We start from the raw sequence: 72,089 nt of genomic DNA, 5'->3' as shown, positions 1-72,089 counted from the left end.
ATTAGAGGTGCAGTTCCTTTCCATCAGAGTGAGAAGAAGGTTGTAAGGTGAGACCCTTCTAGGCTCTGGCACTAGTTTGACACGTAGCCCTGGACAAATTTATTTACGGTATCTTTGCATCACATTGCTGGTTTGCAAACTGGAGCCCAAACTTCCTCATAGTTCCGTGGGGATATAATAAGCCACACTAAACAACTGTCACCTTTACTGAGTGCCTCTGTTTTCTTACTCATGTGAAATAAATTCCAGTCTCATTTGGAGAATTAAACTCCTCTTGCATGGTAAGAAGGGATTAACTTTGTACAACCAATGCAAACTAAAAGCTCCCACTGAATAACTGCTGGAAATGCTCCTCATTAGTGAATGCTCATCTCCTTGGGTGCATTCTTCCCCTTTCGTCTTCCCTTTTCTGCAGGAAGATATGACTCTTCCTATATTTCATATTCTCATGAGCCTGTTTGCCACAAAGTATTGTCTGAGGAGGTAAGAAAGTGAAGCAGAAGGCACTTTACAGCTCCTTGTATCAGTTGTGAAAAGCCTCCTGTGAATTACAGTTGAACAGACATATCCTCTCTTCCTTAAAAAAAAACAGCTTCAGACAAGACTGTGCTGTTAGGAAACAAACAATCTGTAGGGAGGTGGATTTTTTTTTTTTTTTAATAATAACTCTTAAGTGAGTTCTCTACTACTCTGAGGGCTTCTTAATTAATTGCCAGAACATGAATGATTGTCAGCATTCAACATCCTCAGCTGCATGCTCATTTTGTTTCTGAAGATATGAAATTGCAGTAGGTGGTACTGCCTTAGCCCTCGTTAAAGCTGAATTGCAATTGAAACTTGGGAACCTCATGTCAAGGTCACTTGTATGCTGTGATGCCAGCCCAAGAGCCAGAGTTTGCCACACGTGGCAGCGGTAGGAGCAGTAAGGCAAGAAACGAGAGAATCCTGATGAGAGAATCCCTCTGTGCCAGGCAAAAATGAGGCTGGAATAGGTTTTTCACAGTTTTTCAGAGGATGGAGTGGAGTTGATTTAGAATTTCAAAGAACACATTGCTTTGGTAATGGAACAAGACTTTTATGTTTTTTGTGATACTCCCCTTAGTTAAAGCTTAATAAGTAATTACCCCAAAATTCATTCTTTTCATCTTATTTTTCAGTGAATTTCCTGGTTATTAGAGAGACAGCACCTACCAGCTGCTGTTGAAGTCAGTAAAAGCAACTATAATGTTTGCCTTTTATTAACTGCTTCTGTGCAGGGGATTCTCCTGTATTAATCTGTTCTATTAGAAAAATGGATATTTAGAGTAGTGCTCTTTGCGCTTACTGTAAGAACCAATCAACCAAATTAAACTTATGTTTAAAACCTGATTTCCAACACTGACGAAACTATAGTGTAGAAAAAACATCAGGAAAAACCAGCTGGAAACTGAGGGTTTTCTCATGAAGAATTTAAATAATTTTTAATAATTTGTCAAATCATTCAGCAGAAGGTCTCAGGTTTTCATTGAAAATGAGAATAGTTATTTTTTTTCCATCAAGGTAGAGTAGTATTCAAGGAAAGAATACACTTTCTTTAATGATAACATTTTAACAATGACAATGAGAACAATAATAATAACAATGTGATTGAGTTGATGGAAAAGATGCTGGAACAGGATGAGTGGAATAGAAAGGAGACTGGAACAGGATTCAAAGCAAAACTGATGGACAACTCTGTGTGTTGAGTTTTCCAGGACCGGTGCCACCAAATATAAAAGCAAAGCCACAGCAATTAAAATTAAAAATAAATAAATAAATAAATAAATAAATGAATCACAGAACTCTTCTCACTATTTTTCATTTGCACATTTGCAGATGTTGCCCTTCTCACTGTGTACAACCAGGTGTCTTATGCTTTCTGATTAGTAAAGAAAATACTTTAGAGCAGAGGTATCAAACTAATTTTCACTGGAGGCTGCATCAGCCTCGCAGTTGCCTCCAAAGGGCCGAATGTGATTTAGGACTGTATAAATGTAACTGATGTGGCCCTCGGTAAAATGAGTTTGACGCCCCTGCTTTAGAGAGTTGATACCCTCTTTTTCTTTTGACTGCAGTCAGCTGAGCTGGTGGGACACAAACTGAGAGCATCAGTACATCCAGTAAGGTCACTTTAACTGATACTGAACATGAATTTTTCAGGTTACTGTACTATCCATGTTCCCTGCTGTTTAATATATTGTAGCCATTTCCATCGGAAATAAAACCAGAAATGATCATTCAAGTTTTGTTTAAAAAATGCTGATCTTGTGTTTGCAGCTTTGCTACTTCCCTTGAGTGCAGGCAGACCAGAGCTCTTAACCAGTGTGTGGTGGTACAGCCCGTAATGTGCAGCAGGAGCTGTGCCTTGCCCCATGGCAAAATCAGGACAATGAAACATGAGCGCTGCGTTTTCTTTTTCTAGATCTTTTTTTTACCTCCCTCCCTTTGTCCTCTTATTTCCTTTTATTTTTTTTTTCCCTTTTCCTTTTTCCCTCTCTTTTTTACTTCCCCCCTTTTTTCTTTCATTTTTTCCCCTCCTCTTTTTCCTCTTTTCCTTCTTTTCCTTCATTTCCTTCATTTCCTTCATTTTCCCTTTCCCTTTCTCTTTCCCTTTCCCTTTCCTATCCCTTTGCATGCCCTGTCTCTTTGGAACAAAACTATTTCTGGCATAATGATGACACTAAATGAAAGTAAACAGGGCTGATGGGCAACTTGAAAGAGTTTAGCTCAGCTAAGCATTCCAGTGTTATTTCTTATTAATTATTGAGAGCAGCACTGTGCTGGAAATGGTGGAATACATGGAGGATACTGTCAACTAGAGAACACACAGTGTGAGTGAGTCACTATATTGCTCTTCTATCAATTGCAGTTTACTGGGGAAGGGTGAAAAGGGGATTTATTTTGAGAGTTGTCATACCCATGGGTCAGGCACGTGTAGACATGGTGACTTTCCAGAGTGTCCAGAGCACATGCATAGGATGAATTCTTTCATCAGAAAGTCTGTTCTTTCTTGCCCTTGCTAATACCTGGCTGTCAAGTGGCATGGAGAAACACAGGCTCACTCTGGCCCCTTCTATGCCTGGTCCTCCTGGTGTTGGTAGTGATAGTAACAACTTGCTTAGGGAAAAACTTGTTCTGGATTATATTTTATCTCGTCTATTCCAGCACATATCCCTGATTGCGAGAAATTCATTCTGGACTGAACCAGGCAATCTGCTCAAGCTGAATGGGTTTCAAGCTGGTGACTTAAAAGGGAAAAAACATAGAGGTTATTGGCAGTGTCATGTGGCCTCAAGCTCTCTATGCACCTGTGAGGATGATTCTTCTAAATTTTCCTCCTTGGAAAAGCAGTAGATGAAGTTGTTAATTCTTTCATAATACAGTCAAAAGATCTTTTCACAGGACTATTTCATCTGGACTAGAAGATGTGGTAAGGATAAAATCAGGGCAGGTGGAACAGTTATAATTAAAGTGATGCAGTCAGAAAGTGCATGATGTGAATCCCACGTAGAAGCAGCAGGTGAATGTGCTCTGAATAAATTGCATTTGAAAGGGGGTTTAAAAGATGGGGAATGGGACCCAGCTTTCAAAACAGAGGTGTCATAGTGCCCTTTCAGATGCTCTGCATCTCCTACACTCCAGCTGGTTCTCCAGAAGGTTGTGCATTTGCAGTCTCATGTCACATGTGTCATCCCCATGTGGATGTCTCACATGCTTGAGGGCATCTAAAATGGCACTTCATGTCTATGTTCGGGCAGCTGAAACTTCTCTGAATGACTATTCCAGAAAGTGTTTGGGTGGAGCTGTGGGCCCTGATCCTGCTTTTGGCTGCTTTTTGTATTAATAATTCTTGTTAATGTTTCATTGTTCTGCATCGCTGTTGTGGCTGAAAATGAACTAAGAGCCATTTTTATCACAGGGTATTGTGCATTTATTTCTGCCCCACTGTGGGGCACAGGTAGAAGCGGTAACTTCTACCTGAAGTTTGAAAAGTGAATTGCTTACTGCCACATTAAGAGTGGGTGTTTTTAATCTCTGCTTGAACTATGCATTACAACTTTTGACAGAGTCGAAGGATAGCGTAATTTATTTTGCTAAATTAGGTTTAAAAAGATCCTAAAAGTGAATGTTCCAGACAATCTGAAACCGAATGTAACATTTTCAGTCATTAAATTTTTTTCTAGACAGTTAAAAGAAGACCTGAATTAACCAGCTGTGTGCTAATCATGGCTACTTAAGACAGTGTTAACATGGCCATAAACGCTTGACAGTTCTTGGACTTGAGTTTGAATAGTGAAATGTACATGTAGCCATATCTATATGGTCTTATCATCTCTTTTTCCTTTTCTCCCTTTTTCATTTCCTAACAAGATTATAAATTCAGTTCTTCAACAATTGTTTTGATTATTTTTTTTCCAAACTGTTTGGATTCCTGTCTGTGAATAATAATTGCTTTTTAAAGCAGTCTTGTGTGCAGTGGAGGGCAATGTATTTGTGTTTGGAGGATCCAAAGTTTTCAAATAATTAGATTGAGAGAGGGAACTTGTCTTATTTGCATGTCCATGAAGTGCTGTTATTCTATTCTGTACAGGGCCATATGTCATTCTAGCATCTGAGTTCCTTCTGGCACTGCAGTAAGTAGTGTGATTAGTGTTTTGCAGTCCCTGAATTCCTCTAGACCAAAAGCAGAGCCAGAGATAGCATTTCCTTTGTTTTTCAAGCTATGCTATGGAGCAGTGAGCACACTTTATGTTTGATGCTTCCACCTGACCTGGGAAACATCAGAGTTATAAAACCTTTTTTACATTGGCTTTACAGTACTTTGTGTTTCCTTGGAGCTCAGACAATCCCAGTTTTGCAAATGATTTGGACATCCTCTGAGATTTTAATGTAATTTAGCTTTCCCTGGAACAAAATAATGATATCTTTAGTGACTGCTAGTTCCAGCTAGATGAGTTAATCTGATAATAATGATGTGCCTAGAGTTTGCTGGTGACCCAAAATTTGCAGAACTATTTTTTGCTGAGGAAGCAATGTGTAATAAGCTCTGAGAGCTGCCAGCTAGTGTCTGCAGCTTTCACTTGTGCAGCTAAAACATGAATTCCTCCATGTAAATTGCAAGCAGCTCCCTGGGAATCTTTTTAATATGTGTAAAGTAGGGTGTGCACATGTATGGGAATATACCGGAAGATTTGGCGAGGAGGTTGGTTAAATGTAAATATGCTCACGTGACTTGCAGCTGTCTGTAGAAAAAGCACATACATCACATTAATTGTTTTACTGACCTTGTGTGCTTGATGAGTAGAACCTCTGTGTTAGATAACATAGGCATGTGAGAAACTCTAGGCACCGTATCACTATATCTGAGATTCCTGCTTTGTTGTGAGAAAGAGCAGGAGGCTGCGCCTGCCTGAAGCCTTGAAATACAGGTGAGCTCAGCAGGCCCAGTGATCTTCCAGCAGGGCTGAACTTACCAGTGCCTGTGTGTCCCCGCTGGTGTCATGTCTGCCTGGGAGCTCAGGTGTGGCTTCGGAGATCCCGCAGTAGAGAGGTAACTAAAATAAAACCTGCTCTTTGCAATGCATTTGTGGCCTCTGGCTCTTCTTGAGATGTGCCTGTGTATGCATTCACAGCACAGCAATGCCAAATGCACTGTTACCACAGTGCAAACACTTTGAAGCAGGAAAACAATGTTTTTCACACTGTTTTATTTGTTTCAACTAACTCATGTGCAGCATCAAAAATTACGTCCAAGTCTAACTTTGAATTCTGGAAAAGTCCCTGTACTGTGTTAAATTACAGCAATGGGATGATGAATTAGAGTGAGAGCGAAGGAAATATGGCCTTGTGCATTATGCTTTGCTGTGCTATGTGTAAGGTTGGCCTCTGAGATTTGTCATGGGCTGGTGACTATTTGGGGAGAACAAGGAGGTTCTGCAATGATTGCTTGTACCAGTAAGGTGTCATACTGATGTTCTTATCAGGATACACTGCCAGGGTGGGAAGGCACTTCAGAGACTGCTACCTAACAAGTTATCACGCTTGGGTAGTTAATTACCCAGTTTTACTGGGCGTCCTTGTGAAAAAGCTTAAATGAATCTCTTGCGTTTTGACTGCAGTTCCTCAGCCAGGCAGCTGCAGCAGGACATACCTGCTGTGGGGACACCAGCTGCCCCTCCTGTGGCAGTGCTGGCAGGACACTGTACATCCTGCTGATGGCTGAGGAGACCAGAAGACGACGCTTCCCAAAAATACTTCACTGCAAATGCATCTTTGATATCAAACACTGAGACACGTTTGCAATCTTTCTTTTCAAGATAAGCTTCGGGCAATGATGACTCTTTGAAGCTTTTAGCTGCTGAGGTTGTACAAAAGCCCAGCCTTTCAATGACTGCCATATATTGCCTCTTGGTGCTTGTGGAGTCTGTGCCTTCTTCACTTTGTTTACTTTATTGCTTCTGCTGTTTTCTCATAGAGTTCGGTAGGAATGCACTGTACTGGCTGAACAATTTTTATGTATGTGGTGTGTCTTCCTTGATATCTTAGTTCTTCAAAACCATCCTGGTAAACTTTCAGCAGTTTCACTTCAAGTACTCTTGCACTGTGAGCAGCCTTAGATAGATGCTTTTCAATATTCTTAGTTTCTTATTCCAGTTACCTGCAGGACATAATTGCCTTCTTGCATGCTAATCAGTCTTTGAGCAGAAAAAGAAGAGAAGACAGTGTAACATCCAGGCTTTTTACTCTTTCTGCCCATATATTATTCTCTGTTACTAAGCGAAGCAGAACTATCTCAGTTTGTAGGCATGGCATTCACTCTCTAGAAGAGCTCTTTTTGTCATCTGGGTCATCTTAATTTTTCACCATTCTCTGAACATAAACTGTGAAAATTGTCCCTTTTCTTCCTCCCTACCTTGTGAATCCCAGTTATAAATTGTGGGAGGGTCATGATCAAGATGTGCAGAATATAAGATGTTGCATTGTAAAGGTTTTACTGACACTCATTGGGGATGACCTACATAAGTCACTAGTCATGTTAATGCTTTAGAAAATTAGAAGGAATTAATTTATAAATGAAATTAATGAGAAAAATGACCATGAATTTTAATAGAAATGTAATATTAACAGGAATGGAACTCATTAAACTTTGAAATATGAGGCAGCCTCTTCATCCACTAGACTCCACAGCTGTGATTATAACTGATGAGGATTCAGAGGTATTAAATTGGCTGCGTGGAGGCTTTCTAACTGGGCCATGAATAGCGTAACAGTAAGGGAGAAGGAGGGAGATAGTTGCAGTGGAACAGTGAAGAAAATCAAGAATGAGGGCAAAAGATACTGAGCTTATACCACACCTGTACTCTACCCCATGGTGAGTTACAGTGTCCATCATCTGCACTACCCAGGGGGCTTTGGTTTCCCCGGTAAGAATAGTGGAAGAGTTTTCCCTCATGTCTTGTATCCTAGCTTGTTTATGCAGTATTTTTCCACTCTGAGCGCACACGCTTTTTCTCTCTCCTGCCCCATAAGGAGCAGCCTCTGGCTACAGAGGCTTCACAGCACTTAGAGCTGGATACAGAAGCAGCACCTCCTTCAGTTTGCTTGCTTCAGGCTAAACTGCAGCTCTGTACCTTGTATCTCTTAATTTCTCTTGCTTTATTCCCTGCCATGCAGTGGTAAGGTGTCCTATGAATAGACGATTATAAGTATTAAAAAAAGTTCTTCTAGGTAAAAAGCATTCCTCTGTAGGCTGATGCTACCTGACACCTACAACTGAAATGTGCATGTGTTGTCAGCTTGTCCATCTAGCTATTAATAATTATATAGATTAAAAAAAAAAAAAAGAAAGCAAAGCTCATCTAAGTTTCGCCAATTTCTTCAACTTGATATCTGAAGTTAATTTCTTTTCTGCTCATGCTTTTCTTGTATGTCTGATTGGTGCTTAGTTCTGCTTCACTTATCATGCATTTATACACCTTACTTTTCAATTGAACTTTTACCCGTCACGGGCTGAGAGGCAAGTTATATTGCCAGGCCTCAGTTAATTACCAGTGCCATTATTTTTTTATTTGCAGTGCCTGAGCAAGCAGGAGAACAGCAGGTTAATTCATATATGCAAGAGATCATGACTCAATTAGTGCTTATGAGTGAAAAAGGAAAAAAGGAATGATTAAGGGTATGGTAGTAGCAGCATTATATGCCTACCTAAGTGCTAAGGAACCTCAAAATAGAAGCCAAATAAAAGAATGAAGGATTAAAAAGGATGTACATAAAGCCTGAATGCAACAGGTGAGAAACATTTCACACAGAGGAATTAGAGGAGCTTGTTAGAGAAGGGCACAAAATGTTGGCTCTAGTTTTGCAAAAATCAATGAACCCAAATACCTTGCTTTTGGAGGGTTTGCTGTGTGGCTAGTTTAATTTGGGTTGTGAAAACAAAAATAAGAAGCACTAGACATTCAAGATCATCCCTATCCACTACAATCAGAAAGGTCCAAAATAGTTTAAGTTTTGCTCACAAGATCTGCTGTCTCTCTCTAGGAAAACTGGTTTTCCCTTTAGTTTCAGCTCTGCTTCTGCAGCCTCCAGCAATTTATAGTTATACTAGTTCACGTTACTGTTTACTACTTGCCTCAAAAAGTGCTGAACTGCAAGCTCAAGAACTGAATGGATCACTACACGGGATTGGAATAATTGGTAATTTTTTTCTTCACTGGGTGTTCTTATAACCTTGTGGTGCTGACAGCCTGGGCTCTGATGTAAAACTGGCTGCAGATGGGGAAGTGCAGCTTCCCTCGAAGTGGGAGAGCTACAGCAGTTGAAGCCAGGTGAAAATCTAGCTTTTTGGGTTACACATCCTTTCCTGAAAACTAACTTGAGGAACATCACATACATGCTATTTTTTAGCTTGTGAATTCTTTCTGAACGAAGTGGCAGTTAAAGGATTTTTAAAGGAATTCTAGGGAAGAAATTGTTGTACACAAGCAGGGATGTGCCATGAAATTTTCTCTGGCTTTCAAAATTTAAGGTCCAAGTGTGTGCCCTTGGTAGCAGGGTGCTGATTTAATTGAGAGCGGGAGTTCTCACCACCACTGGGTCACCAGGTCCAGCCAGTGCCTGGAGCTGCAGAGATGGAGCCACAGGCTCCATGCACTGAAAAATTCTCGAAGGATCACCCCAAACCACAAAACATGTAAAACCACAGTGTACAAAAAAAAAGAAATAACCCCCAAAACCCTGTAGACTTCCTTTTCCGCCAAAGAGGCTGCTCTGGCTTGTCCTCTGCTTCCAGGCTGAAAGAAAGCATCCCCTTGGCTGTGGTCTACTCCTCCTCACACTGCATATTTTTCTTCCAAGTTTGTCAGCTTGCTCACTCATTGGGGTAACCTGTCTCCTTGTGCAATGCGCAGCTGCTTGCCTTTCCTACAGGCTGCTGGCCTGGAAGATAAGACATCCTGCATGAAGAGGATGGAATCCAGACCCTCTTAAACCCGGGTGCTTTCGGTTCACTTCTTTGTGGCACGGTTTTACCCTTCCTACTTATTTCTTTAAAAACTTCTGTACAGCCCCTGTGATGGCAGGCTGAGTAATCAGACTGGCAGCAATACACAGTTGGATAGGGAAGCTGAGTTGCACATCTAGTGCAGGAAAACATAATACTGGCACCACCCCAGTCTGCGGCAGTGCCTAGATGGTGATTTCTTTTAAGCATGGACACATTACAGTGACAGAGGTTTGTGGAGTTTTTTTGGTGTTTGTTATTTTTTTCTTTTTTTTTTTCTCCCACTCTGTTTGTGTGTACAGGTCATCTCAAAATACAGATGATGGTGAATGTGATCCATCCCATGATAGGACCCTAGAGGAGGATGATTCTGCAGTGGACAACGGCCACTCTGCTGTTGTCATTTGAATGTACAACTGCCAAGTTGTTTATACCCCACAATGCTATGTAGCATATATAGGTAGTATGCTTCTCCTCCTGGGAGAAGTACAGTTTGGTTTTGTAGTGTTCTGCCCTAGCACTGAGCAAAATCATTTTTTGTGCTGCCAGGTTGCAGCTAATTAGCCTGTGAATTTTTTCTATGGGACAGGAGTATCCAGTAACCCATGGGGACTCTGAAAGCTCATGCAAGGGAAGGGTTGTCAATGTATTATTATTATTATTATTATTATTATTTAGGGGGGTGTGGGTGTGTTTAAAATTGCATATGTGTCTTTGCAAATGTTTGCAAACATTTTCTGAATCTATAAAAGTGATTAGGAGGCATGTTGCTCCATGAAACCTGCAACCCTTTGGCAGGTGAGCTCAGTGCAGCCTTAACCAGGCAAGGGCTGCAGTGGCCGTACTTAGTGCAGGCATTTCATGTGTATCTAAACAGGCCTGAGGGTTTGATTACATTTGCTTTTCTTATAGAAACATTGGCACCAGTCTCTTCCCTTGATGGGTAAAACAAAAGTGGACTAAGCATACACAGAATTAGCCACTGCTCAGTGTAGGACTTGGAGCAGAGGGGATATTATTTTCTAAAAAGACATGGTCCCAAGTCAGTGGGTGCTGAGTGTGATCTTTCCTCTGACACATATTTTAGTGGACGAGGATAAAAAGTTTTGCTTGTTGTGTGTGGTAAATTGAGAGTGGTCTAGCAAGGGTGCTTCATTGCTTTTCCCCGTTGTTTCTTTAAAAGAGCAGCAGGGCGCTCTAATGCCTCCTAGCTGGCCTTTGGTAGAGGCAAAGCATTAATACTGAAGAGCAAAGGAGGAATATCAGCGTCCCAGAGCCACAGTATGCATGATAGAGGGCCCTCTCAGAACCATTTGCTGGTGGAAATCCGGGTAATGGGATGGGAGATGCTGTGTTTCCCTCTGCTCCAGCCTGCTGACCTCCAGGGCCAGGCTGCCAGGTTCCTTGTGCTCCTTGACCCTGGAACTGCGCAGTCAGAGCTGGAGATTAACAGCTTTGAGGGACTGGGTAGGTCAGCTGGCTTTTGTTACTTGTATGAGGAGTTTTGCTAAGGGTATGTTCACTACCAGAGAATTAAGGGTTAATAGGGCACTCAGAGATGTTTTAATGTATGGTTAATTAGTTATCATGCAGGCTGACTGATTGCCTATCTATTAAATCTTCTGTTGATGGGCTTATAAAATGTATCACTCATCTGTAAAATGGTTATAAGAGCTATAAATCATTTGAGAAACCTTATAATTCATTTATGAACCTATTCTTTAGAGTAAAGTGGGAATGATCTCCATCTTCATGCCCTGTATTTTTAAATTACGCATATGATGACAGAACCTCATGAGAGCATGTCTGTCATATCGGGCAACTGAATAGAAATGATCCCATGTGTTTCACAGCAACTGCTTATTTTCCTCTCCAAGTTTTGGTCCTTGTCCTTGTGAGAGTTATCGCACTGCCTTTAAAGATGTGCTGCAGTGTCTCTTGCAAAACCCTGTACAGCTATGGGAGCTGACTGGGACACTGCCATTTGCTCAGCCTGTGGGATGTAATGCGTTTTGGGCCATTCCACCACCATGAGAGCCAAAGTCTGTCTGTCAAATGCCAGGTGTACTTTTCCGGTGCAAGCTGGTGGGGTCCTCAGTGGCTTACCAGGAATAATGTAAGCTCTTGGCCAACATTATTTTTGGTTTGGTCAAGTCATGGGTGGAATCTGAGGGCATTTCTGGGGTTGTGCTCCGTTACGCCTATTTGTGGCGCTGAGGAATGCCTCCGGGGACTGTGGAAATGTAGGAATGAAACTTGGTCCCAAACCCTCTTTTTTCACAGTAAAACCCTCTCTGAAAGACTGAGGGCTATGCCAGCTTTGGGCCATCCCTGTGTTTCCCTGCTTTTGGAGAGACCCTGCAGAGGACTTGCAGACCCTTTTGCCTGATTTGGAAAGTGTGTGGCTAGGCTGACAGTATAACTCTGGCTATTTTTATGGCCACGGCTTTTGGCAAAATTTAGTTCATGCACTAGGACTTGTAATCTCTAACAGAGATGTCACCTGCTGAATGCTGAGGTGTGGCTGCTTGGTCTTGACAGGATGTGCTGTGAAGCAGGAGCACCAGCAGGGGATGCAGAGGATTCTGCAGTGGGAGCAATGGGGAAAATCACCAAGGACTTTTTTTTTTTCTTTCTTATTATACCCTCCTGCTCCTTTACAATTTATTTACCAAGTGTCATCCAGTCCCACTGCTGCTGCTGCTGGGAAGAGACTGCCGGGGCATTTTTTTGAACTAAATTTTCAAACACTTCCCTCCTACTCCTTTACTTTTTATATTAGCTTATTGGAAATCGGAAATTTAAATCTGTTTTCCCCCTTGGGTTTTCTTTTTGTTTTGTTTTGTGGTTTTTTTTGTTTGTTTGTTTTTTTACATTTTCTTCCTTATATTGCTTGAGCATTTGATGCCGGTTTTTTACAGGCAGCATATAAGTCCATGGAAACAAACAAGCCAAGAAACAAACCATACTATATTGAGATGGGGAGGATGTTAATACATTTTACAGACTTCAGACACAGGCAGAAAAGCAAGGGCACTATAAGTAATACTAGCATGAACTGCATCCCATAAATAACTCTGTGCTACTCTAACACAGATGTGGGTTGCCAATAAGCAGCTGGTGCCAGACAATGAAGTCTGTAGGCCCTATGTAATTCCATGCAAATCCCTATGCTGTGTGACAACGGTGTTTAGAGCTGCTGGAGTGCCTCATGTCTGATACATATTTCAGAAGGTTATTCACACAGGTCTGCCCTATGTCTGGGAGATCACACTCAGTTGTGGAACAATTAGGAGTCCCGAAAGAAATGTCTCTCAATATGGCATATACTACATTACGCCTTGGGACAGGTTGTCATGAAGGCTGGATGCTAGAATGCTGGTCCAACAAATGGTGCCAATTTCTCTCTGTGTCCCATTAGTGCAGAGGGATGTGGTATCACGCAGTCTGGAGGTGACACTGACTCAGCCTGGGCTTCCTGGCACTGGGCTCCTGAAACCCATCAGCTCTCAGGAGGCATCAGCAACACAAACTGAGTGATGAACCTGTGCCTGTCTAATTTCTCTTTCTATGTGCCCTTCCCTCCTGTAAAGATATTCGCTTAAGGTATGAGATACTAAGAAAATCAGTCCCTTCTTTTATAATAAAAGCCTGACTCCAGGAGTCCTGGTCAGTGTTGCCAGCTTTGGCAATTTTGTCACAAAATTCAAGCAATTTTTGTGTTTTCATTAAAAAGGAGCCTCCTAAAAAAGCAGCCTCCTAAAAAAGCATCTCAGCTTTTCAATTATTTAGAGAGGCAAGGTTTTCACGACTGAGAGCTCTGGGACATGAGCTCCAAAGTGGCCAGTGTTAGTGGCAAATCGTTAAAAACAAAACACTTTTTTTTCTGAAAAAAAAAATATATTTCAATGAAGCAAAGGAAGTTTAATGATTTGAGGACAGCTGACTTGTGTTTTTTATAGTGTTTGTAACCGCTAGAGCTGTTCCTTCCTACAGAAGCAACCACGGGTACAGCAGCATTAACTGTCCTCCATGTCTCCTAATTCCAGCACAATTTTCCTTCCATCTGGACACTTGATATTAATGACACTAAAAATATAAATCAATGACTTGTTGTTGTGCAACTTTCAGCTTAATTATTGAACGCTTACAAGAGAAGGGGTTTTGGAAATGTTCAAATTAGCAAGCACAGTTAAAAGGGTAGGGGGCCCTTTTTATCTCAGCCCATGTCTTTGCATGGCTGTGTAACCTCCTTGCCAGCATCGGAAATTCCAGCATGAAGTAACTGCTGCAGCCATTGCTTTCTCTTCATCCTTGGATCTTTGTTTAGGCACGTCTAACATGGTCCTTGCTTCACTGTCTGCCCCTTTTCCTCTTCAGCTAAAAGGATGTGAAGTGGGGTCAATGCTTCCATATAGCTGTTGTCCTCTCCTCATGTTCTGAATGTGCTTTTTTCAGGGATAAACTGAACATCCTCACAGCCAAATACCTCCGAAGCTTTTCTCTTCTGCCTGATTCCCAGTCCTTTTAAATAGTGCTTTCTGTCCTGTGTGCTCCAGATCTCGTGATTGCAGAGCAGCTCTCCTGCTATTTCCTGCTGCTCTTGGATCTGCACACTCCCCAGCCCTGAAACACTATGTTCTCCATTCTCATGTGAGCTGGGCTGCCCTTGAATACAAGTCTGCCTGCACATCTCAGTTGTGAGCCCTTGTGCTTGGCCTGGCCTATTGCCTTGATCCCAGGGGTCTGCATGAAGTAACAGGGAGAGACCAGCTGCACCTGACAGCAGTTTGAGATTTGTGCAGTCTCTATGGGGTCTCAGCTTGTGATGAGATGCAATTTGAGCCCCTCTAATATAGGTGTTTCTAGACCAGGGGTGTCAAACTCATTTTCACCTGGGGCCATATCAACCTCATGGTTGACTTCAAAGGGCCGAATGCAATTCTAGGACTGTATAAATGTAACTACTCCTACATTTGTACTGTCCTAAAATTACATTTGGCCCTTTGAAGGCAACCGCGAGGCTGATGCGGCCCACAGTGAAAATGAGTTTGACACCCCTGGTCTAGATGGAGCCCACCTACTGCAGTGCAAGCCTCAGGAATGAATTACCCTTTGCCAGGGCTATCATGAATGCAAACTATTTATTATTCACCCATGAACTCTGTCTTGCCTGTGCCCTGCACGACATGACCCCCTTATCAGTCGTGCTCCAAGCAGCTCGGCACTGAGGGGAATCCTGAGCACAGTTAAAACAAACAAAAATGAACCCTGGAGGCAGGAGCTTCCATCCACTAAAGACTTCAGTTAAAAACTTAGCTTGCCCAAACCCCTTAAAAATGTCACCAGGCTCCACAAACACTGCTACACTATGTCAGCCCCAATTGCTTGTTGCAGAGAAAGCAAAGCTTTTCCCGTTTTCTGAGTGATGCTGTTGGAGCCACTGTAGGGTTGGAGTGGGTGTCATTAGCCACGTGGAGTATCAGGGAAGTCAAAAGAGGTGAGTGAAGGCAGGAGCCCGGCATATGCAATGGTGCAGTTGGCTTGAAAGAAGTTGCATTTGAGCCCGACCATACTGCAGCTCCTGATCCCTTGCCTCCTTTTCAGCAAAAGGAGACGCTCCAGCTTTTGGAATGTATTGATTAGCAGAGAAAATAATGTGTGCGGTGATGCTGTCTGTAGGCTCTCTCTGTGAAACTTTCCAGCCAAAACTAGGTCAGGTCTAAAAGCCTAATGTGTGCATTGAAGCAGAAAGGCAGTGAGAGAGATGGCTTGTTCCCAGTAATGATATTTTAAACAAAAGGAAAGAGCCGGCATTCTGTTTGTTTAATGGCTGTGAGCTGATCAGATATTTTGCTACAGCTGTGTTTTGCTTTTATATGTGATCACAGTATTTACTTGCAGAGGCAGGACAATGAGTTGCAGGCAGAGGCTGGCAGGGAGGATGCTACAGCAAAAGTAGCAAAATAGCTTAATTTTTCTTGTAATTCTGATACATTCCAGTAGCCATTATCCACACACAAAATGAGAGATGCTCTCCTGGCCTAAGGTGGAGGAGCCCATTATCTCTGTTTTGTGGTCAGGGATCTGTTACTAACAGAATAAATGACTTGCTACAGGTCTAAAGAAAGACTGTACCACAAAACCAATGCCATATTCTAGGCTCTTGTCTTCAGTACAAACGTGTTTTATTTAAAAGAGGGGTTGGGCAGCCTGTTTTTGCCACGCGTCAGTTTGAGCAGCAGAGGTGGTGGTAATTGCTGCTGACAGGGGGTATGTCCAGCAGCCGTGGCAGCTCTCACTCACCTCCTTTCTGGGCTGTACAGCCCTGTGAAGCAGCGTGTGCAGCACTACAGGTACTCAACCTGGCAATCTGGGTCCTCTGAGATTTTACTTTTCAGTAGCATCTTTTACACTGGTGTCTCAGTGAAAGCCCTTTTCAGCCCTGCTGGAGATGTGCAGTCAGAAGTCAAGATGCCCTCAGCAGTCTCCTGGGCACCTCTGGCCCATGCAGACACCTCCTGTGTGGCCAGCAGCCAATGGCCTGGGGAGAGAAAAACACTCCTCCAGGGGCCAACTCCTCCTCTCCTGAGAAGGGTGTCTGAGGGTATATGATTTTGTTGCTGGGGAATCCTTCTGTCTCTCTGTTGTCTACAGCAAGAGCTTAGACTTTTAATTTTAGATCCATTCTACATTTTTCTGGAAAAATGATGTCGACTGTGTTATTGGTCTCAAATTCTACTGGGCTGCACCAAGGCACTCAGATATTTTTCTTTAGCCATAGTATTAACATGTAATACTCTCCAAGGGCTACTGATAACAGAGCCACCATACACATCAAGGATGCTGTGCTGCTTCTGTAATTCATATTTACTGTGTGCTTTGATGTTTTTCGAGAGAAGGTCTGACAAAGAAGCAAAATATTAGGACTACAGCTGATAAAGGGAGACAAAGGGAATGGATTAGGATCCAGTTTGCTACAGCGTTTCGCTCAAGCTTATTTCAGGTAGGCTTTACGGGAGCCTACATCTCTATAATCTCTGAGTGCCTTCCAGTACTGCATTAAGAAATGCTACCAACATCTGCTACTTGTGAGTCATCCTTCTTTTCCCCTTTTCCCAGAGCCAGAAGGGTATGTGTTTTTTGAAAATAAATATGCAGTTTTGTATCCTATCTAGCATGTGCCTGAGGCCCCAAAACGCTCAGCAGTCTGCTTAAATAAGTACTAAAACTCTTCACACTGCTATGCTACTTTACACTGAGTAGCAAAGATGGTTATCCATTTGGTATGCCGGGTGGAAAGCCACAGCACAAAAAGACCATGAAGATTCATCATAATCATATGTAGCATCAACATCAGAGTCAAAAACAGACCCCAGGTCTCATAGCGCCTTGGCGTTGCTTGTTAGCGCTGAGCCAGGAAAGCACCTTTGGCAATATGTGGCTTATGAAGAGTTATGGCTGTTCACCTAAGTTTTGGTGGGAGAAGCCTCGCTTTCTGTGAGCCCAGATAAAAAAATGCGATACTGGGGTCAGAGGGTGAAGGTTTCCAGCCTTCCCTTCTCCATCATCAGACTTTTTTTTAGGGTGACTGCTGCACTGGTTTATACAATCTAACTCAATCTGTTGTATGGGGTCATTTTCCTTACTGACATCAGTTTCTCTTGTGCCAACCTGCAAATAAAGTCAAGGCTGGCAAGGCACTGAGCCTAGCCCCATCAGAAAGTGCAGATTTTATTTGTTCCTGTTCTAGGCAAAACCAACAGTTTACCACATCTTTGAATGTGCCGGTCATTTATCGAGCAGAACCATGAGATGGCTGAAATTTCCAGGGAAGATGAAGAAGGCTCGGTTTCTTGTAAATGGGTCAGTTTGAAGCTCTCACTGTGAGCAATGTTTCTAAAATGTTAACATCATGTCTATTTTCCCAAAATTACATGTAATTTATGTTGTGATTCTTCAGTACTCTAACAGTTTAGGAAAACACTTTACAATTAACTCTGGATGATAAGATTTAATAAGAGATTTCACATATTTTTATCCTACTCATCTGTTTTGAGTTATAAATGCAACATTGACTTCTGACTCCTTTAGTGGTTGGACAGCTGGCTGAATAGTAGTTGAGATTTTCACATACACAGGAATCATGAAATGAAGTTTCCTTGGATTAGTAGCAGAGGTAATTTTCTGTTATGGGACTATATTTTTCATTTAACCCACAGACATGTTTATATTATCAATAAAAAATAGTTATAGCTATTCCATTGCCCACCTGACGCCTATGCCATAGGCATAATTTATGAAGTCATAAGAGGAGGTCTGCTTAGATCAGCAAACTGTTGGGACAAGTTGTCATTTCTAAAATGATTTCCTATGAAATCTTTGTAATTTTTGAACTTCTCCGTGCTCCCATTTATTTGTCTGTTAAAAAAACCCAACCGTGACTACTCTGTATCAGATCTGAGGGCCCTACTTAACTGAGATTTGCAGAACACTTTGCAATCTCAGGACAAAAGCATACAGTCTAAAAGCAGAATAAGCTCATTTTTCCTCACTTCTAGTGGACATCTTAAATGTAAGACCGTGGCCACTAGTCACAAGATTGAGGCTATTGAATGTATGTACCTCAACTTCTTAGTTTTCTTTTCGAGAACCTGGCTCCAAGCTGAAAGTAAACAAGTTTTCTAAACCAAAAGGATGTCCCAAGGTTGGAAGAGTGGAAGAGGTATATGCAGCTGGGGCTCTTTTTCTCTTGCCATTAAAACACCACTTGATTGCTTTGTACCTCTTTCTGTCTTTCCCACCCATGATACTTATGACCTTACAGAATATTTGGTTGAGGTTCTTCCAAGAGAAGTGGTCATATTGGGTGGGTTGTCTCCCTTTGACTGCTCCAAAAAGAATCCACTCAAAAAGAAAAACACATTCTGTGTCAGCACCACTGTCTGGGAGAAGATCTGCTTTTCTCCTTGTAGCTCGGAAACATTTTTCCTGTAAGTTCATGGTAATACGTGTTATATCACAGGTAGGAAACATTAAGTTTATGAGGCTGTAAAAATTCTTCTGTTCTGAACTACATCCTGGCCTACACAGGGGAAAATAAGTCCATACCTGAAAGAAAAAGGTGATTCTTGTGTTTCTCCATCATAAGTGACCTGAATGGGGTCCAAGTTAAGACAATTTGGGACACTTGGAGACCCATCGGGGTCTGACTTATCCATGTTTGTTTGTCAGGATGAATGCCTGGAAATAATGAGCCTTTAACAATGGGTTCAGCTTCCTGAGTTGCATGATGAGACTGGGAACTTTCAGACTTCCCACAACAGAGGACTCCCCCTTTGTGATAGATGTTTTCATTATTATTATTTTTTGTTATATGGCATGGAAAGCACTTCTGTCTCTAGTATTAAATGTAGCTCATGCACCTTTCAGAAAAATTATAGGATCACTCATTATGGGACTGGCCTTATAGATATTAAGATGCTAGCTTGAAAATTCATATTCCCCACTCCTTAATAGTGGGCTTAATAAGAAATGAGGTCTGACAATGGTATTCAGACAGTGTACTATCTTCTACATCAGCTCTTAAAAAGAAATCACATGATTTTTAAAGTGGCTCTCTTCAACATCCTTCACCATATTACTCTAATATCTCTAGGGAAATACAGTATCAGCATGGCATTGCTGCTTCTCCTCAGACCCAGTGATGCAGACAGCCTGGTTTGCCACCTCTGAGGCCAACAGTAAAATATCTTGCATGTCTGTGGGAACAGGATCTCGAGAAGGCTGATATAGGTAAACAAAAATTTTTCCCTGAAGCTTTGGTTTTTCAGTGATACTCCTGAGTCCCTATTGTTTTCTGTGGGGTCATAGCTATGACTCCACCCCAGGTTCACTGCTGTCCCTGCTCATTTTCCTCTGTCTGTTTAAAGACGATGCACTGACACAGATTATTACTGCATCACAGTCCAAATGAGAGGCAAATCACTGACCTCTGTGCATGAGAATAAATCCCTTAGGTGATACAGCTGTTTTGTAGCAGTGGCTCTCTTGGAGCACTCCAGTGGCACATGCACTGCTTTGAGAGAGACAGGACACTGCTGAGTGACAGGCAGATATTCTGAGTGCTGGAACAAATTAGGATGTCTTGGACATCCTCACTCCCCGTTTCCACCAGCTGCATGTGAAGAGCTTACACTAAGGGCTGTTTCTAGAGCAGGATGCAATGGGCTGCCTCACACCCTGACAGGCAGCAGGAGGGAGAGCAGCGACATATATAGTTTAAAACTATGTATTTCCTCACATGCCATCCTTATTTGTTATTGAACCCACCTTCTCTCCTGGGGAGCAGCAGTCTCTCCTGGGTTTGGTCTGGCTGATAGCTAAGCTAGCACAAACCAAAGTGATCACATCTGACAGCAACTTAGTGATAAGAACCTGGCAATACAAAGTCAACCCCCTCTCTCCCACCCTGAATCTTCTGAACTTTGAACTTGTTCAGGTCAGAACTTATTTTGGAGTCTGTCAGGCATCATTTGAGCCTCTTTTATGTGTCTCATTTCTCTTACTTATGGCCAGGATACGTAAGATGTGTTGCATATGCAGGGCAGACCTCTGGGACCCATCTGTCCCTTTGGTTTGATGGTTCCTGGGAGCTGGGGTCAGGAAGCAGGCAATGAAGCAGGTTCTAGTCTGTGTTATATGATAGTTGCACCACGCAAAATCCAGGCATAAGCTAGTAAATCATATTTCAAGGTGACCAAAATATAAATTTTGGGTCCTCCAAGGATTTGTGTCACTATTGGTTTTAATGAACGGTCTAAAACGGGGCTGTAGGCAGCAAATGTGACAGTGGCATAAAATGACAAAATCAAGAGGGACCTAATAAAGCTGGATATATGGGCAGTGCAGCAGCAAATGAAATGCAGTGTTGCAAGAAAATTTACACCAGAAACAATGATGTTAACTCTTTTTATGCATTCTTGAGTTTTGCATTTTGCTCTGAAAAGATCCGTGTTCTTGACAGACAGCTTAACGAGAGCTGCTACTCCGAGCCCAGATGTGATGACCAATGCAGTATAAGAGATGGCAGGTCATGCAGTCTACCTAGATAAGAAAGATATGGGTGGCAGGAGGGGAAGAGGAAAGAATCAGAGACTGCAGTGTTTGCCTGTGGTCTGTCATAAAACTAAATGTAGAGCAGAGGGCTTGAGAAAGCCATGCCTAGGGCCAGACTCTGAACCACATGGATAAATCCCCAGAGACCAGGGCATTAATTGAGACAGAAACACCTCAAGAGGGCCATAGCATCATAGAGATGACCAAGACAGGGGGAATGAATCATTCTTTGTCTAGCTCTGTTGGTTAGAGATAGAGCTCAGATGAGTTTCTTAGACCATACTCTCAATTTTTAAGTGACTGGAGTTAGTAAAATAACTTACACACTCTGTTATTTTTTCCTCCGAACCACTTATTTTCAACCACAGCTGAGACTAGGGGTTTGTTCCTGTATGGCAAGTCCTTTTGTTTTTTCCTGAGAACTGGCAGCAGTGGAAATAAAATGTCATCAGAAGAACAAAATGAAATTAATAGTGCTAAAATCCCTATGGACTCATACCAGCATTGGAGTACAGAGAGATTGGATAGACTGGGAGATGCACAATCCAGGAGGTTCCTACAGATCATTGATGATAACTTCTTGACACAGATTGTGGAGGAGCCAACAAGGACAGATGTGCTGCTGGACCTTGTCCTAACAAACCAAGAAGAACTGGTTTGAGATGTGAGGGTTGGGGGCAGCCTTGGTTGCAGTGACCATGAGATGATGGAGTTCAGGATCCTGTGTGGAGGAAGCAGGACAATAAATAAGACTAAAATGATGGACTTCAGCAGGCCAAACTTCGGCCTCTTCAGGGTCCTGCTTGGAAGAATCTCATGGGCTAAGGCTCTAGAAGGTAGAGGGTCCGAGAGAGCTGGCTGATATTGAAACAGCACTTCCTTCAGGCTCAAGACCAATGCATCCCTATGAGCAAGAAATCAAGTAAAGGGAGTAAGAGGTAAGCATGGATGAGTAAGGAGGTCCAGTCAAAACTCAGGTGGAAACCGATGTTTATGTAATGTGGAAAAAGGGACAAATCGCCTGGGAGGAATATAAGGTGGCTGTTAGACTATGCAGGGATGGGGTGAGGAAGGCCAAGCTCCACTTGGAGTTAAATCTGGCCAGAGATGCCAAGAACAACAAAAAGAGCTTCTTGGAGTACATCAGCAGCAAAAGGAAGGTTAGGGAAAATGTAGGCCCACTGCTGAATGAGTAGGGTGCCCTGGTGACGGATGATACAGAGAAGGCAGAGTTACCGAATGCCTTCTTTGCTTCCATCTTTACTTCTAAGACCAGCCCTCAGGAATCCCAGAACCCCGAGGCAGGAAAGTCTGGCAACAGGAAGACTTTCCCTTGGTTGAGGAGGATCAGGATAAAGATCATTTAGACAAACTGGACATCCACAAATCCTTGGGCTTCAATGGGATGCATCCACGAGTGCTCGGGAAGTTGGCAGATGTAATAAGGCACTTTCCATCATTTTGAAAAGTCACGGAGAACAGGAGAGGTGCCTGAGGACTGGAGGAAAGCCAGTGTCACTCCAGTCTTCAAAAAGGGCAAGAAAGATGGCTAAGAAAACTACAGGCCAGTCAGCCTCACCTCCATCCCTGGAAAGGTTATGGAACAGCTCATTCTGGATGTCATCTACAAGCATGTAGAGGTAAAGAAGGTTATCAGGAGTAGTCAGCATGGGTTCACCAATGGGAAATCATGTTTGACCAACCTGATAGCCTTCTATGATGGTATGACTGGCTGAGTAGACAAGGGGAGAGCAGTGGATGTTGTCTACCTTGACTTCAGCAAGGCTTTTGGCACTGTCCCTCACAACCTTCTCATAGGAAAGCTTGGGAAGTGTGGCCTAGATGAATGCATGGTGAGATGGATTGAAAACTGGCTGGATGGCAGAGCTCAGAGGGTTGTGATCCATGTTGCAGAGTCTGGTTGGAGGCCTGTAGCTAACTACTACCCTGGTTCCCCAGGGGTCAGTATTAGGTCCAGTCCTGTTCAACCTGTTCATCCATGACCTGGAGGAAGAGACTGAGTGCACCCTCAGCAAGTTTGCTGATGATACCAAACTGGGAGGAAGAGCTGACACACCAGAAGGCTGTGCTGCCATTCAGTGAGCCCTGGACAAGCTGGAGACTTGAGCAGAGAAGAACCAGATTAAATTCAAAAAGGGCAAGTAGAGGGTCCTGCACCTGGGGAGAAATAACCCCAGGCATCAGTACAGATTAGGGGCGGACCTGCTAGAAAGCAGCACTGCAGAGAAGGACTTGGGAGTTCTGGTTGACAACAGATTGATCATGAGTCAACAATGTGCCCTTGTGGCCAAGAAGGCCTATGGTATCCTGGGTGCATTTAGAAGAGTGTGACCAGCAGGTCGAGGGAGGTTGTCCTGCCCCTCTACTCTGCCACATCTGAAGAACTGCATGCAGTTCTGGGCTCCCCAGTTTAAGAAGGACAATGAATTACTGGAAGGAGTCCAGCAGAGGGCACAAAGATGATTAGGGGCCTAGAGCACCTTTCTTATGAGGAGAGACTGAGAGAGCTGGGTCTGTTCAGCCTGGCTGAGAGGGGATCTCATCAATATTTATAAATATCTCAAGGGTGGGTGTTAAGAGGATGGGACCAGACTCTTTTCAGTGGTGCCCAACAATAGGATGAGGGGTAATGGGCACAGCCTGAAACATAGGGGGGTTCATCTGAATATGAGGGAAAAACTTCTTTACTTTGAGGGTGCCAGAGCACTGGAACAGGCTGCCCAGAGAGGCTGTGGAGTCTTCTTCTCTGGAGACATTCAAAACCCACCTGGACACATTCCTGTGTGATCTGCTCTGCGTGAACCTGCTTAAGCAGTTGGGTTGGACTAGAAGATCTCCAGAGGTCACTTCCAACCCCAACCATCCTGTAATTCTGTGATTCTGTGATGAGGGCATATGGGATCTTATCCTTACCTTCTGACATTACTGCCCTTACCTCAGGGCAGTGGGTAGAATGTGAGTCCCATGTAGGACTGGGGCTGCCACTCTGAGTTGTTTGCTTGTGTGACAAAGCCCAGTCCCTTCACCATGGCAGGCTGAGCTTCCTGGCTGTAAGCCACTGGCAGGTTTTATGTAGTGCTGCCATTGTCCATGCACACTGCCAGGCCTGGCCTTGAGGAGCCATGCATGTTTGTTTCACTGTCAGCCTGTGACACCATACGTTTCCTTTACGCTTAGGGGTCTTCATTGCTCTTCCACTTCAGGCCAGGCCTTCTGGGCCCTGATGTGTCCATAAATGGAACCCTTTTATTTCTCATCAGTAAAAAGAGAGCGTTCTTCAGTTTTACTTGTGGGAAGGTGATAGATGCAAGTGTTGCTTGTTTGCATAGAGATTTCACAGATTGCAAAAACACTGTCACCTGTTCTATAAAATGTAAAAAAAAAGTGCCAGGCTGCCAAGTGCCTACTAAACACCAGCTGTGTAAGTGTCACAGCATCAAGCTGTCCAACTATTGCTTGTGCTCGCAAGCTGGGGCAAACCCAAGGCAAATCAGACAGCCTAACAGTGACATGCAGCTTAGGAAGGCGGGTTCACAGCCCCATTCCCTGCAGGGGAGTGAGTGCAAGCACCTAACAAAAGTGCCTTGGTCCTTCCCCACAGGGTGGTTACACAACACAGCACACTGGTCTCAGCTGCTTCACAGGCTGTCTTGCAGATGCCACTGCTGGGGGCTTCTGTGGAGTAAAAGCAGGTCTTGGAGCAGGTTGTCCTGATAAAACCCTCAGTAAATACAGTTGGTATCTTCAAGCTGAAGGCACTATGGTGCTGGACTGCATTTCTACCCCCCCTTCCTCCCTCTCTGCCTACAATGGGAGAAGTAAACCTTTGCCTTATGAGGCCACAAAGAACTATCCAGAGTTACTGTAGACTGTGACTTAAGGGAGAGACAGTAACAGTCTGAAAATAACAAGCCATAGCTCTACAGAGGGATAAAGTCATCTACATGCATTGCAGGGTTGTATGGCAGCAAGGGATAGTTGCCTTATATTTGCCGGGGAAGGCTTTCAGCACTGCATATATTGACACAGTGGAAGATTGCCTAGAAAGGTTACAGCACCTTAACAGTTGGGGGTTTTAAGAATAAACAGACATCTGCTTAAAATATATAAAACTGATGGCTAATTCAGACAGGGAAGTGGTGGAATAGCTGTCTTCTCTGTCTTCCTTCCTGCCCTACGTTCTGTGATTCCTGCTGTGCCAGGAGGTGAGGAAGCTCTCAGGAGTCTCTCAACAGCAGTTTTGTGTCTTGTACAACACTTCCTTGATCATGGTGGTTGCAGTTGTCTAATGTTATAAAATCAATATGATATGTGAGGGTAAGTCTACAGAATGAGTAAAAGAATCACTATCACGTAATTTTCAGTGCCCTGTCTGCAATGGTGTAAGGCAGGTTCAGGTGGTAAGAACAACCTATGGCATATTATGTTTGTGAAGGCACAGCTTTTCATCATGTCAGATGGGCAAATATTTGAGAAGTCACTAAAACTTTTTTCCTTGCTAGCTGCCTGGCTTCTCCGGGGGTGCATGACTTCGTATGAGTCTGTGGAAACGAGGCTCCTGTTTTGTGCACATTTGCAAAAGAAACTGAGCACAATATGCACATGGTAAAAGTGTGGTAACTGGGTGGTTATGTCTGCACATCCGCATTCCGAGCAATTTGAGGTGGAGTGAGTCCTCAGCTAGAAAGAAACCTACAAATGCCATTTCAGACTGTTCTGGCTTCAGAACCCTTTTGCCACCTTCCATGAAACTTGTGTTAGTGTAATTTCTCTGGCCCTTCCCACTTACACACAATAACAAGATAATATCTAGGCTCAAAACTTGGATTGCAGAGTAAGAATGACCATAAATGGATATTGTGTTTTACCATCTGTCATGTCTCTGAAGGCATGAGATTCTGTCAGGGCTGTGTAACTCATTTCCATCCTTCTCAATGCCCCAGCTGTAATGTTTCAAAAAAATCAACCAGTACTTTCTTTTGACCTTAGCATGGTTGGAAGAGAAAAGTAGCTGGTCTGGTGGGCTGCACTTGGCCTGATTCACTGCTAAAGACAATGTCCAAGTGAAAAATGATAAAAGAAATGGACAGTCTCCTTGAAACTGCAAACTGAAGGCTCATCTCCTTGACACAATGCTGATGAAACATTTTTTCTTGTGCTCAAGGCATGTAAAGCCACAGATAAGCACTAACTGCTGTGTGCAAAGTAGTCAATAAATTGTCATCAGTCTTTTCCTTCTGTTTGACTTTTATTAAAAGAGGTGCTAAGGTACTGTACTGTATGCAGTACATCATATTTATTACCAAAATTAACAAATATACAAAACTTATACATGTAATTTTCTTACATCCATTTATTGGTCTATAATACTGCATTTGTTCAAGTAGGTTATCTACAGTATGTAAACATCCCTTGGATTGACCTCACACAGATTAGGAAAGCCCATCTAACCCATGTAGTTACCAAATATAGCTTTTTCATTTTTTAAAATTTATTTGGCTTTCATTGGTAGAATCTAATCTTCACATTTGGCACATGGAAGAGACATCTACAGTGCAAAAGAGGCAGATTTTCTGGTTTTGTTCTGAGCAATTTAGTGGAGTCATGGTTTTAAAGAGCCCAGAATAAATTTACACACACTTGATAGGAGATGGATTAGTGTTAATGCCAATGACTCATAGATCAGCCATTAAACTAGAGCAGAAATTCAAAGCCTCTTCCCCAGCCCTCTCAGCCAGGTGGAAAAAAACCCTTGACCTTGTTTCTAAAGGATTAAAAAAGGACTCTGTTAGCAACAGAGAGAGGAGGTTTAGTTTACAAAGAGCCCTCTGAGATTCCGGTTTCAATTTTCTGTTTTGTGGGATTTTTTTTTCTCTTGTTAGCAAGCAATATATTTTCCTTTATAATGGAAGAAAAATAACTGGTGGGGAAGAACTTTTCTGTGCTGGCAATTTTTCAGTGAGTCGGAGATTACAGTTGGAGTTTACAGGCCTTTGAAACCAGGTGTATAGAGCTCAGTAAGCTGCCATGTAAAAGGAAGAGAGACATGGAGAGAGAGGAAGAGAGTAATGTCTTTATATTCCAGGTGTGTAACTTTCCAATTTTGCTGTAAAAAACAGGGAAAAAAACTTTCTTCCTTCTACTTCTCACTGTTTCAAAAATGTGACTTAATTTAACCAAGTAAAGCTGATCCAGAGAGACCTTCATTCACACTCTTCTTCCCATCCTCATCCAAGCACCGTATTGCTATTTTTTTTAGGAGGTCTCACCCATGTCCATGGAAGCATCTGATGAGAATGGACCTAACCGGACACCATTTCATGTGGAAACCCCTCTGCCATTCCTCCTCCGTTACCACAGAGCCCCGCTGCTGTCCGTGGCACCGTACATCTCCGCCAGCTTTTTGAAGCGCGGCCCCCAGTCCGTCAGGTAGTCGTAGCTCTGGTCTGAGTCTGTTGTCACCGACTGTAGGGAGCTGAGTGACTCTGCCACCGAGCCATTCCCTTCGAACATGTATGTCTGGAGGGAGTCGAAGGGAGGTGCCCACAGGTCCATGTCAGCTTCGTACAGCTTGGCGAGCACGTAGCTGTGGACGTTGTTGTCCATGACGCATGCCTGAGGCACGTATCGGGAGAGGCTCTCTATTTCAGGCAGCATGTCCTGCCGGTTTTTCACCACCAGCTGGGCCTCCCGTGGGTTCCACATGGCGGCGATATCGAAGGCCTCCGTGTCCTCCTCCCCGCCGCCCTCGTCGTCATACCGGACGATGTTCTCGTGGATGTTCTCCTCCTCGTCAATGATGTACGGCTGCTTCCGTTGGCGCCGCATGGAGAGGATGAGGAGCACCAGCACTGCAGAAGACAACCAAGACATGGGGCCATCAGTGAGGAGACATCTTGCAAGGACTTCAGACTCTCTGCTGCCCTATTTTCCCCTCGGTGAGCCCAGCTAGCACCTGGGATTTAAAGAGCTGTGGTGTTTAGAGGTGGAGGGGTATAGAAATCCCTCGCCCCCCCAGTCAAAATTAGTAGCTTGAGGTCCTGTTAATCTGTCCCATTTCTCGCCTTAATTCTTAGCTCTTGGTGGCACTTTGAATAAGTATATCCAGCAGTGCTTGCAATGCACTGTAGCTACACTTGAGCTACTTCTAAGCTAGCCAGATCTAGTACCAGTAAAAGTGGCACACAGCTCCATAGAGACATTTTTTTTTCCCTGCTGTGTAGCTGCATTTTGCAGCCTCCTTTGGGGATGCCGCTTGGATTGGGCATTGCATGTGACATAGATGGATAGTGCCAAGGCACCATGGTGACGTGTGTGCCTACACAGCAAAATGCAGAGCTGACCCTTTAGTCTGCTCCAAAGCATTTTTCTGTTTGTCTGCAGGGCACTGCCACGGTCTGGGTAGACCTATCATCAGTTGCTCTGCGCTAACAGGATGCAGATGCAGGGTGAGAAGTGGTCACCCAGGCACCAGAGCCCTTTTCTATTAAAAATCTGCTATCACCTAGTGACAGTATTTCCAGGGCTAGAACCCAGCAGAGGTTTTGAATGCTGAAATTCTGAACTGATGTATCTAGGCTCCTTTGAAGAGCCAGAATAGAAGCTCTTTAAAAAAAATTTTCCTGTCTCTTACTCCATGGCTCCTCAAACTGGGTCCTCTGAAATTTCAGGGAATGTGTGTTTTGAAATAATATCTCACGAGTTGAGACAATGAATGAAGTAACTGAAGTTCTTTTGATACCAACAGCTAACAGAGGATATAGAAGGTCTAGGCAAGGAAAAGATGAAATTTGTTTGTAGAGACAGAACAAATGGAAGGTGCTCAGCCCCTTTATAGCAGCACAGGCACCATTTAAATGTAGTTCCTCAAGGAAAAAAATGGCGGTGGGGCTATGCCCTGGCAAAAGACAAAAGGTGGAATTGGGCTTACTACTCCTGTTTTCAGTGGGGGCATATGATCAGAAACTGCTCAGGATGAGAAAGAAAAGTGTCTCCAGCCACAGCTCTCAATACTTCCACCTGGCATTCCCCTTCCAGGAAAGCAGGGCCATAGCAGACACCCTGGCACATTGGGCATCTGGCAGAAATATATGCAGGCTGTAGGTTTCCCCCATCCCTACACCCCAGAGTCTGAAGCCATACGCAGTTGACTACACCACCTGCTCCCCGATTTGGCTGTTTAAGTATGTGTGTATCTACATAGAATATATACATATACATAGATGTGTGTGTGTGTGGTTGTGTCCTTCACCCTCCCAAGAAGAAGGCGAGGGTGTACCTAGCAGGACGAAGACGCAGGCGAGGATGGCGATGAGCGCTCCCCTGCTGAGGCTGACAGGGAGGACGTAGGCCTCCGCGTTGCAGGACATCACCAAGCCATCGTCGTCGCAGCTGCACACGTGCACAGTCAGCGTGCCCGTGCTGCTCAGCACGGGGCGGCCGTTGTCGCTGATCAGGATGGGGAGGTAAAAGGTGTTCTGCTCTTGTTGTCTGAAGCCAGAGCGCCTGGTCAAAATCCATGCTGTATTGTCTAAGGGTAGAAAATAAATAGAGAGAAGAGCTTATATGCAGAGCAAATAGGTTCAGCGGAGAAAGAAGGTTAAAAAAATCAGCCCTAGACCCACATCCATTTGTCTTCTGTCTTTTTTTCTTTCATTTTTTTTTAATTTTTAAGTCAGTTTGTCACTAATCAGCATTTTGCCTCTGCCTCTCCCCTTCCAGAATCTTCTCAGGCCATAGCTCCAAGCCTGCAAGGCAGACACACCTTAGGAGTTGCCTTTACCCCTTCTGACATAAAGTGCCCCAAACAAACTCACAGCCTTCAGATTGAGCTAAAACAGCTTTCAGAAGGCAAGACAGAAACAAACAGTTGAAGGCAATCTGTTGTCCCTGTTAGCTCATGCTCAGCAGCTTTTCTAGACCTCACTCTTAAACACTGCCACCATTTTGGAGATGAGGGAGTATAACTCCTGTGGAGATATTAAGGTACCCTTTATGTTTTTTGATACATGCCACAGTCATCTGCTTGAGGCAACAAGAAGACTAAGGAAAAAAATCAACTTTATATCCTAAAGCAGCAGCGAGTTGAAAATTTACAACTGAACATTCTTCAGTAAAATACATGCAATTTCATTGGCACTTCTGCCATTGAAAAAAATCAGAAAGCTTCGTGTCATCACTGTCAGAATTATTATGCTTTGATTTGACCATTCTGCTTCATTTAGTATGACTGTCTGTTTTTTATAAGAACTTAAATCAAAATGAATCAAAATGATGTCACTGAAAAAAATAGTGAGAGTGCTATGGGTCATTTCAAGGGAAATTCCTCCCTTTGGGGATTTTTCCTTCATATGCAGCATTTTTTTTTTTAATGTCAGAATTTCCCAATGTCATTTGAATTCCTCTCTACCCCATCCCTCAGTTTCTTCAGACTGTGCACCAAGTTTACTAATCAAAAAGAAATTCAATTCAGGAATTTGTTATTCTCAATTCTCATCTCAAGAATTCCAAGGCAAAATCTTTGGACATCAGTGATGATTTTTTCAGTGCTGAGTTTCGAGCTTTTTGACTTCACAGGCTTTTCGAAAGTGTAAGACTGAATGACTCCAATGTGATCTGGGCCAGCAGGGAGTCTAAAGGAACCTGCAGGAAAATTAGCCCTTCTTACAAACATTTCTGCGAATCTTGGGCCAGCAATGATAAATGGGGAGGAACACAGATACTTTTTCTCTTTGGCAGACATACAAGCCCTGACCCTGTGTAATGAATGATGCTGTGGGATTTTGGGGAGGTGAGCTGCATGTAGCTTCTTTTACTACTTAGTTTTGTTTCCTGTTCCCTTGGCTCAAAAAAGGTCGCAGCCTTGTCATCTTCATCTCTAGGTTGTTACTAATGTACAATTGCTATGCTTGGCAATGCAGGGTGCAAATCAACTGTTCCCAGGTGGACTGGCACAGTAGAGCTGCTGCCTGGAAATGGCAAGAAACCTTCTGATCGCAAGCAGACTGTGAAAAAACCCAAATTACCAACAAGGGATTGTTCCATTTCTTTATTATTTCCCTGTCAATTCACTGCTAAAATTTAAATCTTGGGTGATTTTCTTCAGTGCAGAGACTCAGGCTGCATGCAGGTAAATCAGCTGTATTATCTGCTGTAGTCTGAACATCAGAAATGATACGATGGCTTTTAGGAGTGAAATCCGGACTATTATATACAGCCAGATATGGAATATATCAAAACTCAAGCTAGATTTGCTTGCTACTTGCTAGACTTAAATTATGCTCCAAGTTCCATGTTTTGTGCTGTAAATCTTATGGCATCAGACAGTACTGGCACACTTAAGTATTGAGACGTTGGGCTCCACTGTTCATGAGATTAGTTTGAATTCAAGACATGCTTTTAAAAGGTACCTCAGAGTCTTTTATTTCTTGCATGCCAATGACATTTCAAGCTTATATTCTGAAAGTGTAAAATTCTGAAGTGTGTGTGCATGCCTGTACGTGAATATAAGGTGACATTGTAGTGATTTAAAACATGTGAGCCCAAAAACTAGAGCTTTGAGGATAAAACACCCGGTACAAGATGAAATCCCTGAAGTTGCTTAAAACTGAGTACATGTCAGTGTTCACTGATGTCACCGCTCTCTGATATGCCATGGAGCTCCAAGTATGTGCAGCAGGTGTGGACAGACTTAATTTTCCAGGGTGTGTCTCAAAACCCAGCAGAGAGCAGCACCCTGCGTCTCCTGTGGTTCCTGGGCAAGGGGTGCACTGTAGACAGGAGCACTTGCCTCCTGCAAACCTCCTCTTCTGGGGCACCCCAAGTGTTTATGTGCCCTCAAATATGTGCTTCCCAGCTATTAATACCACATCTTTTCATCACTGGGCCTGAGAAAAAGAGTGCACCCCAAAGAGCAGAAAATGGCAAAGTGCCTGTATTTATGCTGTATCAATGGAAACATCTGAGTCACCTTAACAGTGTAGTAATTTGGTTGCGTTTCTCTTTTATGGATGAAACACCCAGTCTCTTTAAACTGACTTACAATAGAAGTCACAAATGTTATCCAGGTGACAGCAAACTTTCATTTTATGTAAAATACTCTTTGTTGGGGAGAAAGACTTCATTATTCTGAGCTGGTCATACTTTGTCTGTAAAAGAAGTCACAGGCAGTGAACCTGACTGAAGCTGTGCAAAATGAGTTAGTGACAGATCTCAAGTGTTTTTAAACATAATTATTTTTTTCAAACCAAACCCAAGTTTCTATAAGCAAATACCGAAAGATATGTTTGTACATATACATATTTTTGCTGTGATGTGCTGACCATATCACCCAAGTCTGAAATGTTTTTTGTGATAAAAGTCTCTTGGTGACTATTGGCATTGCATTTCATCCATTTTAATTTGTTTTGGTTTGTATTAGGCAGACATCCAAGTCATCCCTAAAGAAGCACTCTACCTGTTACTCTGCAACTGCAAAACATTGGTGCCAAAGCTTGTTGTGTGACTCATCAAAAGCCAATGTGATTTGATGTGCTACTGCAGTGCAAAGGACATGCTGGAACGTGATGCAGCATAGCAGAAAGTGGAATACAAAATTATTTTCCAAATTTGATATCTGCTAAACCACAGCCATCAAGTGAAGAGGGCTTGTGAGGACATGAGAGCCCCATTATGTTGGAAAAAAAAAACAAACGTGACAAGAATGCACAATATTTTTGCATCACACATTCCAATGCAGCATCTTTGGCTCACAGAGGGCTGGATGGTAACACTTAGCTGCAGTGCTGAGCAGAGATATTGAAAACTGCAGCATGGCAGGGCCCCTGCCTGTGTGATCAGCAGCAGGAGGTTCCAGCTGTACTCCCCACGGGATGCAGGCTGGTGTATTCATGTGGTTGTGAGAGCAAACCATGGAGCATTTCCTTCCTGCAGTTGTCTGCCCCAGTGCCAAAGGTGTATCTCATCTCTCTGGAAAGCGCAGGGGAATTAACCACTGTGTAGGGCCAAACTCTGAGATCTGATCTAATCACCGCCTTTCTCACAGGAACGGCTTGGTTTCTTTCTGCATGCATCTGTACAAGAGTGGGGGATGATTAGCCCAGAACTTCTCTTAGTTTTAAAAAACTGATTGTAATAATTATGAATAGTTAGAAAAAACATAAAGAAATATTTCACCAGGAGTGGGAGAAAGAGCACAAGGAAGCAGGAATTACAGACACCACTGGCTTGAGGAAGGGGTCACATTTTTTTCCTGGGTATGTTCAGCTCACTGCTTTTGCACTCTGACAAAACAAGGTAGACCAGAGTTTTAGGGAAGGAAGAAATAGCCAAAAATTTTCCTAGGACAAATTAAAACGCAATGAGGAGGATTGCCAGAGGCTTCCAATGACAGGCCTGGTGGTGGTGTGATTCTGATGCCTGCACCCATTAAAATGGACACTCTCCTCATGAGTCCCCACTACCCACAGAGGGAGGGCAGCAGTTTAGGGTCAACAGAACATCAGCTCAGAGTTTTATTTGGAAATGCCTTAAGGTTATTTTGTTGTTCATTCTATTCTTACAGCAAGCCTCTTTTGCCAAATTTTTCCCAGCATAATTTCACCTGGATTTAAAGTGGGGGACAACAGCTGCCAATACCCTACATTAGTAACTGAAGAGATAGGAGACCCCAGCTCAATTCCCTGCTTAATCACATATATCTATGCGGCCTTGGGAAGTCCTTTATGCCCAGATCTTTGCAGATACTTACACGCCTATCTCCCATGGATTTTACTGAACTCGAAGGGAACCAGGCGTGTAAGTAGCTTAATTTCTCCTTGCTCCAGATCCCCGTCTATAAAGTGGAGAACAATAGGATTTCTCTGTCTGCCACAGATATGTGGAGAATGAATAGACTGAAGACATTCTCAGAGACTAAAGTTACAAAGGCCAAAGAAATATGTAAAACAGCTCATCAGAATGCAAACTGTGATCTATCTGTTGCTCACTACAAATGAAGGTTTTATTTGTTGCCATGAAGGCTGCATACCTTGCAGTTTCTTTCACTGTGATACTGGATGACCAAGGAACCAGCACCATTGCTAATCTTAATAGTGCCTTCCTGCAGCCTGGGAAGCATTGCTGTCTCCTTGCAAGGTGGGTTCTGTTTCTTGTCTTGCTACCCTTGGACATACAGGATAGTTACCCTCTCTGTGACTGGGTCATATAATTTATATAGTCCTTAGTGGTCCCTAGGTGAAAATATAAATTATTATTACTGAAATGATTACTGCACTCCAAATTGCTGAGGCAGTAAGTTAATCCTTAATGTGTATATTTCAAATAGTCAGTGATTTGATACTTAACATTTTTATTTCAAATTTGTAACCAATAGTACCCTAGGCTTCTTCTGATATATGTATCTCTGGAAAAACTGGTGTTTTACAGAGAGCGGGAGGCACAGCCATTCAGTCACTGCTGTCAGTATAAATTATTGCAAGTAAGGCCTTAGACAGAAAAAGTGCATCTCATGCCGGGAATTTTGTGAGTTTCTTTTTTTGGAACAATGCCTTGAGGATGAAGTGAGCCTAGTTTGTCAAATGTTTTAACAATAGTTGTGTTTCATTTGTTCACTTATTTTTGCAATACATATTAAAAAATAAAAAATAGGGAGGCAATGAGAGAGAGGGGGATAAAAATGCAAGAAATTGTGTGTGGAAACTTCAGGGACACCATAGAAAAAAATGCTTTTTGGGATGAAAAAGCAATGCATGCTGTGGAGGAGGGCTTCAGGCTCTGCAAGTAGCATCTTTTTAGTAGCATCTTTTAGTGAAGGCTTTATTAGCCTCTATGTTGCTTTTTAATATGCCTTCAGAGGCAGAGATGGGGACTTACGGAAATAAGTGTGACAAGTAGGCATGTGTGGGAGCGTGGGTGGGCACTCTGCTTGGAGACTGGCTGCAGGCACTGCAGGTCCCTTTCTCCCCATTTATTCTGGAATCCTTGTGATTGGTGGCACTTTACCCACTAAACTACTGAAATCCAGCCCCTTCGTACTGATTTTCAAAGGTCTGCAGCAGGTCACTCAAGGTCATCCATATTTCCTGATGAAGGCTGGTGTGGACCTGACCTTGGCACCATTGTCTGCCCAAAGAGATCCTCATCAGTGGTAGACATGCAAAGCCTGTCACAGTGGGGCTTTTCTACAGGCTCCAAAACTACCAAAGCTTCCCCAAAAGAAGCAAATTTCACTGGTTAGGACACTCAAATGCCAGTGTTTTGCCATGAGTCTTCTCATTATATTTCAGTTTCTACTTAGCGCATCTTACACAGACTTGTAGTTGTACGCCAAGTTGCCCCCCGAAGGCTTTGCATCTCCTCCCTGCCTCCCTCCCTTTTTGAGGGAAATCAGGGTGTGCAAAGAGGAAGAAAAAAAGTGCTTGGGGGAGAAGACTGAACAGTACAAGAAGCTTCCCTTTCTGTGCCTGGGAGAAAACATGAGTTCAAAAAAAGAGCAAAGTAATTCCCTTCAGATTTGTCTCCTAGTTCCAGTTGCTATCCTACCTTTAAGCATCTCCTTTTGAATGAATGCAATTTCCACTCTGGTAATCCGAGATGCCTGCAGCCTGACCACAAAACCTGAATTTGCACAAAACACTGGCACATTTCCTCGAAGAAGAAAAAATGGCCTCTTGCTAGAGAATATTTATAGAGAATAAAATATCATATAACCTTCAAATGTATTAAGAAATATGTCATTTTATCACTGCCTTTAAGGAGCAGGTGTCACTTGGTATTATTTGAAATGGCAGTCTTATCACACACTATAAGCCACAGCCTCTCAAGTCCAACTCTGGCATTAGAAATTAGAGTAGCTAACTGTCTGTGTCCACTCTGATTACCTTGATTGTCCCTTAGAGTAAAGTTGGGGTTGTTGGCTGCCTCTGGAGCCAGGCTGTAGTAGAAGTGCTGACCCTCCTGTGGGTCATCCCTGTCAATCGCACTCACTGTCTGGATCAGCTACAGAATACAAGAACAAAGCAAGAAACAGGTAAGAAGCAAAAATATATACAGTATAAATAAATAAGCAAACAGATAATGTATATATATGTATATAAATACAAGCAGCTGGAGCACTGGAGTAAAACTGTCTTCCTGAGGTACAACAGATGAATAACAAGAGACTCAAAACCTTGCAGGCTCAATTTATTTTGCTATCACTTTTACACAAAAGAGGTGATAGTCAGTTTGGTTGAAATAACAGGCACTTCCCCCCTGCTGAATCCCTATCTTCTATTGCATGTTGCTTTTTTTTTCTTTTGAGGGCCCAGGGTGTTCAGAAGATGGCATTGTGCATTAGAAAGCTTGTAAGAAAGCCCATACTTATTTTCAGCTTAGCTTTAGCAGGTAGAGAAGGTTTTCAGGTTGATTATTTTATCACTCTTTTAATTTTAAATCAGTTAAACTCTTCCCAAGATGTCAGTGGAAAAGAAAGAAAATGCAACCATGCAGACACTCTGCATATGCAATAAATAACACCATGGAAAGCAACTAAGACAATGTTAAATCCAGAAGATTTGTCACCTCACCTGTAGAGGCTTAGTAAAGTAGGTCTAACAGCTGGAAGTACAGTGAGCGATAGCTCTATCTGAGCAAACATTCTGACATCTTTTTAGACAAGGAATAAATCTTCACCTGGGTTTTTGCATTCAAAAGTTGTTTTTGAATTCAAAGGAAAACGACAGACCAATAAAGTCTTATTCAACACATTAAAACGGATTTCAGAACTTTTCAAAATGTAGCAACAAAATTTGGCTTTCTCTCCTGAAAGAAGCAGACCAAATTAGTGTGCATTTCTTGGAAAGCTTATTATTTAGGCCACTCACCCTTCAAAACCAGGAAACAGACTAGGCAATGATTTATATTCCCTATATTATTAAGGACCTTCATAAATTAGTGGGATGAAATTAACCTGTATGTAATAGTTGTGAGGAGAGTTGCCTCAGCAGTGAATAGCTATTTCATTCTGCTTTACAGCAAGATGGGAGAAGGTTCAGTGAACATGCAGGGATATTGTTAGCATAATATTTCCTTCACAAACCATGAGTGGTGTGTCTGTGTGTTTGCACTGTGCTGTGTCAGCTGTGCGCTAGGAGATACAAGTCCCCAGTGTGGACCCTGGGTGGTGAAGCATGAGGTCGCCTCCCAACAAGTGATCAGCGGTGGAGTTTGCATCAGCTCCAGGAAGGGAGAGCTCATATCTATCTGTGGCACAGGCAGACCTCATTCAAGGACTTTGATGTGTTTTGGAGTAGACAGGTGCAAAAAGCAAGCACTGCTTGCTTGGATGTGCTGGTCTACAGTGTTTGGAGCTGGAAGTCATGTGTTTTCTACAACTCTCTGCCATCTCCAGCTCACAGCAGAACAGATCCAGTTTGTCACCCCTTTGAAGCCGATATAGTATGTTATGTCCAGCTCATGCAACTCCAGATGTGCTTAAGGCTTTTATAGATGAGTCTTTTAAAAGTAAACCTTGTCTGTCACGCATAGGCCTGACCGACTCCATGGCCCTTCTCATGACACTTCTGCCCTCTTTGTTGCTGCTACAGGACACATGGAGGTGATCGCCTGCTGGCACCTGCCCAAGGGAAAGCTTTGCTTCAGCTGTGCTGTATATTGCACAGTGAGTCTGGACACTACTGCATGAGAAAAAAAAAAGGTGCTATGTACGATGTCAATCCTGGTGTGATGTGCTTGCCTTTGGAAAGCAGCACTGACAGCTGCTGACAGAGTTTAGATAAAACATGTGGTTAGCTGAGCCCTCATTTCAGCGCTCATCCTTTCCAGCATGATGCTTCCACATAGGACAGCATTCCCTCCAACAACGCCTGGTGTTACCAGCATTTCTCACCTGCCCTGCTTTGGCGTTTTCACAAACAAAAGCTTCATAAAACCTCGCAAACTCTGGTGCATTGTCGTTCACATCCAGGACTTTCACTGTCACGGAGACGCTGCCCACTTGCAAGGGGTTGTCTGGAAGGAGAGGCACAATGTAAAGAAGGGCAGTGTACAAGAAGGGGAAAGGGGCGGCTCCTCCCTCTGCTCAACAGGTAAAGCAGCCCTTTTGCTACTGACCTGTGTTAAATGACATTTTTGCATTGGGAAATGCAGTCGCTTGGATGTTGTGTGACTTGGAATGAAGCTGCAAATGCTGTGGTCTATCCTGGCTTCCCATCTAAAAACATCTTTTTCAAACGAATTCTGTGAAAAACTTTAACCTGGTTCAGCTCAATGGGACTATTTCAGTACCAAAAGTTTTAGACAATGCTTTGTATTTTTTTCTATTGCCCTTTGACTGGGTGATACTGTTTGTTGAGCCTCAGTACTGGTGGCATGAATTAGGAAGGGACTCTTTTAAGGATAGGCTTGTTATTTAGAGCTTGTTGAAAGTGGCAATTCTGCATTTCAGATACATTTTTGCTCAGAATTTATGTTCCTTGAACTCAAAAATAGTGTCAAGTCTTTGATACTTTGTACACGGGGGGTTTAAAATGTAATAACACATGAAATCATAGAGAAAAGCTTTCACTGATGCTTAAAATTGCAATGAAAATTTTACATTCTGCATGACATCATTTGTGATATTTCTGTCCCACTAGTTCATTAGCTTGCTTTGCCAGTAAATCCAGACATCATTTCACATAACTTCACAATTTCCAGACTAAGCAGCTACAGAAGAATTTTTTTTTTTACTGTGTTTTTCTGCCATAAAACATCTTTTCCCCCCTTATTGAATGATAAAATGAAATTTTAGACAGAAAGAAAAAAAAAAAAAGAAATTCATTATTAAGAGGTCAGAAAAAGTACAAAAATCAAGAAAATTCTTAAAAATTTGTATTCTCACCTTTTTAGCCATACCACTTCATGCATTTATCCCCAAATGTACCTCCCTTTATAGCAAGAAATGATACGTTCATATAAAAAACAGAGAATTTTGGAATTTTCTTAAATGATGTACTGTATCCATAACAAGTGTCACATTGTATCAGTAAGATAATACTCTCAAACTATATTGTTTCTCCCTAATTTATAATTTAATCCTTCAGCTTTCCACATCCCCATGAATATCTTGCTAACACATCTGTCACTATGGCAGATGAATGTCTGCATTTACACTCTAAGTAATATTGATCTAACTTATAAAACTAGGAGTTTTATTCAGGAGTGCTCAACTATGACAGTTTTGAATCTTCACTAAATTAAAATATTGTGCTGCACGTGTACAGAGCAAAACTGACAGGATTGATGGAGGATGAGTCAAACCAAGACCTTCATATTGCTCTCACCCTCAAGTGCTGCTGCAGGGGCAGCTCTTACAGACTTTTGTGTGTTGTGTGTGTGTGTGTATGTGGATCTACACGGAATTTTAATGTCCGTTGGTGGCTCAAAATGAAACTGCCATCAAAATAGATGGAGTGAGATCCTATTATGTCACCAACCCCTCTCGCTAGTTAAAAAGGGGACAGAAAGGCACCATGTGCTGGAACAACCTAGAGATCTGTGGCAGAGTCACACCCCGAATCTTGTGAAATTTTCCTTCTGCTAACTCCAAGTTGGCTGATTTGGTTTTGGACAAGCTTCTCAAAACTTTTTTTTCTTCTCAAACTGCCCCACGTCTCTGGTACAGCTGGGATGTGCAGGAAGCTCTCTCAGACATGTGGAATGGTTCAGCTATTGGCAGGAAGCTTCAGAAAAGCTGCTGCCCCCAGGCAAATGAACTGAAATCCTGAGCAAAAACTATGTGGACCAAAGAGCTTTCGGGTGAAGATTGGGTGAACCTTTTCTTTTATTTGCTTATATATCCCAGGCTTCTTTATGAAGTTCACATCTGTTAGTATTTCAAATCCAGCTAAATTTTTCATACTGACACTATGTAATGATCAGCATCTCCTTGTTCTCATAGCTTTGATAAAGATCTGGCATGGATGAATCCTGAGCTGAGTTTTAGCTCATTATAAAACTCAAAAGTATAAGGAGTTCAGCATAGTAGAAGATCCCAAAGCTCTCTGGTCCAAATTATTTATGCAACAAGCAGACGGTGATGACATTTGCTTGCTGTTGAACCAGACTAGATTTCAAGCAGTGACCCGGCAGTGTAAGATCATTGCTGCCTACCAGTCCCAGCACCAGGCAATCTTTCCATGTAGGACAGGCAGCTCTGGTAGCTTTGCAGCCTTTGCAGTGCCTGCTTTAGCTGCCTTGCCCTTCTGGAGAGAAACAGCTCTTACAGAAACACATCAGGAAGAGTTTTAAATAAATCCGTGGAATACTAATGAATTGAAAAAGTAGCACTCTATATTTAATTGCCAGCCTCTACTCCTCCCACTACCTTGTGAAAAGGAGCATAAAAAATAAATAAAATGCAGTGTTTGCTTGTTGATGTCAGAAGAGTAATTCAGCTAATATGGCTTTCCACTCAGTACATAAGAACATGTGAATTGCTGAATTCATGTCTCTCAGCCTGCTTTGTCTATTGTATCTTTTTAATCTATGTACAGTCTGCATTTTCCTTACTCAGCTCCATGGCCAGTACAGTGATGTTGTGCCAAGAAACGTCCTCCCGGTCAAGAGGTCTTGCAGTCATCAGCGCTCCTGATGTAATGTCGACATAAAAGAACCGCCCTGGATCACTGCTCCTGTCAATTGAGTATCTGCAAGAGCACATGTTAAAAATATTATGCGACCCTCGTGAAAACTGTGTGCTATAGCCAATGAAGTATCGCAGCAATGGGAATACTGTTATATACGGCAGATCTACATTCTTCCACAATCTAGTTATGTGCTGCATTGACTTGTATAGGTACAGAGTGAGATGCTCAAAAAACTAGGAGCTCATGTGGCTAATGGTGTTTAACGGTGAGTAGTACTTGGATAGAGCTGGAAGACAGGAAGATTTAGAGGAAGAAGCCTCAAAGCAAGGCACAGCTCAGCACAGGAACATCTGCTTTACAGATAAAATCTGTCAGTGTGATTTCTTTTTCTAAGCAAAATAATTATGCCATTTCCTTGGGCACAATTCAGACAGGATGAAAATGACTTTACATTGGCTTGTTCTTCGAGCACTTAGGATGATGAGGCGGAACTGTTCCCTTCCTTGTGCTTTTGTACACTCTCCTCCTTCAGGTGACTAAACTCCACCTGCATCCTAGACCATTCTACTGATTGAGCCATGCCAGCGCAAAGGGGGATGATGATTGGCTTTCTCATATCAGCCAGCCAGAAAAACAGCTCCCTCTGTGAGGCTGATTCATCATCATTACTGAACCTGCCTGGTAATTATGTCAGTTTAATGCTGGGAACAAGCTTCTCATGCTCGTGAGCAGGGGAGCGTGGTGGTACCTGCAAACCAGAAAACTCAGGCAGGGCGGAAGCTGATTGACACCTGTCACTGCTGTACTTGGTCAGAGGGACTGTTTCGCAGCGTGTGTAAAATACTCAGTACCCTTTTATGTATTACCCTTCTCTTAACAGCAATTTGTATGAATTGGCTTCCTAGCCAGCTGTGTTAGTGTGGTAAGAGATCCTTGGCAAAAGCCAGGCATGTGCCTATGGAAATGCCACAGCCTAGAAGAGAGCCTAGGTTTATTCTCATTTTTGTTGATTCTTTCTTCAAAGTTGATGGGAATTGAAAGCATTACTTATAATGGATGCTGCATGGGGCTCCTTCTTCTGAATTTTCTCATTTCAGTACAAATACATTCACTGGAACAAGCATGTCAACCCGATCTTTATATAGACACTTATTAAATAACGGGGATATAAAATACTATTGAGCTGTGTTGTTAGGAAATTCTTTTACTTGTTTTTATAGAAAAATCAAAGAGGGTGGGATGGCAGTTTTGCTTCCCTTCCCACCTCTCCTTAAACAAAGATATTTCTCAGGCACTTGACTTATTTAGGATATAAGTAGGAGTGTTGCTATATTTTGCTATAATAATTATTCTTGTATGAAGGCTATAAAAAGAATTTGTGACAGTTTAAGGCCAACAAGTATGTGAAATTGAATATGGCCCTGTGATTAGTGGTGCAGTATTAATCACTGGTGTCAAGAGGCACAGGTGGAGTCTTCGTCTGGATTCTCCACATAAGTTCTCCTGTTAATAAGACCTGCTCCTTCACACTCATTTCCACTGTATTCTCCAGCTAATTTTCCTGAATTGCTTAACAACAATCATGGTGTATTTCCAGCAATCAGAATTTCACAGTATGGAAGTCCAGATTCTGGATGCTGGGAAAATGAGGATTTAAGAGTTCCTCTGTGTTTACTGAGCCATTTTGAAATGAGTCCTGCCTTTTCCATTCTTGAAAAAAGTGTCAAAAGGTGAGGTCAGATCACAGTTTTAAAATCATTTGCATTTCATCTTGTGTAACAAAATATGTACCTGGGATTTTGTTTTTCTTATCTTGCCCTGTGCAAAGTGAATGCAGAGAAAGCCTAAAGCATTGCCTGGCTGATACTGTACAGAGCTAGCATGGACGGAAGACACCATATAAGAGGAAAGGAGAACCAAATCTTAACATTTCTGTCTTAGATAGCCTTACAAATGGTATTTTTTTCCCTGTTTCCTCCATCCCAATAATTTATGATTGTACGTACGAGGTGTGAGGGAGGATAGAGAGGAAAATGGGAAGGAAGAAAGATAGGAAGAAAAAGATGAAGAAAGTTGGGAAGGAATGGAGTTACAAAGGAGTCTGTGCATATCCAAAACATTTTTTTTAATATATCTTTTGTGATGCATTCTGTACTTTATAGAGTGCTATTTCAGCAAGGGTAGTCACTGGAAAGCTCTGAAGAAAAGTAAGAAAAACCTCATTAAAAATAACAATGAACACTTCTGCCTCCTGATAGTCCACAGAATTATTCTTATACTATTTGAAGCAGATTACCACAAAGCTGTTTGCACTACAGTGTTTGGATAATGCTAGACAGTAATCATCAAAATAGGATACGAGTGGAAAAAAGTTTAAGGTAATGAAATTGTGATGGAGACAGTATAATACTTAGTTCTACTGAAGAATTTGCAACAATGTCATGAGAAGTATGATAACCTTATAATGCAGGTAGAAAAGACAGATATATTAAGGTAGCAGAGGTGAAAAAAATAATTGCAGCAGTGACATAGAAAGCAATATCATCAAGAAGAACAGGCTTTGTGTCTGCTCAGATCTCCTGGCTGAAGCCCACAGAGTTGGTCATATAGATTTTGGTTTCTTCAAAAGCTCCAAATATTTGGTTTTGACTCCCTCCTGTATTTCCCAGGACTGTTGCTGAACAGAGACAATTTAGAAGCTGGACTGATACAAGGTTTGGCAAAGATCAGCTCAACAGCTGAAGCATTTTTCAGATGAGAGAAGGAACCGACCTGCAGGGATTGTTAACTTGCAGTAACCTGGAGCTTCTGCAGGTTGTAAAAATTAGTATGTGGGCTGGCCTTAGAAAAAAACCAGTCTTCTCTGATAAACTGGGCTGACTTGGCAGCCACCATAGAAAAGAGCGCTTGTGATCACACAAATCTGCTCCTTTGGCTCCTTGCTGAGTTGCCGCTATGAAGCTCCCATAGCTGTAAATACAGCTTTACCTTTCTTAACTCCTCTGGGAATACCTAGCTTTGCAGCTTTGACCAGGCACTATATAACTTAGTGGTTCATGAATATTTATTAGCATGCATTCAATCTACTCCAAAAGTAGCTGTGTATTTGAGCTGTTGACAAAGGTGGGCTTTGAAACAGAAGGGAGAGAGGGAGGAGAAGATGCGAACATTCTCCATACCACAGAAAAGGCAAGGGTGAGCTCCTGCATTGCTTTGGCAGTCATAGCAAAGCCGCTCAGTGTGTGTGATCTGGTTTGACTAAACCCACTGATGACTACCACAGGCTAAAAAGAAAGGGAATTTCTCTTGTTTCAGCCCCATCACTGCCCCACCAACCAAAAGTACCAGGGAGCGCTCCTGGGGGAGCACACAAGGAGAGGACAGACCTGATGGAGTTGTTGGTCACATCCGGGTCCTTGGCAGAAATCATCTGTATGGTGGTTCCAATCTCCACGTCCTCGGGCACTTCCACAAAGTAGAAGCTGGGCTCAAACACTGGAGGTTCATCCACATCCTCCACGCTGATGTGGACAGTGGTGGTGTCACGGAAGGGACCCAGGTTCAGGAACCGCATTTCCAGGTGGGGGTTGGCACCCTCTACTTTCAAGGTGTAGCTTTTCTTGCTCTCAAAACTTAAAGGCTGAGGAGAAAAAATATATCTAGCATTAGGCACACTGAGCTGTATGATTTAGGCCATATAAGTCTAATTTTCAGAAGTAAAAGTTGACCTCTAATATAAACCGATGCTTTTTTTTTTAATAAATCTTTTCAATGATTTTTAATTATAAGAGTAACAAAGATAAATATTTGCAGATGGAGAGAAAGCATCAAGTGACAGTAGTATTACGAATGACACTGCCTATTTTTTATTTTTTTTTAATTTGATAGTTGAACTGAAAAAGCCAGGACAGATATTTGCAGATCACTTCAGAACACATATCCTTTCATTCTTCTTGCTGAAACAAAAATAAAAATGGATGCACCACCATTGCATTGTGATTCACACAGTGTGTTTCATTCCACTCTGTGAAATAAAAAAAAAAAAAAGACAGAAACAGACAGTATGGGAGCACCTGAAATTAAAGATGTGAAGAGTCAGTACTCAAAAAGGGGTACTGGTGGCAGGGACATGGGTGCTCACCCCTGAGGCAGAGGTCCCAGCCAGGATCCTCTTTTCTCCCTGGTGAGATCAGACTGTCGTCTCCAGAGCACCCACCTGTCAAGCTGCTAACAGGCTCCAGAGGGAGCAGGGGACACGACAGCCTCTCCAGTCTGTATCAGTAATCCATCCTCTCTACAAGTGGGGTTTTTAACTTCCTCGGTGAGTGTCCGAAACACATGTTCACAATCCAGGTGTGCTGGGTGCTAGGATTTGAATCTCCTCCCTGCCTAGAGAATAATTTAATTTCAAAGCATTATGAGATACCCCTGACCTCTTCCTGCGGCAGCTCTTCCATTTCGTACGAAATACTCAAGTATTATTTGAAACAAGGAGTGGGAATGGCAATTTTTTTTTTTTCTCTTTCCTGGGATAATGGATAAAGGGGAGGGGGCAGCTTCCTCTGTTAGTAGTTTTATGAATTTGATTTCCTTTCTAGATAAAACTACTTATTTGATGAATACAGATATAGAAATAATGTTGCTGGCACTGAACTTTTCAATAAATAAATATTTCATCTGCTTTTCCTCTTCTATTCACAGATCCCTAAAGAAAATAAGGCCTCTCCAAAACCTTCTTAGACCTCAATAGAGAATTCTATATTTAATGTGCCATTTACTAGTCTTGATATGAGATGACTAAAAGCATCTGACAATGACATCATGAAAGGATCATTCCAAAATATACAAAAAATTTTCATCAGATGAAATACACCTTATAGAGGACACAGTCATACTTCCTTGGTTGCAGACAAACCAGGAAAGAAATCTCCCTCAATTCTTAGGGTTGCCCAGTAGAGCAGACTCCTTTTAGTTACATGAACGTCTTTCAAAACATGCAGTTTTATTTGTACGTAGGGATTTGAGCATTGTGTGTGGAACTGCCACGCAGACCCTCGGTTCATTCAGACTCCAGAAAGATCACTGCTGTTCCCATCCAACATCTTTGTTTTTCCTAGTTAGCTCTTTCTTTTTGAAGACCTACCACCAGCCTGGGGCAGGAACACAGGAGGAGGAGAACAAAGCAACCAGAAGACAAAGGTAGGAAGATCATTACTGTAGCAATGAAGTCCTCCTTGGTCAGTCATAACTCATCTCTTTTCTGCCCTGCTCGATAGTGCAACCGGGAAATTCTGCAGCCATGAGATGTGTATTAATTTAAGCAATATCAGCAGAATTTCACATGGTCAGGCATGGCAGAAGTGTATACTATCAGCCTCAAAACGTGCCCTGAATTCAGGAGAGGCTTCAGTACTTGTCTACTGCCACAAAAGCTCCTTTCTGAAGAAGTGGGAACATTGCAGTGACATATAAAAGCTTATGCTTTCACAATAAAATTACCAATACAGAGGTCCTGCACAGGAATGCCCAATGAAAGACTGGAGTTCTTGAAATTATAAAAACTAGAACTCAGCATTTGGTACATGGGGTTAAGGAATGAAGACGAATGGGAACTATTTTTTTTGCACTGAGGAAGATGACGGTCCAGTATTACTGGAGATGTTGTCCAGCGATACAGTAAGAACTGTGCAACCTGTAGCAGCAGGTACAGATGATCTGAAACTTTTTCCTGCTGCCCTTAGCTCCACATGCTAAATCAGTGAGTGCTGCAGGCGTGACACTTGTCAGCGTGGATTTAGCTAGGTCTACAAACATATTACCCATTACTGCAGAGTCATTATGGTCTTCTAGTTGCGTATTTATGCATAGTAAAAATAGCAGTAAAATATATTCACATGACCAAGCAACACTTATTGTCCATCTGGCAAGGAAAACGTGCAATGCAAAGCTGCCTAAACATATACTAAAAAAAGAGGCCATTATATTTCATGGTTTCTCGTGCGGAGAAAACTGCATGAGAAACATTGTATGTACACTAAAAATCTAAGTTATAAAATGAGTAGTTAAATCACAGAAACACTTAATAGCTATAAAACCCAACTACATTAGACAGAGACATGATTACCTAGAATGATCAAGCTAGAAAGATGAGAAAAATCAAACAAGTGTGCCAGGCCACTATATTTTTAATATTCCTGTGTTCAGACTCCCTTAGTTTGTCTTGGAGTCCTTCATCGTCAACCGTGGCTTTCCCTTCAGATCATCTCACGTGCCAATGCCTCAAAACCACTGGTCCCCTCATCAGATTTGTCTTTACAGGTGCATTCAAAACTCTTTCCAACACTGGTGCTACAAGCACCATCCCACAAGCAGGTTGCCTTCTCCTGTGAACCAAGCATGCTGCAAAACACAGCCGAGAAGAGATGTACCCCATGGAACCTCTCCTTGTCCTTGTCCTCCTTCCCCTGAGGCTGAGATGGGCACCAAGAGGTGCATTGTGTGGGTGATATTTAGCAGAGGTGGTTGTGAGAAAGTGTTTGACCAGGCAGTGGATGGGCAGGATGGGGGGCAACGTGGGGCTCCCTGGGTGCTGGGATCCATCCTGTCTGGGTAACCTCCCACTGCCTCCTATGGGAAATGCAAAAGAAGGCAAGGAGGAGAGAGAGGCTGTCACTGCGGAGAGTGTCAGCCCCACAGTCAGGGAATTTGAAAAAGCTGTAACTCTTCAGGAGGCGCTCAACAGTTTGTGGGATTAGTTGCCCGAGATCAGTGGCCGCAAGACTGAAAGCAGTGGTCTTATCTGTAAGTTCTAACTTTTTAATGCCCGTGATAGAAGCAGGATTAGTGCTAACTATTTTGTTTGGGGAATCAGTCTGCAAAAATTAAAAGGCCATTTTTTCTTTCTTTCAAAGAAGATTTCATTAGGGGTTTAAAAATTCTTTTCTATCAACACCAATTGATTTTCTTTTTAATTGAGTGGATCCAAAGGACCACTTTTCTAATGTTTGACTACTGCTAATCAAAACATTACAAAAAGGTACAGGCCTATATAGGATTTTGCAAACATATATGTACACTGGATGGATTGAGCAGTATGTACCTGATGCCAGTACATATCTGGTATGATTGTTACTATCAATTTTTGTAACTCCTCCTCCTGACATGAACATCTAGTAAAACTATAATCATAACAAGTGTCAAGCTTATAGACACATTTACTCCAAATAAACTGTTTTCTTTCATCAATAAATCAGTGAAAAATTACATTAGAGTTTGCATTCCACATCGACTTCATTCCAGCAAACCGGCAGGGACTTACGTGCATAAACAAGAGCTGGAGAAAGGTGGCCATAAATACATGCTTAATGCTTTGCTGGAGGGCATAGAGGCTTGCAGGGTCAAATTTCTCCCTTGTGTTGTTCCATTTTAGTGCACAATTTAGTCCGAGGCTATTTAAATGGAACTATACTTCCTTATTAGTACACTAGATATGCTTAGGCAGAAATATGGTTACAATTTCATAACCTAGAAACAGAGTTGAACTTCTAGCATTTATGTAAGATTGTAGAACAAATATCCTAGAGCAGGGGGTCTAAGAAAAATACTCTATGCCTTTCTGCATAGCCTGCAGTGCAGAGTACTAGCAGTTTCACAGCTGCCATTTTAGAGGCAGCTTCTTCTAGCCTAATTAGCATTTATGGATCTTCAAGCAGCAATTTAAAAAAAAAAAAAAACCTGCCTGGGTTTTATTGGTTTATAAATAATTCTGAGGCATGCTTTATTATTGTTTGTGGGACACCAGAGTGAAAAATGTGTACAGTTCAAATGCAAATATTGATCTAATTTCTTGCATTGTAGGATAATTAAGCTACAGAGAATATTTAAATAGATAAATAGTGAGTCAGAACATTCTTTTGGTGGGAAAAGACATGTTTATGCTATTGTTGTCCCTACTTTTTAAAGGTTGCTCCTAGGAACGCAGTCTGTTTTCATATTTTAGCAATGAATGTTAAAGAAACTGTGTTTTATAGCAGGAAAGGGGTTACTGTCATGTAATGGGAACTAAGTTACTACAAACATAAGGAATACTGCACACATAAAAAATGACCAGGACCGTTAGCCATATAAATTACTATAAAAAGGAAACTTTACTACCTTTCTCACTGTAATGATGCCAACTTGGTAATTAGGATCAGTGTTAATGTCAAAGACATCCAGTCCATCTCCGTCCACGAGGCTGTATTTCATCTCCGCATTTATGCCTTCGTCCAGGTCTTTAGCAACCACGCGGCCCACTGTGGAGCTGACGGGAGCGGACTCCAGCACGCTCATCTGATAATGCTCTGGCACAGGCAGCACAGAGGGAGAGGGGGCAAAAAAGCGGCTGTGAAAAGGAGCTGAAAACTGCACAGCGATGCAAAGAGTAGGTCAAGGCAGGCCACAATAGTGCGTAGCCTGCAGGGACCCCCTAGAACCTTTCCCAAAGCTGCGACAGCGCTGTGAATTTCTTTAAAAAGCCACAGCTAGATGGAATTGCCTGGGAAAGTTTTATTTAGGTGTTTGTCATATCAACAGGTTTGTTCAAAGGGTTCTTTTCAAAACAGCAATATACCTGAAAATGGGAACTTCAACTAGAAAAATAGGGCAACTAACACCAGTGCTGTTGCAGCCACGATATAAAGCAGGATATGAAACAGATTTAATAGGACAGGCATTTTTTGTTAGATCAGCTTGTATAGTGGGAATGAACACACATGTTTTAAGCTCTACAAATCCTTTCTCAAGGCCATATAAACTTCTTTTCCACCCTGAACAAGGCTTTGAGAGCTTGGAAGCTTGCCTGTGTCTTCCAAATTTACCAGTTACTCTATTAAAATATACTACCTCTCCCTACAAACCCCATCTTGAGCACATTTGGTGCATCACTAATTTGTTTAGCAGCAAGCCTGAGGAAAGAGAAAGCTACTATTTTAAAAATGTGTTTTAAAAATACAGATTTTATATCTAAAATACAGAATGTTTCAAAAAGGAACAAATTTGAAATCACTATATACAAATTAAACTATCATCTCGATGTGGTCTATACAGCAGCTGGAGGGAACACAGAGCATTTAAAAAAGGTTACTAAAACTTGATAACTCATTAAAGCATTTGTAAATTTTTGTGTAATTGTAACATGTTGCCATCGTGAAATTTGGTCCATCTTTTTGAAACACCCTGTACTTCTCTGCCATCATACTTCATGTTCAAACCTTCTTTGCTGCACTCTCTATTAATGCCACCAGTTATTGAGTTTTACAAGGCAGAATTACACCAAAGGTGGATTTGATCTATTCTCATTTTTCTTAATCAAGACTTTGATATCAAACAGTTACAATTCACGCCACTTTCAAAACAGGATTGGCGATGATGCATTCAACAAATTGCTCTGCCCGAAAAAGGAAAGTGGAAATTGATGCTTCTTGCTGATCTTAATTGGAGTGCTTTGATTTAGCAGTGCAACATGCAGAAGCAGATGGAGAAGAATAGCAACAAAAAGAACTGTAGGAGTTTTCTTTTCTCAGCTAGATGGGAAAAATGGCAAAACCAAAATGGCTTGAGACTGATTTACACCACCAAAAAATAGATACCTTTAAAGATTTAGTTCAATCAAGCTTGAAAAGTTTCTTCCAAAGTTTTAACAGTAATACAGAATTAGGTAAATAAATTTGCTCCAAAATAATTTTTAAAAGAGCTAAATATTGCAAATCTTGCTTTGAGATTCACTTTTGTAAATACAATATTGTTTCTGATAAGAGTGGAGTTGTCTATTTTTGCATTCCATTAACTGTGGCTGTTACATATGTAACCCTGTTACATAGGGTTTAACCATATATTGCCAAGATTTAGACAAACCATTACTGGAGAGCAGCCTGTACGACAAGGCACTCTACAGCTACCAGACACCCCCTGCAGTGGCCTGGCTGGAGTGCTGAATGAATTCTCTTTCAACTTTCAGCAGTGCCACATGCCCCTGATTTGACAGACAGCCTTTTGGAGATATTACAGGATGAAGAGAGAACCAGGGCAGCAATTAGCAGCCAAAGGAAATGGCTATGAGCAGTCTAGGAACACAAAAGATCTCTTTCTTCCCTTTTTTTCTGTAAATTAATTTCCACCCTTAAAAAAAAAAAGTGTTGGTTTTGATGATTTTGGAGGTCAGAAACCTCTTCTGAAAGACAAGCTGGTGAATGCTCCATTTTGACATTTTCTGAAGGCAAGTTCCTTCTGCAATCTGAAATTCCACCCACCTCCAATTGTCACTGTTCTGAGTTTGAAAATGGCTGTAAGGAGAGTAAACAGCAGCAGTACAACTGAGTCACCCCTTTTTGCCCATCCTGACACAGCAGGTACTCACTCTGTGGAAATCTGGGCGGATTGTCATTGACATCAGAGAGGGTGATGTTGACTGTAGTTGTTCCAGCTAATCCTCCCAGCTGTCCACCCATATCCTTGGCCTGGATAATCACTTCATAATATTCTTTTGCTTCTCTGTCCATGTTCATTAGAGCTGTCCTGATTAAGCCTGTGAGATTGAGGGAGGGAAGGGGTTTCAGGAACAAAAGCAATGGCAGTTTAATAGCACACAAACAAGGTGGAGTGGTCTTGCTCCTGCATCATATTCCCTGCGTCATGAATGAGAACAGACTCTGCATTCAGTCTCACCTTTCCTGGCAGAGTAAAACTCACTGAGATTAAATCTAGGTTAACAGAAGGTGTGAATTTTAAAGAAGACTGGTTAAAATGCATCAGCTTTGGGGCAAGCTGTCTGTTCAAGATTAAAATGTTGTCTTCCAAGGGAGCTGGAAGAGTATTTCGGGAACAGAGCACACTATACTGAATTAAGGCCCTGCTCGGGCTAAATCTGTCCGCAGAAAAGGTGGAAGTGATGAGATTAGTGAAAAGATATGTCAAGATGAGATTTCCAGAGTGTCCCTACACACATAGTCCTGAAGGCAACCCGAAACAAGCACACCAGCTTTCCTTGGCTCCTTTGGGACTGGGAGCTACGAGAGCAGAATTCGGGGAGAATACCCCTGGTTCGGGCAGGCTGCTCCCGCCCCGGTCAACCTGCTCCCCAGACCCTGCAGATCGACCATGTCCTGCGGGGTGACACTACTGCGAGAGGACGTGAGGTGGCAGCAACACTTCTCTGATGGAGCCTGCGAGCAGCCGGCCCGGGCAGCGCTGCCGATGCCGCCGGGCGCTCCGGCCGGTTCACCCGCCCGCATCCACAGCCCCGGCCCTGCCTGCGCTACCAGCCTCGCCTCACCAGCCTGTTCCGTGCCTGCCTCAGGGTTTGGCTGCTCCCCTTTCTTTTCTATTCCTTGGGCACCAGGTCTGCTGGTGCACTCCTTGCCTTTTCACCCCACTGCATCCTGCCCTTCCACATGCCTGTCTGTGAGGACGGAGGTGAACAGGCCTGTGTTTAGGAGCCGCCAGCCCTACAGTCATCCCAGTGCGACCCATTCCTCATGTCTTCAGCAGCCCCTTGCCCACAGCGTGTGGGCAGCTTGCTCCTTTGCTACCTGTCTGCCTGGCGTGATGCTCCACAGGCTGCCTGGAGTGATGCTCCACAGGCTGCCTGGCGGCAGGAGGGTCCCTGAGCCCGAGAGAAGCAGTGACTGTTGGTGCAGCCCAGGGGATGCGCTGCCAGGGGACACATTCCAGGTCACTGATGGCCCTCACTAGACATGAACTGTGACAAATTCGAGGTGCCCTTCCGTGTGGGGGTGGATATGTGTCAGCCCCAGGCACTGTCCCAGCAGTACTTGCACATCAGGACACTATTAACTTGAGTGATCTGCATTTGGGCTTTATTTTTAGCAGAAAAACAATATATGGATTTAATAAAAATGCAGTAAGAAGATATTGCATTGGCAATTATCACTGTATGTACAAGGGAAGAAATAGTGACCAGTACTGAACAACTCACAGTGAGCTATTTTAATCTTGCTACATGGAGCCCTTAAGAGTCTCATCCTGCCAAGCTGAGTAACTCCCATGAAGTGCTGTAGCTCCTCAACTCCCATGGATATAAATAAGATATGAAAACCCTTAGCATTTTGGGAAATATTTTCTCCTTACACAAATACTTTTTAGGGAATTTCCACTCTTGGCTCGTCCTTCATACAGAACAGGCTAGATCTAAAAAAAGACACCAATGCCTAAAAGCCAGGCTCTGCCATGCGCTTGTTTGGGGCCTCTGGTCCCTCGAGGAGGGCCAGTCCAGGACACCAGGACTCAGAACCACATTGGAGTTCATGCTGCTCCAAATGGGACCCGGAGGAGTAGCCATGCTGAGCAGGGAGCCTCTGATGCTGCTGCACACAGCTTGTCAGCAAGGAAATGATGAGGACGGTGATGAACCTTAAAACTTTCCTTAGTGCTGTGGGAAAGGCTCAGATCCTCCAAAATAAATGTGCTGGTACCATTTCTTTCACCAAACTGAGTGAGATTCACTCTTTTAAAAATATAGTAGTGAAGAAGAGAGGTGATGTCCATCCTTTTTGGTAACAGCCCTGATGGTTTCTTGAGAAATGGGAGACTCAGGGGGCCTCTGCCTACTCCATCTGAGGGGATTTATATCCACCTTTTTTACCTTGTAGGGGAATATGATCATTAAAACATTTTATTTATTTATTTATTTATTTATTTATTTATTTATTTCGGTTAAATACAAGAAACAAATACATGATTTTGGACTTAAGGGCCTATCTTCTGTCGAAGTTGCACTCTAATGGTTAAATCTGTACCGGATCTGACCCTGACTATTGCTGCTTTCCTTTCTTAGAAATCATTCAGTACTTAACAAATCTAAGATTATGGTCTTATTTGTCTGATTATGCCCTTATTTTTCTGTGGCTGATAACCTGGTTACAAAATGAGGATTACTGTTTTATTTACATTGTGAAGAGCTGAGGAAATCACATACCATATACAAATTTCTCTTTGGCTAGAGCACCTACTACATAAACTGCTAACTTTCAGAAGTAGATTATGCAGTGCTTTTTCTACTTTGTCCCCTAGGGCTCAGCAGTGACTATCGTCTCATGAGTTTCTGACCTTAGCGCTACAGATGCCCTTTAGAAACTGTCAAAACCTGTCAGATTCCTCTTTTGGATATAAACCTTGGATATACACAGAAAAAGAGAGAGAGAAAGCAAGCAAAACAGAGAGGATGTCCTATAGATAAATCTAAGGTTATTAACAAGAACACCCTTAGGTAAAATTACTCCAGATAATTGCATCATTTAGCTTTCACTTTGCAGTCCTGGCTGGATCATAGATTGCCTTTTTAATTTTATCTATCTATCTATCTATCTATCTATCTATCTATCTATCTATCTATCTATTTTCTGCTAAGCCTTGTTCCTAGCTAGATGTGTTGAAGACATTTTTGCAATGATAGAAGCCAACAAGAATATTTACAGCACCAAACCCACCTAGCTCCTGCGGTGCAGAATGTGGTCATTCAGATGAACATATTACTGCAGAAAGCACATTCTTCTCTGGAGCTCATTACTACAGCCTTGCTTTAACCCTTGGAGCTCTTGGCTCCAAGCCATAGAAATATCTTTCTCTGACCAGAGTCATGATGCACACTACATTTCCTTTCTGCTTGGATTTTCAGTTTTCACACTGCATCATCCCCTGATGATATAACTTACCTGTCCGAGAGTCCACAGAGAAATACGGTTGTCCTTGCAGAATACTGTACACCACTCTTGCGCTGTTCCCATAGGTTGGGTCGTCAGCATCTGTCGCTGTCACCTGGATAACAGAGGTGCCTGACAAAAAAAACCCGTCAGGTAAGACCTTGTGGGATAAAGAGCTGGCATGAAAAGTACACAGTTCTAAATAAATTGAAATGCCTAACAAGAGCTTTCCTCCACCAGAATTCTTCATTTGAGGCTCATAGTGCTTGTGTTTATTGCTCACACTTGCATCTCATTAGCACTAAAGGAATTAATAGGCATAAATTCATTATGCATCTACAAGAAGATATAAAAAAGCAAGTACTCTATGGGCCACAGTTACAGAATTGATTATTTAACAGTACTTTGTTATGGTTTGCAGAGAGCTGGTAGTTATATACTGTTTGCTTCTTTCCCCTTTTTCTTGATTTTAAATGTTATTTAAAGGCAGCTCAAATAAAATCTATAGCTACGCAGACATAAATCACACACCGCTGTAGAGAGTCCAGGGGTGCCATATGTTGAGTAAGGGATGGAAATGGTGCACAAATAGTGAGCGTGAAGGTTTGTATCTCTGAGACAATCTCCCTGTGGGATTAGAGTTTACATTGCACGGCCTAGAGATCAGACCGTGCTGAAGCGCCTTTTGGAATCCACACAGATGCATATATATTTCTTTTCTTCAGTTGGTTTTCAAGGTCTGCTTCCTCTGAAGCTAATAATGGTTGCAGGTGATGTCATTTATCAAGAACAAGGAGAAGGTAAGGCATAACTGCTTGAAATCTATGTGAGTTTTGACTCCTTAAAATGTCAGACAATGCCTTTATTAATGCATCTAGCCTTCCACATAATGTTTTGTGTTAGAAACAAATCCAGTGTTACTAGATACCTACTGGAAAATAAATCTGAATTAATGCTAGCCATTACCATTAAAAACCATTATTTCTGAATGGAACTTTTGTATTTGATGCTCGTCTCTCGCTTAATGTCAGCAAAATATTGAAGAATGAGAAGCTGAAGCATATCTCTAACTTCAAGATGTGAGATTTATATGGTATTATTATCTCTGTAATGACGTCACAGAGACAAAAAGCAATAAACATCTCCAAAAGAAAGAAAAGAATAGAGAAAACTAGTATTTTACATGACTATAGGATTTTTTATATGGAAATGGTTTCTCCTGACTTGTGTAGGTAGGAAGGTTGCTGTTTGTCTTCTGATTGCAATAACAGGACTGTCTTTGACATGATCCCATTCTCTAAAAGTGGAGAGCAAACAGTACCAGAATCTCGGGCTCCACTGAACTGTGTTTAGCGCAGCATTACATGGATTAGAAGAAGCAAAGGAAATAGTTGTTGTCATGTGCCCATGATTTCAAGGGCTCCTGGACAGTATTTCAGCTCCCGGTGTGAACTAGAATAGGTTCCTAAAATTGTGTTATTTTCTGGATGGTAATGGTTATCTAATGGTCATTACTATTGCCATCATCTGATGGCAGGGGAGAAGGGCCACTACATTCCTGCAAGTTGAGGGTAAAACCTTCTATCACTACTCTGCGGCACTCAGGCACCCCATGGAAAGATCTCTTGTCCCACAGCTCCCGCGAAAGAGGCAAAAGCTGAGCCCAAGGAATCAGTGAATTTATGTTTTGGTGACCATCTCCAGTTTGCTTATAAGGGAAAGAGGCTTCACAAAATCTGCCTTACCCACAGGTGACATTTCTGGAACAGAGGCTACATAAGGGCCATCGAGGAACTTGGGTTCATTGTCATTGATGTCTTGGATTTTGATGATGAACTCGGACTCTGGTTCCATGGGCCGACCTGTTCGCCTGTCCAGAGCCTGGGCTCTGAGGGTGTACTGCGACCTTTCTTCCCGGTCCAGTCGCTGGATGGCGTGAATGTCCCCTGTTGTGTCATCAATTGTAAACACGATGCCAGCTCCCTCTCCTGAGAGGATGTACTTGATCGAACCATCTCCCCTGTCCATGTCAGAGTGGAGCTGTGAAAAGGAACAGGATTCAATTAGACTGTGAGCTGGGCAAGCAGCTGCTAAGAAACACTAAGCACATAAGCATCCTGACCATTTTCGTGTCACTGTTGGGACTCACAAGCTGGTTTTAATGAACTTGCTTTGCCGAAAGAGGCAAATACTCAGTAAAAACTGTATGACAGAGTTGCAATTAAAAACCTTCTCCTGTCTTCTCACTTCTACACCCACAGCCAGAAGAAAAGGCAGAGACACCCAAACAGGAACAGGCTCTGTGCCTTTTTGAAATCTCACACAACACAATAATTATCTTTTGCCTGGCTGCAATGGCTGTTGAGAAGGACTCACTGCCAGGCTTGGGATAAGGTGAGGTCAGCAAAGCTGCAGACTGTATTTGCTCACATGGCTTAAGAGGAGACATATGTTCCAGGGGCAGCATAATATTGGGGTGGATAAGGCCAATCTGTTTGGGATCCAGGGGAAAGCAGGATGGGAGAGCTCAGTAACTGTCATGATTCACAAGTCTTCTAATTTTTTTTTTCCATGAAAATTTTAGCAATAAAAACTAGGATGGATCCTCACATCTTCAGGAGAGAATTATTGTTGAACAGTATGTAAGGTATGAAATGACAAACATTTGACTGTGTCCATGACGGGCTATAGAGATGAGAGGCATCTCTGTTTTCCTAGGGAATTAGCAAACGGATTTATTGCATGACTGCTAATTAGTTCTGAGCAGCCACAGATAACTGTGAATGCAACAGAACAGAAGAAAAGTAAATGCTGTGCTAATTATCATCTAAAACAGAGAAACAAATCATCCTGGGGACTACCATTCTGTTAAACACCTGGTTCCCATGAAATACTGGAATGACTATCAAAAGACAAACAAATCATTTAATTTCACTCACACTATGAAGATGCTTAACAGTATGCTCATACTCCATGCTTTTGAGGAACAGAGCATAAAGACCAATGCCCAGAGATAGTATTGGTTCAGTCCCAAAAGACAAGAAGGTAATAGACTTGAGCTGCAATAAACAAAATGGGATTTTCAAGAATTTTTCAGGTGTGAATACTGTTTTCCAGTGTGATTATTGTTTTGAGAGATGAATAAAGAATAGATAAATAATAATAAAAAAATGGTCAAATTGGGCTAGATTCAGTCAAGCACATATTTAAATGCATATATGATCCAATTATCTCAAGAAATATGGTCAGAATCAAGCGCATGTTTAGTGCTCTGGTGAGCTCAAAGGTCATATGAGAATAATTGTGAAGGATGGGGCCAAACATAAGTAAATATTTGTACTGGAGAGAAAAATCTTGGAATAATGAACTGAATATATGAACAAAGGATTGTTAGGATTTGAAGAAAGAATCTGAATAGAAATGGCAAATTCGTGTGGAAAAGCAGAAGTGAAACTCAAGGCATTTGATTAGAGGCTTTTGTCTCAAGAAAAAAGAAATGCCATCTCTGAGCTGTTTAAAAACACGCTGAAAACTACACAATAACTTTTCACCTACGAAAAAGATTTAAAGGGACATGGACAAATTGGCTTATATGACCTAAGCATTTCTAATGCCAGTGGACCACCTCTTCAGCTGTTTTAGGGCACATGAACCCCATAGACTTGGGAGCTGAAAGCCCATTTACCGCAGTGAAAGATCTGGTTGGAAGACTCTCATTCTCTGGAGGCTGTTTTCCTTCCTAGCATCTCAGGGTGCAGCACATGACCTACACAAAGCTTGGGGCTACTCTTGATTTTAGGGTAGGATCAGCTTGATTTCAGCTGAGGTGGGATCTATATGGTTTTCTATGGCATGTCCCACCCTGGAGACAGGTATGTATGTGGGCGACTCATTGACTCTTAATGACTGCTGGGACACCAAGTGTTAAGGGCAGCAGCACTGCAAACTGGCTGCAAGAACTGAAGGTGCAGGTTGTGACAACTGCCATGTCAGGTCACTGATACTTCATTTCACCCCTTTCCTGGTATATGCAGTGGCTGCTGCATCTGAGAGACATCAGTCCTTTGGAGGAATGCTGGCAGCTCCAGGTGATGTATCAGCTAAATGGAGGGAGAATAAGCCCATAAAAATTTGGCAGTGGCAAACAGTTAAATTTAGATGACTGCCATGTGTATTAATTCACACCCAGGTGCCATGACTGCAAACTGGCATATCTTCAACAAACACCATCTTGTGATTAATTTAAAAACGACAGTAGTTGCCATTATTTACCCTAAACACCCATAACTCAGAGATTATCACTGTAGGAGCTAGTGAACAGGATGCTTCCAGAAGGAGGACACTATTATAGCTGTTCTAATTGATTCAGAACCACTAAGCTGTATCTTGGGCATTTGTTTTACTTCATCAGTGTGTCAGTGAGACAATGCAGCTGCTGAGACAGATACAGATGTTAGACCTGATTGGAGAATTAGACCTGTGCCTGATGGAAGAAAACGTGTTTTGGAACATCAACAACTCCTCATTAAATAAGAATAAAGAAAAAAAAAAAGAGAGAAGTCAAAGTCAAAGAAAAGGCAAAGGCAAGGAAAAAGGAAAAAGAAAGGAAGGAAGGGAAAGGAAAAGAAAGGAAAGGAATGGTAAGAAAAGAAAAAAGGAAGGGAAGGAGAGGAGAGGAGAGGAGAGGAAAGGAAAGGAAAGGAAAGGGGAAAGGAAAGAGGAAAGGAAAGGAAAGGAAAGGAAAGGAAAGGAAAGGAAAGGAAAGGAAAGGAAAGGAAAGGAAAGGAAAGGAAAGGAAAGGAAAGGAAAGGAAAAAGGAAAAAGGAAAAAGGAAAAAGGAAAAAGGAAAAAGGAAAGGGAAGAAAAGAAAAGAGAAGAGAAGAGAAGAGAAGAGAAGAGAAGAGAAGAGAAGAGAAGAGAAGAGAAGAGAAGAGAAGAGAAGAGAAGAGAAGAAGAAAAGAGAAGAGAAGAAAAAAGAAAGAAAAGAAAAGAAAAGAAAAGAAAAGAAAAGAAAAGAAAGAAAAGAAAAGAAAAGAAAAGAAAAGAAAAGAAAAGAAAAGAAAAGAAAAGAAAAGAAAAGAAAAGAAAAGAAAAGAAAAGAAAAGAAAAGAAAAGAAAAGAAAAGAAAAGAAAAGAAAAGAAAAGAGAAAAGAGAAAAAAAGAAAAGAAAGGAAATAAAAAAGAAAATAGAAAAATAATAAAAAAAGAAATAGTAAAAAGGGAAAGGGAAAAGGAGAGAAAAAGGAAAATGAAAAGTAAAAATAGCAGAAGGTGTTTGAGAAAGTTCAAAAGACTTAGAAGAAGACAATGTATCGAACTCATGAGTTAAATTACACCTTCTGTCCAAAGCCCTGTTTGGACTGAACGCAGTTGTGTAGGATGCAAACAAGGAATGGACATGGCATGCTAAAAGGAATTTGGGAGTACAACAGAATCTCTGTCTAGCTGTGATTTGTTAAAAACATTGAGTCGCAACCAAGGCTAGGCAGTAAGAAAGGCTAGCAGCACTTTTGCAGCTTCTCATATAACCTGCTCTTTCTAGACAAAGCAAAAAACAGCATAAAAGACATAATACTGCCAGACTATAATAAATCTGAAAGAATTTGTTGTCTGAAAGGACTGAAGCTCACACTGTTGCTCACATCAAACCAAATATCAGGGTGGTGCAGTTTGGGGTGTATGTAGAAGACATTGTGCTGGAAAGGTGATCCAGTTTTAAGTTGGCTCTGGTTTATGGGTGGTGCAATAAATTGTTCTGCAATGTAGCTATCACAGAAGTAGGGGGAATACATTTGTACTTTCTCTTCCACATTAAGGAATGGACTATGGGAGGAAAAGAGCTGGTAATTCCTGAGAAATTTTTAACTGTGTCAACCTGGGTTGCTTCTTTTCATGAGGATAATACAAAAGATTAAGGAGGCTACACCTGCATCTGAGCGACACATTTCCCAGCAAAGGGCAGATGGAAGAGAGCAGTGCTGCTGAGGGCAGCTCAGGGAAGGACTCACACAGCTCTGCTAACCAGGCTGTGACTCCATCCTTGATGTGTTCCCCCTTCTCTGCCTCCAGGGAGTTAACACCTGCAGGGGATTTTCATGAGGATGCATGAGTGGGTTTGGCTGATCTGCAGTGATAGTCTGTAGAAAGGATGCATTTTATTCACTCATTCAGCTGCTGTGGTTCAATCACCTCTTTCCTTTGAAACAGGGTTAGGGAGTCTCCAATACGGCAAAGTGGTGAAGACTGTACCCAGTTCTATTACTGATGCAGTTTAGGTTGCTGGATGAATGTGGAAAATACCTGCTGTAGCAAATATGGGGGCTTTAGTTTGCCTAGTTCAACCTATTAGTCAATAATGGCTACCTCTAGGAAAGTTGAAGCCTCATATTTATCTGTGACAGGACCAGGCACCCTCTGAAGCTAAAATCCTTTAAATTACGATAATGAGCATTGGAGAAAAGGAAAAATTGTACTGATTTCACCTCAGGAAGCTTCTTTTCATTTTCCTGTTCAGAAGATATTTTACACCTTGCCTTACAATTACACAGGAAAGTACATTTTTCATAGCAGCCTTGACAATCTTATTAGGCAAGCCTGGACCTATGGTTCAAGTCAAGGTGCTTTTTGGGTTGTTCCAGTCAGAAACAACTGTACAAGAGCATCAGAAGGCCCCCTTTCATACGGGAAGCTTTTAGAGTGTTTAAATAAATACAACTGGATCTATGCTGTGCATGCTTTCTCCTTCTGCCTTGGGCTTGGAGAGAGCAGATGGATAAAAGCACAACCTGTCTAGCAGGATGTTTCAGGGTGCTGTGGGTGGTATCAGTTAGAAGAAGCTCTGCCTGGCCAGGCGTGGGAGCCAGGGCTGTTTGGAGGGCTGGTGCTTGCAGCAAGCAGTAAGCTGTGAGTCCTTCTGCACCTCCTCCCCGCACTGCACCAGCCATTACAGAGCTATTTCTGAGCCAGCCTAGGGTGACTCGGGCTGAAAAATTTCTGGTCTGCCAGAACAATTAGTTCAGCCCACAGACTATTCCCTGGTGACTCCTTTCCTAAGGATTCCTGAGACACAGGCAGCATGAATGCAGGCAAGGCGAGGAATTGTGGTGGGCTGCAGCTTCTTCTGAGAGCCCGTGCCTTTGGCGGTATGAGAGGAGAGGAAGCTTTTCCCTCACAGCAGCCCCCATGGAATTCATCCAGCCGTTTGGCTGGCTGCTCTGCACCCAGTTCAGGGAAGGGGGAAGATGAAATGTGCGATCCCCAGAGGCCTATTTTGGCAGCATGTTTCCCTAGCGCCTGGTGTACACGGAGCAGTGTGGAGTTAGGAGGCCTTCAGAGAGACCCAGCCATGTCAGATCAGCAGTGTGTGGGGCTAATTGGCCCTGTTAACTGTGGGAGCTAATTAGCACTTGCGCATCCCTATGCCAACACAGCCATGGTGTAAGTGGTCCTGGACAGAGCTCATTTATGGCAGCTTGGGCCTTTGTGTGGTGGACACAGACCATGAAGAATCATCTCTGCTTCCCCCAGCACTGCTGGCCCTGCCAAGTTTTTGTGCTCCTAATGACACAATCAAGTCTAAAATGAGTTGATTTCTTCCAGTACTTGTTTTAGGTAAAATTCAGCTCACAGTGCAAGCCTGAAGTCATTTCAGATGAAACGGAGTATGTGAAATAATATGTCTGGCCCTTGTTCCAAAGCTGGGAATTGCATGAAAGCAAATATTAATTTCTTTAATCAATAGAGATATCAAGAGCTGAAAAGCTAGGTGCAGAGATGAATGAAGACTAATGAGGTCTCATTTGGTGGCAATCACTAGTAATACCGTTGCTGTGGGAGGAAGGAGAACACATCTTGCTGTCAGTCACACAGGGATAAATCAGGAGGAGGTCTTTTGAAGCCTGTGGATTCATTTTGATTTATACTGGTGTGACTGAGGGCACAGTTTAGCTCTATGGGGTTGCAGAATGATAAATACAAGTCCAAATGGGCCTCTGGATATGTGATTCTGGTGTATTTTCTTTCTTCTTCTTTTCTTTCTTTTCTTTTCTTTTCTTTTCTTTTCTTTTCTTTTCTTTTCTTTTCTTTTCTTTTCTTTTCTTTTCTTTTCTTTTCTTTTCTTTTCTTTTCTTTTCTTTTCTTTTCTTCTCTTCTCTTCTCTTCTCTTCTCTTCTCTTCTCTTCTCTTCTCTTCTCTTCTCTTCTCTTCTCTTCTCTTCTCTTCTCTTCTCTTCTCTTCTCTTCTCTTCTCTTCTCTTCTCTTCTCTTCTCTTCTCTTCTCTTCTCTTCTCTTCTCTTCTCTTCTCTTCTCTTCTCTTCTCTTCTCTTCTCTTCTCTTCTCTTCTCTTCTCCTCTTCTCTTCTCTTCTCTTCTCTTCTCTTCTCTTCTCTTCTCTTCTCTTCTCTTCTCTTCTCTTCTCTTCTCTTCTCTTCTCTTCTCTTCTCTTCTCTTCTCTTCTCTTCTCTTCTCTTCTCTATTTTTTATTTTCTTTTATTTTTTCTTTTCTTTCTTTTCTTTTTTCTTCCTCCTCCCCTCCCCTCCCCTCCCCTCTCCTCCCCTCCCCTCCCCTCTCCTCCCCTCCCCTCCCCTCCCCTGCTCTCCCCTCCCCTCCTCTCCTCTTCTCTCCTCTTGCCTCCCCTCACCTCCCCTCTTCTCTTATTTCTCCCTTCTTTTTTTCTTTATTTTCTTTTCTTTCTTTTCTTCTTTTCTTTTTTCTTTTTCTTTTCCCTTGTCATGTAAAAACAAGTAATGAAATCTGAAGGAATTGTTTTCTGACATCATTTCTTAGTTCTTAATTTTCTATATCTACCTATATGTAGTGTGCACTCATCACAGCGGTATCTGATATTCTAGGCGTGGAAAATCTTAATTGTATTATTTGAACACGTAAGCACACTAACTGTCCCCTCCCCACTTTTTCCAGGTTTGTCACCTTGGTGTAGACTAGAAACAAGCTTGGCGCTGACCATAGCCCTTTGAATAACAGGGTCAATACTTTAAACAATTCAGAGTCATTAAAAGCAGTTTGAAAACAAAAAAAGGACAATGGTTATAGTGAGGCAGATTGTGATGGCAGACATCACTGGTCTGATTTCCAGCAGCTGATCTTGAAAGATATGCAGAAAAGTCAATGCAAAATACCAAGTAGACGGGGTGAGCTTAGGGATCCATTTTACACATATCTCTGCTGATGTGTAGGTTCTTGGAGTATAAGGGATCCAAAAATAGGACCCTTCATGGTTGGATTTAACGAGTTGTCCCTCTGCCTTTCTGGATTTGCAGCAATTTCTCTGTAGTCCACAGAATTAACCTGTGGTCAAGCTGTGGTAATCAAGAAGATACTCTGACTCCAGAGATTTGCAGAAAACAAAAATTGAAATGTCAGTTTTCAAGGGAAACTGGCTATTTAATTTGATTGTGAATTTCAGCTTCCAGCTGACTTGATCACAGACAGAAACATGATCACAAACTCTTCCTTTCTTTCCTAATCCTTGTATGTCAATATAACCTTGCTTTGCCTTGACATTGTAGGAGTCCCTGGAAAGTTCACTAGAGATTTTCTAACACTGCCTCAATTACAAATGAAGATTGATGCAGCAGATCTCTTTGAAATAGGCAAATATATTGACAGCCCCTTGGAAGGGAAATTCTTCCCAAACGAAGGTGACACTGGTCAAAAGCTCTTGGGAGCAAAGTGAAATTAATGTGGATAAATTCACTGCCAGAAAGAAGGTAAAGGCGCTTAGGGAACTGCCCGTGTTTCACCATGGTCTGCAGATACACAGATGTGTACACTCTGCCAGGTATCCTCCTGGTGCAGGTCTTACCTTCCCAACGTAGAGAGGGTCAGTTCCCGTGTACTCCTCCAGAACGAAGAACTGGTTCCACACCCAGCTGCGCTTCATACGTTGATGCAGTTTGTCTGACAGGTTGTCCTCTTGCCCTTCAGTGAGGGGCCTGGCACTTCCTGACAGCACAGTTGTAGTGAGGTCCATCAGTCCCCAAAAATACAAGGAGATGCCAAGTCCAAGCACGTTCTTTGCATTGCTCATTCTACCTGAAGTCCACATCCGTTTACTAGGGCTGACTTTAAAGTCAAAACACAGTATCTTAGGTCCCTTGAGAAGAAAGTAGGTCCTGTGTGTAGTTCTTTGAAATGTCCAAGAGAGATCCAAATTCTGAGAATGGCAGTCTCCTGTAAAATTAAAGGAAATACATAGGAGAATGTTTTTTTCCCCAAAGTAAGAAAGTTTCCTCAACAGGTAAATATGCTATAAAATATTTAGTCTTCTATATAAAAAATATAATATCAGGTTGCACACCTTCTGAAACTAGGAATGCTATTACCATATCAGCTGCAGAACTGCAGCCTTAGATACAAGAATCATCAGGGTTTAGTCAATAAGGAAGAGTTCTCTACTTTGCTAGCTTAGCTGTTGTGTTGCTTTATGGTATTGATTGGCATGAGTTAAGCGCGTACTCTTTAGAAATATTTATTACTAGAAGTCCTTAGAGAATATTTAAAACCAGTTCACTCTGGAAAATTATAATAGCTGGTGAACACTCTTTGGCAACCGTTCTTTTCTTTCTGTTAAGAAACTATGTCATTGTCATTACACACATGCACACACACACATCTACATAAATACAGATATTATTACTATATTGCAAACCTGGAATAAAATTTCTAGCACTTCCAAGTTATTTTTAATTTCAATTATGCTCTCAGCCTCCCTATTGCTTGAATTCAGGTTTCACACTTTTCTGCCTTCTCTCTGAGGAGCTGGTTGCTGCTACAAATGCAACATTTCTAGAATTTGAATGGTCAGTTAATCATTTTATGACCTACAAAAGGTTTCACAGTGCTGATGGTCACATGCTATTGTGTGATACGTCCAAGGAAGTCAAACTAACAAATTTTTCTGCTGCAAGCCTGAAAGACGTGTTTAGGCAGAGGAATGCTGACCTCTATCAGAGGACACATTCTCATCAGTCTAGGATCTTTTGTTGTCGTGAGCTCAGTTTAGTTGGTGATGTCACTCCAGGCTATGGATTGTAGCAAACTTTTTCTTCACCATTTTGCTGAGTTTAATGATGTGGGGCTGCACTCAAGTTACTCTGTCAAAACACTCCATACCTCCTCTGTGGGTCTAGTATTTTTGCTGTTCTCTTTAAGAACTGTTCTTTCTCTTTTCAGGACAAATGGACTCATTAGGAAAGGAATATGGGGCTCTGAGGCTTAAGCAAGTAGTTTACATTTAATTTTACTGCTGTTCTATACATAAGTCTTTAGGTTTAATTAATTGTTTTATCCTGTGGAAATAAAATGTAGCAGAAGATGTCTGCCAAATATTTCTAATTGAAATCCTTGAAAGATTTCAAAATCTTAAAAAAGATCTTAAAGATTTGCATGTTAATAGTGTGAAATTAAGAATGTTTTCAACAGAGAAGAAGAGAGTGTTTCAAAACTCCCCGGCATCCAAGCTGGAGGACTGGGTATACTTACAAATCTACTGAAACAGAAATTCAGAATTTAATCCAAAAGTTGGCTGGAATCTGAAAAAGGCAGCTTAAATCTGTAAAATATGTGTACAGGGGAAGCATAGACAAAATAAAACTATCTATATTAGACTAATTTCCGCACAAAATAATGTTTTCAAGTATAAAGCCCGGAGGGACCATGACTACACAGTGCTGCTAGTCTATACAGTTGTGAAGTGCAGCAAACAACTAACAGGTCCTTTACGTTGAAAAGTTTACAACCTAAGGCTTAACAGATATGAAAAAGAAAGAACAAACTGTAAGTACGGAACACGGTAAATCTCTTCTAAGCAGAGCAATGCACAGAACTGCTCTTGTTTAGACATTGGTGATGTAATGTTCTAGGTCTTATGGTCTGCAAAGCCAAACAATGAGCATTTATCTAAACACCATAAATCCAGAAGGACCACAGTAATCTCTGTGTGTCTGTCACTTTATGGAGAAGATGGTAGCTGTTTGCGAGAGGCAGGGACGAAGCTCAGCTTGCTGGATACCCACAGTCAGAGGAGTCCAGGAGCTGTGTGTGCAGTGTTTGCCTCTCTCTGTCCCATGAGTCCTTAGCTCCCACTAGCCAATGTACATTTACCCTGGGGAAAGGAGACTGAAGTCCTCTTCACACAAGGTACATCCGTGTTGCTCTGGACATGAGCCAGCAATGTGCATTTGCAGCCAACCATATCCTGGGCTGCGCCAAAAAGTGTGGCCAGCAGGTTGAGGGAGGTGATTCTGCCCCTCTGATCCGCTGAGACCCCACCTGAAGTATTGTGTTCAGCTCTGGATACCTCAGTACAGGAAAGACATGGACCTGTTAGAAATGGGCCAGAGGAGGCCACAAAAATGATCAGAGGGCTGGAACACCTCTCCTATGAGGAAAGGGTGAGAGAGTTGGGGCTGTTCAGGCGGGAGAAGAGAAGGCGCTGGGGAGACCTTATTGCAGCCTTTCAGTACTTAAAGAAGGCTTTCAAGAAAGATGGGGACAGACTTTTTAGCAGGATCTGTTGCAATAGGACAAGGGTTTTAAACTAAAAGAGGAGAGATTTAGACTAGATACAAAGCAGACAGGGCTCTGAGCATCCTGACCTAGTTGAAAATGTCCTTGCTCATGGCACAGGGGTTGGACTAGATGACCTTTAAAGGTTCCTCCCAATGCAAACTATTCTATGATTCTATAATTCTATGATTCTTTGTTGTCAACAGCAAGTTTTTTCTCAGCAAAGTCAGAGGGACATTATTGACAACTTGTGTGGCGAGTAAATGTGGGGAAGGGCATCCCACCACCCCTCAACGTGACTTGAGGGAATCCAGCACTGTCTCTGCCATGCAACAGGTCCCACCTGGAGTTTTTACTTTAAGAAATTGCTTCTACTCTACAAGTTAGTTACATTTTTGTGCACCTCACAAAAGAGGTGATATAACATGATGGACCAATTCCTGTGGCAATAAAAATTGTGTTTGTAGATGAACTCCCAAACAACAAATTCAAAACTAGTGGTGCTAGATGTCTCCTGCAACTAAGTTCAGACAGCAAGGATTAACAACTCTAAGGCAAGGCAGTATCAAGACATGGTTAAATAAACTTGTAGAGATACCAGTATACCTGTAATGAGGCAATAGCAAAAGAAATCTGATCATCAGGATGCTTTTTCTTCACATGTGCATTATAACAACAGAGAGTAAAGTAGAAGCAGTGAAATTAAGGTCAAGAGTGGGGATATACATGCTTCAGGCTCTCTGTGATAGCAGCTTTTATCATTTGAATGTCACTTGGCATCGTAGTGCAGTTCAATGAGGAACTTTTTTTGAAAATAGTGTGCAACTCAGTGACCCCCAGGAGCAACACCTCTAAGAGCATTTCCTATTCGCAATGTAATCTCATTTTGAGGTATAGTAAATATCAGGAAACTTGCCATTATTTAGTGTAAAGTCTTGTAAACGGATATTCCCTCCCTAAGTACCAGTAATTTCTCCATTCAATCCCAGCCCATGGTGGCAGGGTCATGTAGGAATGCAAGAAAACTCTAGTGGTGAGGTGGCACACAACTTTTTAATGTTAGTAGCAGGTTTTCTAGTGTCTCATGCCTTTCAAAAACTGTGAGCAAGCAGGCTCAAACTTTTCACATTTTGCTTCTTGCCTAAAGACAGATCGCTACTATTGATAACAGTGTTTAATCAAGAATGGTTCCTCTGTCTCTGAGGCTGAAGGAGAAAGATGTTTGTGGTTTTTTTTCCATCTCAGGTCCTCAGCTGGTATTACAGAACGAAAACTATCTTTGTTAACTTCTGGCCTGTGGTTAACTTCACCAACTCCAGGTGTTTACTTTTGGCCTCTGCAAGGCCTACTGGTCAAGCAAGGTATTTCTCAGCACACAGAAGGCACTCATACATTTAGGGTTTGAATTGTGTGGTAGTACAAGTGGTAGCTGAACTATAGCTAAGGTCATGGATGGCTGAGTCTTTCAGAGGATTCATGCAGATGGCTTCTTCACCAGCTGAGTGTGATGAATGAGTATGGGGTCACTTAGACTGTAGACACGACAGTTGGTTAGGATGATAGCCATATCCTTTGACAGTGTTATCTTGGTGGGATCTCTAGCCTCAAGTGGACCTTAGTAGTTTTTGACGCAGATGGATGATACCAGCTTTGAGGCAGAGTCTGTTCCTCTGCCCCAGGCAGGGAGATCAGGAGTACCAGTCATACAGGATGGCACTTGTTGGCATGACAGAGGCAGAACTGAACCTTTAAAATTCTCTTAATGCAAGTTGTTTCTTGGAGCCCTCCATAATGGTTCCTTAAGGACATCTGCAAAGATGGAATTGATGAACCTCTGCTGTCGTATGAAATACGTTACAGAAACACATTTCATGGCTCAGCATGGGGAAGTGCAAAGGGCTGGAAAGCAGTAAACAGAGAGAAATATTTTCCTTGCTCACACACACAAAATATTGAGCCCAGGAAGACTGCCTGACCAAAACCTGTGGGATTTTCAAGAAAATTTAGATGTTTCAGAACCCAGTTTGTTACCCGCAGGTGAGTACCCAATTGTAATAGGCTTAATTAGTTGCATCTGTGCAGTTTAGATCCCTGACCCAAACTGAATGTCTTTCTTGCCATTGCTTTTGTGATGAATATTTGATTACCAGCTCAACTGCTTAGGTTAATTTTTCTGCTCTTGTCTTGCAGACATTGCTGAAAATCCTCTTTCTTGCCACTCAGCAGTTACAAATATGACTTTTGGCTGCATGAAGACCCTGGAAGATCTGATTGAACTCAGTGCAACTGGTGTTCTTTGTGTAGTACAAAGGAAGGACCTAATGGTTCTACATGAAAGAGTCACAACCATGCACTTCCACCATTGCAAAAACAGATTTCTCTTTTAGCTCATACGATGAATTAAAGTAGGAGTATTCCAAGTGTGAGCTGCTCTTTTTGTTCCAATTTTAAAGATCCCTTCCAACACTGTAATTAAACTATTCTTAATTAAATATCTAATTCTGGACAAAGATGAAAAGGAAAAAGAAATATCTTCCAGAACCAACTTCTACAATTTCTTGCAAGTGACCCATTTATTTTATTAATTCTGAAGAGAACAGCACTTCTAAAGAAAGGATAAAAATATTAATAGTTTGGATGATCATGTGGGCATCCAGAGAGTTCCACTAGGATTGAAATGTATCGTGCTCAATACATATTTACACAAACGTCAAGGATTTTATAGTCAAAAAGCACAGACTTGAAAAGGTTTGTATACACGCTTAGTGTATTTATCATGTTGAGCAAGTGGTCTCACAAAAAGTCAGTGGACTATTTACATTCATAAAAATAATTACATGCTTACATCTTTTATGCGTGTTCCTTCTGATGGATTTTTGCTGTGTGGACCCAACACTCATGTAGAAGCCTACAGACCTTAGTGGATCCTATGCAAGCACACCACCTAAGCAGAGGGAATTCATTTGGAGGAAACATATTACACCAAGAAAGTGAGGAAGAAAGAGGCAATCATTTTGAAACTCTCTCCTTCACTTTCTCTGTTCATAAAGAGACAAATACACGTGATATTTCTAATACATACATATGGAAATGTTTCTTAGCAGCACAAACACTGCACTAGGAATATACTAATGGAAAATTATTTCTATGCTTAATGACACACTTAAAGAGTTTTCCTCCACTATTTTGCTAAAAGAAACCAAACAACACAGTAATGAACATAGTAGGAAGAAATTAAACTTGAGTGAAAAGAATTCTGCAAGTGAGCTATTTGTTCCTTGAATTTCTTGTGATATTTTAAACCCAAGGTGGCGGTATGAGTATTGCACAGTTCTTTGCTTTTAAATAGATTATTCTTTTATGTTTTCACAGATTACTTCTTAGGTTTTCTGTACCCTTAGTTGCTTACAGCTTTGTCATAAAATGCCTTTGCAAAAGCCCCATAGGAGCACCAGTCCTGTAAGAAAGTGTAGGCTGTATGCTGCACGAGGCAGACCACCCGCAATAGGTGCCCAACACCACCTTCCAGGGATGAAGACTCCACTGAGCCAGGATCTAAAACCTCTTAAGCAATTCATGCAATCCTTGTCTCCTTTTAGACACCCTAATGCTTGCACTACCTAAGTTATGTACCTCTAAACAGGCTGGCTGATTACAACCCTAAATGTTTTTGTACCACTTCCAGAACTTCATATGTTTTATCTCTGGCCCAGGCCAACCCTACTGCTAATATTACCTATTGTTATACTTACTGGGCAAGTTTAAATTAAAAGGAAAAATCCAGGGGCATTTGTTACTATTCTTGAAAACAGACTGGGCCTGAACATGTATTTTTATTTTTACTACATTTTATTGAGATCTTCATAAATAGAATGAAACTCGACAACATAGCATATGGTGCATAAACATTAACTCAAAATACAATCCATTGTCATAAAATTACACACACAGACCAGTCAACAATCTCTCCTGGGACACATCAGTGAACTCATTTTTCTCAAGAACTGAAGTTCTTCAAAGCCACAAAGTGCCTGCAGAGTGAAAAATCCCACAGAACGACAGAGGGAGTCCCATCGTATAAATCCCAGCCCTGTGGTTATAGATGCATAAAAAGATCAAATGAAAGAAACACACACACATAATCACAAAGTAAACATTTCCAAGTGAAATGATGCTGATAACTTACATCAGGGGAGGATCTGATCCTCAGCTTTTACTCAGTGTGAGGTATTGCAAACACTACTGTAAAAGAGCAGGACAGAAGTGCAAGAGGGTTTCAAAAGCTCCACGGTGATCTAACTGTGCTGAAGTCACCCTCTATAAGAACTGACACACTTCAAATACATTGGAAAATCCAAATAATGCCAGATAAAAAAAACCCTTCTTCAATCAAGGATGTGCAAAAATATATAATACATATGAAAATGATATTAATAGAGCTTTCATTATTAAAGAAAAAATTATTTTACTTCTCACAGTCTTCTGACTACTTTTGCTACCCTGTCAAGAATAACCCCTTACAAGTGACTCTAAATTGTGACCTGATGTTTGTGTAAACTGTGATAACCTTCTCAAGCACACATCTTTTTTAAAAACATGAAGTCCCTCCTTTCTGCCACAGTGTGACCTTTCTTGCTTGCTTTTCAGCTATACCAGGAGCCTTTGCTCAGACCTGTCTGAAGGCTTCTAAGCAGTATAGGCAAAATCTGTGGTTTCCTGCCAGGAATCAGGTGGCCGGCTGGGAAGGGTGAAATTTCCTACGCTATAAAAAAGGAAGAAGAAGAAGGATGGGTCAGGTGTGGGGTGAAGCGCTGGTGCCTGTCAGAGCCATGGTTTCTGTGAAGGCAATGAGCAGATGAGATGGTGAACACTTCTGTGACCACCTAAGCTCTGCAAGCTGAGAGGCCAGTGGGGTTCAAGCTCAGGACCAACTCACAACTGTTACAATCCTCTTTGAGAAAAATTTGCTAAGGCCTTCAGCCTATTTTTCTTTTGCTTCCTTCTGCCCATGTCCCTCACCTCTTTCAGGTCCTGAGCAGATGCTTCGCCTGACCTGCTACTCCTCCGCAATGGGATAAAACCTGTTCCTGTTGCACCCTTGCAATGTGTTTCGAACCGAGCTGCCCTCTCTGTGCTGCACAGTGGCTATGGTACCAAATAATGTTCTTCAGCTACTAAGCATTGCATTTTGGGTATGCTAGTCCCCAGAATATGACATATTTCCAGGTAGCGGTGAAAATTTGACTTCTTATCCCACAGCTGCTGGATAGATGATAAGGTTCTCTGATACCCCCTAATGCCAAAGATGGAAAATGTGTTATCTCCTATCTAGAGACAGATATTAGAAGCAGCTGTATGCCTGGAGCAAACAGAGGTAATATTTCTTCCCATACATGAAGATCAAAAATAATGATAGGTAAGGGCCTATGTGCTGTCACTGGTGAAGTTAACTTCCTAGTTTCATTATGACTGTGTTCCTGGTTAACTGGGCATGTCATACAGCATTTTGACATAGTGGAAATGGATCCAAAACAACTGACTTCCAAAAGCAGCTATTGAACACAAAGAATTGAATGG

At 42.1% G+C, this 72,089-nt stretch overlaps 1 protein-coding gene across 1 annotated transcript; it reads right to left on the bottom strand.

Annotated features, from left to right (window-relative positions):
- Nucleotides 1-25,928: 25,928 nt before the first annotated feature.
- On the bottom strand, nt 25,929-64,125 carry CDH20 (cadherin 20). The gene is made up of 11 exons (XM_082045502.1): nt 63,808-64,125; nt 55,730-56,024; nt 53,997-54,116; nt 50,684-50,851; nt 48,442-48,629; nt 43,674-43,927; nt 40,211-40,347; nt 37,548-37,669; nt 35,539-35,656; nt 28,938-29,189; nt 25,929-27,510 (listed from the first exon to the last, which is right to left on the bottom strand). The coding sequence occupies exons 1-11, from the start codon at nt 64,048-64,050 to the stop codon at nt 27,011-27,013; spliced, it is 2,397 nt and encodes a 798-aa protein (XP_081901628.1). The 5' UTR covers nt 64,051-64,125; the 3' UTR covers nt 25,929-27,010.
- Between the last annotated feature and the right edge of the window lie 7,964 nt (nt 64,126-72,089).

The sequence above is a fragment of the Streptopelia decaocto genome (genome assembly GCF_964273445.1).
Source record: "Streptopelia decaocto genome assembly, chromosome: 2".
In the NCBI taxonomy this organism is placed as follows: Eukaryota; Metazoa; Chordata; class Aves; order Columbiformes; family Columbidae; genus Streptopelia; species Streptopelia decaocto.
This window is presented reverse-complemented; position numbering and strand designations above follow the sequence as displayed.

Coding starts and splice junctions, on each gene's coding strand:
- CDH20 (XM_082045502.1), bottom strand. CDS start 64,050: ATGTGGACTTCAGGTAGAATGAGCAATGCAAAGAACGTGCTTGGACTT. Junction 37,670..40,210: donor TGTACTGGCCATGGAGCTGA/GTAAGGAAAATG, acceptor CTCTCCTTCCAG/ACAACCCCTTGCAAGTGGGC. Junction 29,190..35,538: donor TACTCTAAGGGACAATCAAG/GTAATCAGAGTG, acceptor TTCTACCCTTAG/ACAATACAGCATGGATTTTG.